Here is a 70,817-nt window from a genome sequence, read left to right on the forward strand (position 1 = left end):
AAAGTTTATCGTTAGTTATGAGAGATGCAGTTGATGACGGACGGAAAGCCCTAAAAATTTTGAGAGGTCATTATGCAGGAGTGGGCAAGCCAAGGATCATAAGTCTGTACACCGAACTTACTTCTCTCACAAATGAAAAGAATGAAAGTGTGACGGACTATATTATCCGAGCAGAAGCAATTATCACAGCGTTAAAAAATGCGGGTGAGTCATTAACTGATGGACTTCTGATTGCAATGATAATGAGAGGTCTACCAGAGAGGTTTAAACCCCTGATTGTGCACGTTACACAGAGCGAAGCAAAAATCACATTCTCAGAGTTTAAAGTAAAACTCAGAAGTTATGAAGAAACCGAGAGAATGCGTGCGGCTGTAACTGATGACAACGTAATGAGGACAAAAGTGCAATTAGACCAGGATTCTACTTCATGGCGAGCAGATGACCGAAGATCAAAGAATAATGAGATTGTGTGTTTTAAATGTGGACTAAAGGGACACACTGCAAGAACGTGCCGATCCAGAGTATGGTGCAGTTTTTGCCGGAGTAGTACACACAAAGATGCGACCTGTAGAAGGAAGCTAAGACGGGATGAAGCGAGAGGGGTTGTGGAGAAGGACTACGCGTTCAGGACGGGCTCCGAACCCCAGAGGGTCCCGGACGGTGGCCAAGAGATGCTGAATAACCAGCTACTGGTGGATACGGGAGCGACGTCACATATCTTTACGAAGATCGAGAGTTTTAAGACTTTTGATGACACATTTCGACCCGAGGCTCATTGTGTAGAGTTGGCTGACGGAAGGCGGAGCAGAGGAGCTGCAAAGCGGCGAGGAGATGCTGAGATAAGTATGATTGACAGTAAAGGACGCAGTCACAAGGTAACATTGAAACAAGCACTCTACATTCCATCGTTTCCACAGGACATTTTGTCAGTAAAAGCAGCTACTAGTAACGGAGCCACTGTGGTTTTCAAACACGGGGACAGTTTTCTTAAACATGTTGATGGAACAAAATTCCCTATATATGAACACGAGAGACTGTTCTTTATAAACACTGTGCAAGAGTTTGAAGAGAAATGTAATGGATGTTTTGATATGCAAACGTGGCATGAAATTCTAGGACACTGTAATTATGAGGATGTTCAAAATCTGCAAAATGTCGTTGATGGAATGGAAATTAAGGGTAAAATCAACAAAAACATGCAATGTGAAGCCTGTATACAAGGGAAGTTTATCCAAACTAGGAACCGAGAACCAGATGAAAAGGCCAGGGCAGCATTAGAGTTGGTACATACGGATTTAGCTGGTCCGATTACGCCAAACTCTAAAGAAGGGTTTAAGTATGTTTTGTCGTTTGTTGATGATTATTCAGGTGCAACATTTGTATATAATCTGAAACACAAAAGTGATACAACTCAAGCAACTGAAAGATTTATTGCAGAGGTGGCGTCATATGGGAAAATCAAGTGCATTCGTTCTGATAATGGAACTGAATTTACAAGCAGACAGTTCAGAGATTTATTAAGTAGACACGGCATTAGGCAGGAAACTTCGGCGCCATATTCGCCTCATCAAAACGGAACAGCAGAGAGGAACTGGCGTACGCTTTTTGACATGGCGAGATGCATGTTAGTTGAGAGCGAATTGCCAAAGTCTTTATGGCCATATGCAGTACAAACCGCGGGAGTGATTCGGAACCGATGTTTTAACAAACGCACAGGTCAGACAGCGTATAAGATGTTAACTGGAAAAAGACCTGATCTTTCTAGAATGAAAAAATTCGGATCATTGTGCTATGCTTATAAACAAAATAGGGGAAAGCTGGATCCAAGATGCGACAAAGGTGTTTTCTTGGGATATGACAAAAATAGTCCAGCATATTTGATCTATTTCCCAAAAACCGGGAAAGTTGAAAAGCACAGATTGATAAAGATACTAAATCCCGCGACAATGGATCAACAAACACAGAGTGATCAGATGTATGAAGATGAGGTTTATGAATCCAGAAAAGATGGTGAACCCAAACAGACGAAGGATGAGGATATTCCAGATGGTAGTGAAAGCAGTCAAACTGAGTCTGAGGTTAAAACTGATGATAAAGTAGATGCTGGAGCTACACGTTATCCATCCAGAATCAGAAAGAGACCTGATTATTTGAGTGATTATATCACGGATGTGAAAGAGTGTGAAAATGAACAGATGCAAACCAGTGTTGATTATTGCTACAGATTGTTGTGTGAAATACCCACATCATTTAGCGAAGCTATTGTGTCAAGCAAGTCAAAAGAATGGGAAAAAGCGATGAATGAAGAAATCCAATCCCTTAAGGAGAATGACACATTTACTTTAACCACTTTACCAGAGTTACCCTGAAAGCAGTGGGGGGTAAATGGGTTTATGCCGTTAAAAAGAACTCAGACGGATCAGACAGATATAAAGCTCGATTTGTGGCTAAAGGTTTTAGTCAAACAAAAGGAGTTGATTATGAGGAGACTTTTTCACCGACTGCTAACTTATCGAGTGTGAGAGTTTTGATGCAGAAAGTGGTTCAGGATGATATGTTGGTTCACCAGATGGATGTAAAAACCGCCTATCTACACGCACCAATAAATGAAGAAATATATATACAACAACCAGAAGGTTTTGAGACAGAATCAAGTGAGACTAATAAACTGGTGTACAGACTAAAGAAATCACTTTATGGGCTGAAGCAATCGGGTCGTAACTGGAACCAAACCTTACATGACTATTTAAGCAGTTGTGGATTTAGACAAAATATTGCTGATCATTGTGTGTATTCAAAAGAAACTGAAAGTGAAAAAGTAATCATCATAGTGTGGGTGGATGATTTACTCATTGCAGCTAACAATGAAAATGTGCTTTCAGGCGTGAAAGAAATGCTCTCTTCTAAATTCCAAATGAAAGATCTGGGGAAACTTAACCATTTTCTAGGAATAGATTTTATTCAAGAAAAAGAATGTGTCAAAATGTCATAGAAAATATATATTGAGAACATTTTAAAGAGATTTAACATGCAAAACTGTAAGCCAAGGTTAACACCCTGTGAACAGAAATGGACTCATTCTGATAAATTCGAGACATTACCAGATGTGAGGAGATATCGTGAAGCGGTAGGATGTCTTATTTATCTGAGCTATTGTACGCGACCTGATTTAAGCTATGTTGTCAGCAAACTGTCACAACATTTCAATGCGCCAACTGTTGATGATTGGACAGCAGTGAAACATGTTCTGAGGTATCTAAAAGGTAGTCGAGGAAAAGAACTGTGTTTTAGGAAATGTTCAAGTGGAAAACTAGGTCTACAAGCATACAGTGATGCAGATTGGGCATCCGATGTTTCTGATAGACGCAGTATGACAGGTTATTGTGTAAGCCTAAATGAAAATGGTCCTTTGATATCATGGAAAACCAAAAAGCAGACAACTACAGCACTATCAACTTGTGAAGCCGAATACATGGCATTAGCAGCAACAATTCAGGAATGTATGTATTTGACTTATTTGATTCAAGATCTTGATGAGTTTGAGTATGAAATACCTATGATATTGGAGGACAATCAGGGAACAATCGCTTTGTCAAAAAATCCAGTGAACAGACAAAGATGTAAACACATTGATGTGAAATATCATTTTATAAGGTCAGCTGTACATGAAAGGAAAGTGCTCATTGATTACTGAACAACTGAGTCAATGGTAGCAGATATGATGACGAAACCAGTTTCAAAGTCTAAGTTAGAAAAATTCTCTGTATTTGTGTTTGGAATGTAAGATGTGTTTTCCGGAGGATTGTTTTTCCCCAACCTGTGTACAAGTGGGGGTGTTGGATTGTGTGTCCACAGGTGTTTGTACTTTGCGTCGTAATAAAATGACGGTAAAAGGCTCCGCCCACTTCCTATCCATGTCTTACCATGCAACGACTCTGTGAATGGACTGGAGAAGTGTAGTGGTAGAGTCCTCCGTCAGGAATGAGATATGTGTGTCGACTTTTTATTCTCCCTTAAAATTATTATGCCATAACGCTGCACAGAGCAGCTCTGCTAACAGCACTGATATGAGATAATACTTTAAATATATTTCCCCAGTAATTATCCAGGTTCGGACAAGACCACATCATGTGACCCTCATTTGCTGGATTATGTCCACACCTGGGACAGGCAGGATCGGCTTCTGGGAAAAATTTTGAAAGCCTCTCTCTTGTATAATGAAGACGATGAAGAATTTTAAACTGAATTAAACCATGGCGAATGCAAAGGGAGGAAGTATGTATACGATTCAAACAAGATCTCCACTCATCATCAGATAAATCCACCCCAATGTCTTTTTCCCAATTATTTTTAGTTTTTTCCCCAAGTAATAGGCCTTAAGCTCTGTATCAGTTTGTATATGGCGGAGATTCTCCTTTTGCCAAAAGGATCCATTTCCAAAATGGTATCCACTTGATTTTTAGGAGGTAGGTAGGGGAAAGAAGGAAACAATGCTTTTGCAAAACTTCGTATTTGCAGGTATCTAAACATATGTGAGGTTGGTATATTGTAATCTCTCATCAGAGCGTCAAAGGTGTTAAAAGTTTCTCCTGAAAATAAATTGTAAAAAAACTTAACCATAGAATATTTCCTGGTATACATCTTTGAGTATTGGTGCTAGTTTGTCTATAAACATTTTATATAGTTCAATAGGGAAACCATCAGGTCCCGGTGCCTTATTACTTTGCATTGATTTAATTACTTCGACAATTTCACTAATGGTTATCTCTCTATCAATTTCTGTTCTGTCATTTACCGATATTTGTGGAATCGGTAATCTATCAAGCGTTTCAGCAATCTTTTTTTCATCAACCGGATCTGAGGTATAAAGATTGGAATAGAACATTTTAAACTGGTCATTAATGGTTTTCGGATCAGACGTCTTTTCTCCAGAGGTTTTACAGATTTCAGAAATCGTGTTAGCTGATATGGATTGCTTAATTTGATGTGCCAAAAGTTTTCCGGCTCTTTCCCCATGTTCATAGAACTTTTGCCTTGATTTGAAAAATAAACGTTCTGTTTGCTGAATGGACCGAATTTTGTATTCTGAATTTAGTAATAATTTTCTCTTATAGAGGTCTGGTGTTGGATTTTCTGCATATAAGCAGTCAATCTCTTTTATACTGTTGGCTAGGTTGTTCATTTGTTGTAAGTATTTCTTTTTTTGAAATGATACATATGAAATTATCTGGCCTCTAAGATAGGCCTTTAATGCCTCCCATACAACAGTCATTTTCATCCCTTGGGTTTGATTTGTCTCTAAGAAAAACTGTATTTGCTCAGAGACCTTTTTTTTTTAAATGAGTCTTTAGTTAGGAGTAAAGGATCAAGTCGCCAGGCCGGTTTTTGACTTAAGCGTTCATAAAAATTTACATCTAATTGTACTGGACTGTGGTCTGAGATAACAATAGAGTTGTATTGGCAATCTAAAACCTTGGGAAGAATTCTACTATCTACAACAAAAAAAATCGATCCGTGAGTATGACCGGTGCACTGGTGAGAAAAATGAGAATTGTTTAGATGTAGGATTTTTGTCCCTCCAGGGGTCAAAAAAAGCATAAGATTGCATAAAGGATTTAAGAACATTACCCGCTTTTGAAATTTTGCTATCAGGTTTTGGGTTTGATCTGTCAAGTTGAGGATTAAGTACGCAGTTAAAGTCACCACCCAGTATCAAATGGGACTCTGTTAAATCTGGCAGGTGTTTTAAAAAGGTACAATAAAAATTTGGGTCGTCCCAGTTTGGTCCATATACATTAGCAAGAATTACTTGTTTCCCATACAACCTGCCCTGTATAATAATATATCTCCCTCTGGTATCCGCCACAGTTGATAGTGGAATAAATGGAATCCCCTTCCTAATTAGAATAGCCACACCCCGTGATCTATCCTCAAATTTTGAGCTAAATATTTGGCTTACCCATGTTTTTTTTAGTTTAATTTGTTCACTTGATCGGAGGTGTGTTTCCTGCAGATATACAACATCGGATCTCAATGATTTTAAATGAGTAAAAACCCTTGTGCGTTTAACCGGATTATTTCTACCTTTAACATTCCATGTTATAAAACGAAGAGGCAGATGACTTTGCGAGCTTGCCATTCAGGTACCAAAATGCAGGTGCAGAAAAAATATGTCCCAACCTCTGGACCCCCCCCCCCCAAAAAAGAAAGAGGGGGAGAAGGAAAAAAAAAAGAGGGAAAAAAATAAATAAATAAAACGAGCCTCAAAACCCCATGCTGATCTACTATTATCCCTGAGATCGCAACCCTCCAGGCTAGGATAGCACAGTGACTAAACGTACTGTTAACCCTCAAACAGCCCCTCAGCTGGGCAAATATATAACATTTAATAACTAAACAAAACTCCAAAACTTATATTTTCCACTTTCCCCGTGTTTATTCTAATCAAATGCCCCAGAATAACAGCAATATCTCGAACATATCAAAAATCGGAACGAAGAAGGAAGGCAGAGTATTCATAATCAATTAAATCAAAAATCATTCTACCTTCCGGCCTTTTATGACTATGGCCCAATTATTTACTTGACATCTCCCCAGCACCGACGTATAACTATGTCCCTTGAGTTCAAGCAATCACACATGTGGAGTCCAACTTATCTTTTCTCACACGGCTGTACCTCTCACGGCCGTCGTAAGTCTTTTTTGATAAAGTCTATTGCAGCCGCTGGGTCGGTGAAACGATTGTCCTGTCCCGTCGGTGAAGTGATGCGGAGAACAGCTGGAAACAAAAGTCCAAACTTAACGCCAGCCTCGGAGCAAACGTTTAGCCTCCATAAAAGCAGCTCGTTTCTTTGCCACCATTGCTGTAAAATCAGGAAAAATGCTTATCTTCATGTCCTGCAGCAGCAACGGCTGCGACTTGGCGGCCCTTCGGAACACCTCTTCCTTGTCTTGGTAATAGTGAAACTTCACCACGATTGCCCTGGGGGAGTTTCCCTGTTGACCCAAGCTTCGATGAGCGCGGTCCAGCATCGGAGTAAAGTCGAGGCCCAGTATGTCTTTCAGCATTGTAGCAATAGCTGCCGTAGGTTTCCCGGTGTTTTCAAAGCCCTCCTTCACCCCTACAATGCGTGCATTGCACCGGCGTTGTCGCCCCTCGATGTCGTCCAACTTGCTGGTCAACTTAGCAACGTCCGATTTCAGCTTGCTAACCTCGTTTTCCAACTCCACTGTCCGGTCTGAAGAAGCATTCAAGTCAAGTCAACTTTATTTGTCAATTCTGCCACATGTACAGGACATACAGAGAATAGAAATTTCGTTACTCTCAAACCCTAGTGATTAAAAAATGCAAATAAAATAATTAAAAAGTAAAAATTTAAATAAATACAATACAATTTTACGTATAACAAAAAAAAAGCTATACAATATACAACATTCAAAGCAAACTCAACACTTTCCAAACGGGTCTCTTGCTTCTCCAGATCTTCTTTGATTGTGTCTATTTTATCATTTAAATCTTTCGTGCTTGAATCGATACGGGCCAATATCCTCTTTTCAGAGCTAGCAATAGCTCTCATAATCTCACTCATGTCATGGGGTGGTGCCTCCGGTCTGTCCTCAGCATGGTCCGAGGCTTTTGCGGCCTGCTCTTTCCCCGATCTAGTTTTGCTCATATTTCGTACACCGTAGCCTTGAAGATGTAAAAAGTGCCTCAGAGCAGCACACGGGCGTGTTATCGTACTGTTGTTAAAAGTTCGTTAGTTTTGGAGCAATGGAATTATGAAAAAAGTTAGTCCATTGAGGAGCCCTGTACAACACGTCTTCACATGGCTACCAGACACGCCCCCCGTCATTTTGTTATTATTCAATTCAGAACTGCCCAGACCAGACACAGTGACGTTTCACCAGAATCCCTTTGATCTCTGGTCTTCTTTATGACATCAGCACACGAAAACCTATAAATAGGGGAGAGGTTCTCACTCTTGTCAGTCTTTCAAAGAGAGTGGAAGAATTCACTAGGCAGGAAAACACTTAAACTACTCGAAACTTCCGTTTCTGACACAGTTGACCGTCTTTTTAAAAAATCTTTTAGTTAGTACAGAGATTTAGCATCAACTTCAATTTGAAATATGAGTCTGTCAAATCCTGTTGTATGCAACATGAGAGCCGAGAACGAAAAACTTCAACAGCAAATCAAAGAGCTGAAAAATGAGAATAAAACTCTCAAACAACAAAACTCTACCATACGTGACCTTAAAGTCGAGAACGCCGACCTTAAGGAGCAAAAAAGAGAGCTCATAAATGAGAACAAGATTCTCCAAAAAAACATTGAAGTTCTCTTCAAACGAAGTGGGTTCTCTAAAAACAAGAGGAAAAGAGACCTGCAACTAGAGAATGAAACAATTCACTTCAAAATTCAAGAGCTGGAATATTGGAACCAAATTCTAAAGGATTTAAACAGCTCCAAAACCAAAGAGATCCAGCAACAGAAAGAGGTGATGCAGGAAATGGAGGCAGAAATCAGAGAGTTGCAAAGCAGCAAGACAGGCTTGGTTATAAAAGTGGGAGACATGGAAAAGGACAACCAGTCTTTAAGAGAGGAAAATGATGTGATGATAAAACGCATGTGTGAGCTGAAAAGGGACTTTGAAAAGGAAAAAGATGACATGCAACAGGAAATACAGGCTGTTAAAACTGAGCTCCATCAGGCAAACACAGCCTTTAAAGAGTTACAAGAGAGTGAAGAAAGAAAAAGGATCATGAATGAGGAAAACAAAACAACGGACAGTGAACAGCTCAGACAGACCCTGGAACTCCAATGCTTTGCACATGAAATTGACATATTGAGGCATAACGAACTTCTTGAACAGGACCTCCAGGAGCTTTCCAAAAGGAGTGGTGATTCTCAAAAAGAACTGAAACCACACGATGAGGGTGTGAAAGGAGAATCCCAGATCTTCAAAGCCACTGAGAAAGACTCCCAACATGATTTTAACGTGACCAACAGAGAAAAGGAGTTGTTGTGCCATGAATTTGAGGAAAAGAAAAGAGAGCTTGAAGAGGTCAAGAAAAATCTGTATGATTCACAGGAAGCCTTGACAACAGAAGACATGGCGTTGCAAACCCAAGCTCAGACTCCCAAAGTTTCACAGGAAGCACATAACGATCTGATAAACAACTACGATGTCCAAGTTGACATACTCAAACAACAAAATAAGGCCTTAGAAAATAAGGTTAGTGACCTTACCAAAAAGATGTGGAATGGACGGGAAGCGATGAGACAAATGGAAAAGAACTTTCAAGAACAAAGGAAGCTACTCGAAAATCTCCGAGGAGAATTCGAGGAAATTTAGCACAACTACGACTTTGGCCCTCCCTATTAAACCTGGTTAACGCAGGTTCAATAGGGCTATAACTTAGACAATGGAAGTTCATTTGATTTAATTGGCCCAAAATGAGTGACTGCACCCAGACACTCAGTAGCAAAAGAATTACAGAGATTCAAGAGAGAAAACTGTTTCTGCATAGACTCCTATAGTACTGCAAGTTGTGTCATCGCTTGGTGTCCTGCATAGAGTGCAGGTTTAAGGTATCTACGTATCTTTCAGAATTAGAAGCTATGCTGCGTCAGGGGTTATAACAGCTGTGCCCCCCCCCCCAACCGGTCGAGGCAGATGGCCGCCCCTCACTGAGCCTGGTTCTGCCGAAAGTTTCTTCCTGTTAAAAGGGAGTTTTTCTTTCCCACCGTCACCAATGGCCTCGATGACTGATAACCTTCACAGACACTGTCATCAAGGGTTTGCTCACAGGGGATCATCTGATTGTTGGGGGGTTTTCTCTCTTATATTGTATGGTCTTTACCTTACAATATAAACAGCCGAGAAGCGGCTATTTTTGCGATCCGGTGCTTTAGAAATACATCTTAGCTGAACTGAACTCCATAACATCTGGACCGAAATGCCTGCACACAACGGTAGGCATTTCAATCAAGAGCTCTGTCCAAAACGTTCAATGACAAGCATCAGCACCAGGATTGTTTTTTAGCTCACCAACAGTTCATGTTCCATACCCAGTTTTTATTGTGACTGCAACTTTGTAAGACTGGGTTGGGAGATGTTCTTGTGGTGAGCTTTTATTCACATAATTGGTTTCTTTAATAGTGAAATAAAATAAATTTGTATAACTGGAAACAGCGTTCTCATGTGTGATTATCACATTGTATTCTTTAAACCATGTAACAGAATATATAATATATATAATTTACTCATAGTCATATTAATGTCTAATGTGATTGAGTTTCCTCATCTCTACTTATGTGCTGACGTGTTCACTGAGGCCATTGTATGGTCCATTTTGGCTGCATTTCCATGTTTTAAACATGAAATTTGCTTATTTAAAGGGTGTCTCATGTATCTCTTATGCAGAAATATGTGTTGCCTAGCTGGACAAATGTAGCACAGGTCTACTATTATTGGCCTAATGTATTTTAACAATCATTTCAGCATCCAGATAATCTCTTTCATACTCCCTTAGATGAATTTAGCCAGGTTGTCATGAAATAGGCATTTGAAACAATAACTACCAGTATCTTCGAATGTGTGTGATTGCACTAATCCTACACATTCTTTGCAAGACAACTGGGTGCTTTTATGTAAAGAATGATCTGAGAACACTGAGGCTAATGAAGTAACAAGAGAAACATAGTAAGTAGTCTTTCAGTTTGCATGATCAATTTGGATTATTGTTCATTTTCATTTACCATGTCAACATGTTTTAGAGCAACGTTTTCTGATTTTGAGCTCTTTTAGGTGTAAGTCATCGTCAGTGATTACCCTAAGCCCAAAGCAACACCAAACATGGGCAACCAAAATGCATCATTTTGTTAGCATGTAATTGTTCTCCCAATTCTTAGAAATCAGGAAACAACAAAAATAACAATTTTAACTTACAGACATGAAACACTCCCCCACCCTGGAAAAAAGTCCATTTTGCCTTTTACAAAAATATAAGGTTAGTGTAATGTTAGATTTTGCATTACTACCTATGACTGAGACCTCAAAGGTAATTCCTCGACTGCTTCAGTAACAGCCTGGTTGATTTTAACAAGTTAAGTAAATTTGCGGTCAATTTAGACTCAATTCAAAATCTCCTACTTGGGACGAACACTAAATGTAAATAGCTGACTTTCTAAATAAACCTATCCATCTTTGCAAGGTCAATTTTTGCTTTCATTAAATTCCAAATGTTTAGCCATAATTAGCTTAGCTGTCCTACTCTTGTTACTGCTCTTTCCTACTGCTGTTACAATCTTGTTGCATTATATTTCATTTTGAAATGCAAAGATATATATCTAAAATCTTGTAACTAATAATAATAAAACAAGAAGTCTTCCCCTTACACCCAGAAAGCTGAGAATTCTTATTTTTGATCATATGTTTTGTCTGTATAGATATTTTTTATTTACAAAGTCAAATTTACAGAATCTAAAACAGATTTAAGATCTTTACTGTTTTATGGTTAAAACTAATTTGATGTTGTTCCAACCTTAAATAAATAAAAGCACACAGACCGATGTGAACGTTTACTGTTTATTTCTGTGTATTTACATCATCATTGCTTAATTGCACAGTTTGAGATTTCAGACTATAAATATGCTGAATTTAAGATGACATGAAGAAATAAAATAAAATCATTTAAAAGTTGGATCCATTGGTAACGAGAGAAAACCGCCCTCAGTGTCTCGGCGTCTTTCTTCCTCCAATCAGCAGCGGCACTGACTGCCGCACTGCTCCTGATTGGAGCAGAGCCTTCACCTGTACGTGACACCCCGCCCACCTCCCTCCTAATTCTTCTACTTCTTCTTCTCCTCCTGTCTCTGCTTTCTGTACGCTTCGTGGGCCTCTATGATCTCCTTGACAACGGACGGGTCGTCCAAAGTCGACACGTCGCCGAGATCCTCAGTTGTTTCCATGGCAACCTTCCTCAGGATCCGCCTCATGATCTTACCTGAGCGGGTCTTCGGCAGCCGCGTCACCACCTGACAGACAAGAGTGGCAAACTGAGCTCTGATTGGACGACATAGCTGAACGCCAGCAAATAATGTGATCAATAATATAATCAACCGACAAATTACAAATGAAGAAGAAGAAAAACGTTTTGGTTTTGTAAAATGGACCGAAGCAGGAAACAATCAGAATATATGAATGTAAATATTCCAGATCACAGCTAAATATTTATGTAAATCTTCCTGTTTGTTGTTGTTTCTGGTACTTCCTGTTTCCTGCTGAGGGGTGTGGAGGCGAGTTCAGACACACACTGACCAGGAAGTGCTCGGGGACGGCGTATTTGGCGATCTTGGTGGCGACGAGGTCTCTGAGCTGCTGCAGCACGGCGGGAGCGTCATCACTGAGGTCCTCCTTTAAAACCACGAAGGCAAAAGGCACTGAGGGCGCGCACACACACACACACACACACACACACACACACACACACACACACACACACACACACACACACACACACACACACACACACACTCTCAGTGTAAACTTCGACAAACATCTGGAATCAGACCTAAATCTTCTGACTGGACAGTTGCACTGCCCCTCAGCACTCTGACTTGTTTCTCTACGTTTCTGACTCTGCCTGCAGACTCAGTGACGGCCCAGCAGGGGGCAGCAGAGTCTCATGCGCTTGATGTCATCATCATTAATAAAACCAATCAGGCTTTTTCATCTCTCCCCTTCCTTCCCTCCTTCCTCGTGTCCTTACCTTCTCCTTTGATGTCATGTGGGATTCCTATGACAGCTGTTTCTGGAACAGCTGGATGTTCGTCCTGCAGGGAAGAGCACATGCGTGTCAGCTGCTCGAAATCACAAATATTGAAGATGCACCTGTGGTATCCATATCAATCTCCTACGTCGCCTCGTTCTCGACTGATGGCTTCCACGTGATTTTCAGAAAACTTGACCTGTGACCTTGACCTCGGGGTCAGATCCTTCAAAATCCTTCAAATGTGCTCAAAGGTTTAAAGAGAGTAATACTTGGCACGTTTCTGAGGCCTGTGTGCGTCTCACCAGAGCGTCCTCGATCTCAGCCGTGCCGAGGCGGTGACCGCTCACATTGATGACATCATCCATGCGGCCCGTTATCTGGTAGAAACCGTCCTCTGAGCGGTAGGCTCCATCGCCGCTGAAGTAAAACCCTGAAATAAAAAAACGCGGCTCTCAGACGGTGACTCTACAAAACTACAGACGGCCAGGGTTTACGCTGTAGCACTGACCAGGATACGGTTTGAAATACGTGTCGACGAATCTCTGGTGGTCGCCGTAGATGCTCCGAGCAATCCCCGGCCATGGCTGACTGATGCACAGCGCTCCGGTGATGTCGTTACCTGACAGCTGCTCGCCCTGGTCAACAACAACACAACAGCAGGACACACAAACTGATGACAGAGGCCAGTTTAAAAGCAGCTGATAACATGTGCTTCTTTGCAGTCTATGCAGTTTTATTTCTCACAGCCAAAGAAGAAGGAAGTCAAATCTCGGCTCACCCTCAAAACTGAAAAGAGCCACACTTTAAAAAAACTAAAAACAACAAACATCACAACAAGCAGTTTGGTCAGTCTACAAGCTCTTGACATCGTTCAAAGAAGGTTAACAGACCGAAGACCACTCAAGTTATTTTTATTTGAATTATTTCCATTTCTCAACCTCAAACCTGCAGTTTCTCTAACCTCCAGCAGAGGCAGGAGTGATCCCCACAGACTCCCATGGTTACAGCCTGATACAGGAACCTGTTTTTTACTGTATGAAGGACTAAAGTTTGCATTATTAGGGGCGTGGCCTCTCTGACTAACAGGTGGATGCTAGCTCCACCCTGAACTGGACCCGTGGAGCGTGTCTGTGCTGCTGGAGACTTTTTAATGTTATTGAACAATTTCCAGTAAACAACTCAGACACTCAGAAAATAGGGAACGGGTCCCCTCCAGTTCATTCTGCTCTCTAACGTCTCACGTCTCCACCCTGACAGCGACGCCACTGTAAGTGGTCCGGTTAAATCCCGGACAACCAGCGGCTAAACTCTGAGAGGAGACTCTGAGAAAAATTCTCTGTATTTGTGTTTGGAATGTAAGATGTTTTTTCCGGAGGATTGTTTTTCCCCAACCTGTGTACAAGTGGGGGTGTTGGATTGTGTGTCCACAGGTGTTTGTACTTTGCGTCGTAATAAAATGACGGTAAAAGGCTCCGCCCACTTCCTATCCATGTCTTACCATGCAACGACTCTGTGAATGGACTGGAGAAGTGTAGTGGTAGAGTCCTCCGTCAGGAATGAGATATGTGTGTCGACTTTTTATTCTCCCTTAAAATTATTATGCCATAACGCTGCACAGAGCAGCTCTGCTAACAGCACTGATATGAGATAATACTTTAAATATATTTCCCCAGTAATTATCCAGGTTCGGACAAGACCACATCATGTGACCCTCATTTGCTGGATTATGTCCACACCTGGGACAGGCAGGATCGGTTTTTCGGAAAAATTTTGAAAGCCTCTCTCTTGTATAATGAAGACGATGAAGAATTTTAAACTGAATTAAACCATGGCGAATGCAAAGGGAGGAAGTATGTATACGATTCAAACAAGATCTCCACTCATCATCAGATAAATCCACCCCAATGTCTTTTTCCCAATTATTTTTAGTTTTTTCCCCAAGTAATAGGCCTTAAGCTCTGTATCAGTTTGTATATGGCGGAGATTCTCCTTTTGCCAAAAGGATCCATTTCCAAAATGGTATCCACTTGATTTTTAGGAGGTAGGTAGGGGAAAGAAGGAAACAATGCTTTTGCAAAACTTCGTATTTGCAGGTATCTAAACATATGTGAGGTTGGTATATTGTAATCTCTCATCAGAGCGTCAAAGGTGTTAAAAGTTTCTCCTGAAAATAAATTGTAAAAAAACTTAACCATAGAATATTTCCTGGTATACATCTTTGAGTATTGGTGCTAGTTTGTCTATAAACATTTTATATAGTTCAATAGGGAAACCATCAGGTCCCGGTGCCTTATTACTTTGCATTGATTTAATTACTTCGACAATTTCACTAATGGTTATCTCTCTATCAATTTCTGTTCTGTCATTTACCGATATTTGTGGAATCGGTAATCTATCAAGCGTTTCAGCAATCTTTTTTTCATCAACCGGATCTGAGGTATAAAGATTGGAATAGAACATTTTAAACTGGTCATTAATGGTTTTCGGATCAGACGTCTTTTCTCCAGAGGTTTTACAGATTTCAGAAATCGTGTTAGCTGATATGGATTGCTTAATTTGATGTGCCAAAAGTTTTCCGGCTCTTTCCCCATGTTCATAGAACTTTTGCCTTGATTTGAAAAATAAACGTTCTGTTTGCTGAATGGACCGAATTTTGTATTCTGAATTTAGTAATAATTTTCTCTTATATAGGTCTGGTGTTGGATTTTCTGCATATAAGCAGTCAATCTCTTTTATACTGTTGGCTAGGTTGTTCATTTGTTGTAAGTATTTCTTTTTTTGAAATGATACATATGAAATTATCTGGCCTCTAAGATAGGCCTTTAATGCCTCCCATACAACAGTCATTTTCATCCCTTGGGTTTGATTTGTCTCTAAGAAAAACTGTATTTGCTCAGAGACCATTTTTTAAAATGAGTCTTTAGTTAGGAGTAAAGGATCAAGTCGCCAGGCCGGTTTTTGACTTAAGCGTTCATAAAAATTTACATCTAATTGTACTGGACTGTGGTATGAGATAACAATAGAGTTGTATTGGCAATCTAAAACCTTGGGAAGAATTCTACTATCTACAACAAAAAAAATCGATCCGTGAGTATGACCGGTGCACTGGTGAGAAAAATGAGAATTGTTTAGATGTAGGATTTTTGTCCCTCCAGGGGTCAAAAAAAGCATAAGATTGCATAAAGGATTTAAGAACATTACCCGCTTTTGAAATTTTGCTATCAGGTTTTGGGTTTGATCTGTCAAGTTGAGGATTAAGTACGCAGTTAAAGTCACCACCCAGTATCAAATGGGACTCTGTTAAATCTGGCAGGTGTTTTAAAAAGGTACAATAAAAATTTGGGTCGTCCCAGTTTGGTCCATATACATTAGCAAGAATGACTTGTTTCCCATACAACCTGCCCTGTATAATAATATATCTCCCTCTGGTATCCGCCACAGTTGATAGTGGAATAAATGGAATCCCCTTCCTAATTAGAATAGCCACACCCCGTGATCTTTCCTCAAATTTTGAGCTAAATATTTGGCTTACCCATGTTTTTTTTAGTTTAATTTGTTCACTTGATCGGAGGTGTGTTTCCTGCAGATATACAACATCGGATCTCAATGATTTTAAATGAGTAAAAACCCTTGTGCGTTTAACCGGATTATTTCTACCTTTAACATTCCAGCTTATAAAACGAAGAGGCAGATGACTTTGCGAGCTTGCCATTCAGGTACCAAAATGCAGGTGCAGAAAAAATATGTCCCAACCTCTGGAACCCCCCCCCCCCCCCCCCCAAAAAAAAGAAAGAGGGGGAGAAGGAAAAAAAAAAGAGGGAAAAAAATAAATAAATAAAACGAGCCTCAAAACCCCATGCTGATCTACTATTATCCCTGAGATCGCAACCCTCCAGGCTAGGATAGCACAGTGACTAAACGTACTGTTAACCCTCAAACAGCCCCTCAGCTGGGCAAATATATAACATTTAATAACTAAACAAAACTCCAAAACTTATATTTTCCACTTTCCCCGTGTTTATTCTAATCAAATGCCCCAGAATAACAGCAATATCTCGAACATATCAAAAATCGGAACGAAGAAGGAAGGCAGAGTATTCATAATCAATTAAATCAAAAATCATTCTACCTTCCGGCCTTTTATGACTATGGCCCAATTATTTACTTGACATCTCCCCAGCACCGACGTATAACTATGTCCCTTGAGTTCAAGCAATCACACATGTGGAGTCCAACTTATCTTTTCTCACACGGCTGTACCTCTCACGGCCGTCGTAAGTCTTTTTTGATAAAGTCTATTGCAGCCGCTGGGTCGGTGAAACGATTGTCCTGTCCCGTCGGTGAAGTGATGCGGAGAACAGCTGGAAACAAAAGTCCAAACTTAACGCCAGCCTCGGAGCAAACGTTTAGCCTCCATAAAAGCAGCTCGTTTCTTTGCCACCATTGCTGTAAAATCAGGAAAAATGCTTATCTTCATGTCCTGCAGCAGCAACGGCTGCGACTTGGCGGCCCTTCGGAACACCTCTTCCTTGTCTTGGTAATAGTGAAACTTCACCACGATTGCCCTGGGGGAGTTTCCCTGTTGACCCAAGCTTCGATGAGCGCGGTCCAGCATCGGAGTAAAGTCGAGGCCCAGTATGTCTTTCAGCATTGTAGCAATAGCTGCCGTAGGTTTCCCGGTGTTTTCAAAGCCCTCCTTCACCCCTACAATGCGTGCATTGCACCGGCGTTGTTGCCCCTCGATGTCGTCCAACTTGCTGGTCAACTTAGCAACGTCCGATTTCAGCTTGCTAACCTCGTTTTCCAACTCCACTGTCCGGTCTGAAGAAGTATTCAAGTCAAGTCAACTTTATTTGTCAATTCTGCCACATGTACAGGACATACAGAGAATAGAAATTTCGTTACTCTCAAACCCTAGTGATTAAAAAATGCAAATAAAATAATTAAAAAGTAAAAATTTAAAGAAATACAATACAATTTTACGTATAACAAAAAAAAAGCTATACAATATACAACATTCAAAGCAAACTCAACACTTTCCAAACGGGTCTCTTGCTTCTCCAGATCTTCTTTGATTGTGTCTATTTTATCATTTAAATCTTTCGTGCTTGAATCGATACGGGCCAATATCCTCTTTTCAGAGCTAGCAATAGCTCTCATAATCTCACTCATGTCATGGGGTGGTGCCTCCGGTCTGTCCTCAGCATGGTCCGAGGCTTTTGCGGCCTGCTCTTTCCCCGATCTAGTTTTGCTCATATTTCGTACACCGTAGCCTTGAAGATGTAAAAAGTGCCTCAGAGCAGCACACGGGCGTGTTATCGTACTGTTGTTAAAAGTTCGTTAGTTTTGGAGCAATGGAATTATGAAAAAAGTTAGTCCATTGAGGAGCCCTGTACAACACGTCTTCACATGGCTACCAGACACGCCCCCCGTCATTTTGTTATTATTCAATTCAGAACTGCCCAGACCAGACACAGTGACGTTTCACCAGAATCCCTTTGATCTCTGGTCTTCTTTATGACATCAGCACCCGAAAACCTATAAATAGGGGAGAGGTTCTCACTCTTGTCAGTCTTTCAAAGAGAGTGGAAGAATTCACTAGGCAGGAAAACACTTAAACTACTCGAAACTTCCGTTTCTGACACAGTTGACCGTCTTTTTAAAAAATCTTTTAGTTGGTACAGAGATTTAGCATCAACTTCAATTTGAAATATGAGTCTGTCAAATCCTGTTGTATGCAACATGAGAGCCGAGAACGAAAAACTTCAACAGCAAATCAAAGAGCTGAAAAATGAGAATAAAACTCTCAAACAACAAAACTCTACCATACGTGACCTTAAAGTCGAGAACGCCGACCTTAAGGAGCAAAAAAGAGAGCTCATAAATGAGAACAAGATTCTCCAAAAAAACATTGAAGTTCTCTTCAAACGAAGTGGGTTCTCTAAAAACAAGAGGAAAAGAGACCTGCAACTAGAGAATGAAACAATTCACTTCAAAATTCAAGAGCTGGAATATTGGAACCAAATTCTAAAGGATTTAAACAGCTCCAAAACCAAAGAGATCCAGCAACAGAAAGAGGTGATGCAGGAAATGGAGGCAGAAATCAGAGAGTTGCAAAGCAGCAAGACAGGCTTGGTTATAAAAGTGGGAGACATGGAAAAGGACAACCAGTCTTTAAGAGAGGAAAATGATGTGATGATAAAACGCATGTGTGAGCTGAAAAGGGACTTTGAAAAGGAAAAAGATGACATGCAACAGGAAATACAGGCTGTTAAAACTGAGCTCCATCAGGCAAACACAGCCTTTAAAGAGTTACAAGAGAGTGAAGAAAGAAAAAGGATCATGAATGAGGAAAACAAAACAACGGACAGTGAACAGCTCAGACAGACCCTGGAACTCCAATGCTTTGCACATGAAATTGACATATTGAGGCATAACGAACTTCTTGAACAGGACCTCCAGGAGCTTTCCAAAAGGAGTGGTGATTCTCAAAAAGAACTGAAACCACACGATGAGGGTGTGAAAGGAGAATCACGGATCTCCAAAGCCACTGAGAAAGACTCCCAACATGATTTTAACGTGACCAACAGAGAAAAGGAGTTGTTGTGCCATGAATTTGAGGAAAAGAAAAGAGAGCTTGAAGAGGTCAAGAAAAATCTGTGTGATGTACAGGAAGCCTTGACAACAGAAGACATGGCGTTGCAAACCCAAGCTCAGACTCCCAAAGTTTCACAGGAAGCACATAACGATCTGATAAACAACTACGATGTCCAAGTTGACATACTCAAACAACAAAATAAGGCCTTAGAAAATAAGGTTAGTGACCTTACCAAAAAGATGTGGAATGGACGGGAAGCGATGAGACAAATGGAAAAGAACTTTCAAGAACAAAGGAAGCTACTCGAAAATCTCCGAGGAGAATTCGAGGAAATTTAGCACAACTAGGACTTTGGCCCTCCCTATTAAACCTGGTTAACGCAGGTTCAATAGGGCTATAACTTAGACAATGGAAGTTCATTTGATTTAATTGGCCCAAAATGAGTGACTGCACCCAGACACTCAGTAGCAAAAGAATTACAGAGATTCAAGAGAGAAAACTGTTTCTGCATAGACTCCTATAGTACTGCAAGTTGTGTCATCGCTTGGTGTCCTGCATAGAGTGCAGGTTTAAGGTATCTACGTATCTTTCAGAATTAGAAGCTATGCTGCGTCAGGGGTTATAACAGCTGTGCCCCCCCCCAACCGGTCGAGGCAGATGGCCGCCCCTCACTGAGCCTGGTTCTGCCGAAAGTTTCTTCCTGTTAAAAGGGAGTTTTTCTTTCCCACCGTCACCAATGGCCTCGATGACTGATAACCTTCACAGACACTGTCATCAAGGGTTTGCTCACAGGGGATCATCTGATTGTTGGGGGGTTTTCTCTCTTATATTGTATGGTCTTTACCTTACAATATAAACAGCCGAGAAGCGGCTATTTTTGCGATCCGGTGCTTTAGAAATACATCTTAGCTGAACTGAACTCCATAACATCTGGACCGAAATGCCTACACACAACGGTAGGCATTTCAATCAAGAGCTCTGTCCAAAACGTTCAGTGACAAGCATCAGCACCAGGATTGTTTTTTAGCTCACCAACAGTTTTTTATTGTAACTGCAACTTTGTAAGACTGGGTTGGGAGATGTTCTTGTGGTGAGCTTTTATTCACATAATTGGTTTCTTTAATAGTGAAATAAAATAAATTTGTATAACTGGAAACAGCGTTCTCATGTGTGATTATCACATTGTATTCTTTAAACCATGTAACAGAATATATAATATATATAATTTACTCATAGTCATATTAATGTCTAATGTGATTGAGTTTCCTCATCTCTACTTATGTGCTGATGTGTTCACTGAGGCCATTGTATGGTCCATTTTGGCTGCATTTCCATGTTTTAAACATGAAATTTGCTTATTTAAAGGGTGTCTCATGTATCTCTTATGCAGAAATATGTGTTGCCTAGCTGGACAAATGTAGCACAGGTCTACTATTATTGGCCTAATGTATTTTACCAATCATTTCAGCATCCAGATAATCTCTTTCATACTCCCTTAGATGAATTTAGCCTGGTTGTCATGAAATAGGCATTTGAAACAATAACTACCAGTATCTTCGAATGTGTGTGATTTCACTAATCCTACACATTCTTTGCAAGACAACTGGGTGCTTTTATGTAAAGAATGATCTGAGAACACTGAGGCTAATGAAGTAACAAGAGAAACATAGTAAGTAGTCTTTCAGTTTGCATGATCAATTTGGATTATTGTTCATTTTCATTTACCATGTCAACATGTTTTAGAGCAACGTTTTCTGATTTTGAGCTCTTTTAGGTGTAAGTCATCGTCAGTGATTACCCTAAGCCCAAAGCAACACCAAACATGGGCAACCAAAATGCATCATTTTGTTAGCATGTAATTGTTCTCCCAATTCTTAGAAATCAGGAAACAACAAAAATAACAATTTTAACTTACAGACATGAAACACTCCCCCACCCTGGAAAAAAGTCCATTTTGCCTTTTACAAAAATATAAGGTTAGTGTAATGTTAGATTTTGCATTACTACCTATGACTGAGACCTCAAAGGTAATTCCTCGACTGCTTCAGTAACAGCCTGGTTGATTTTAACAAGTTAAGTAAATTTGCGGTCAATTTAGACTCAATTCAAAATCTCCTACTTGGGACGAACACTAAATGTAAATAGCTGACTTTCTAAATAAACCTATCCATCTTTGCAAGGTCAATTTTTGCTTTCATTAAATTCCAAATGTTTAGCCATAATTAGCTTAGCTGTCCTACTCTTGTTACTGCTCTTTCCTACTGCTGTTACAATCTTGTTGCATTATATTTCATTTTGAAATGCAAAGATATATATCTAAAATCTTGTAACTAATAATAATAAAACAAGAAGTCTTCCCCTTACACCCAGAAAGCTGAGAATTCTTATTTTTGATCATATGTTTTGTCTGTATAGATATTTTTTATTTACAAAGTCAAATTTACAGAATCTAAAACAGATTTAAGATCTTTACTGTTTTATGGTTAAAACTAATTTGATGTTGTTCCAACCTTAAATAAATAAAAGCACACAGACCGATGTGAACGTTTACTGTTTATTTCTGTGTATTTACATCATCATTGCTTAATTGCACAGTTTGAGATTTCAGACTATAAATATGCTGAATTTAAGATGACATGAAGAAATAAAATAAAATCATTTAAAAGTTGGATCCATTGGTAACGAGAGAAAACCGCCCTCAGTGTCTCGGCGTCTTTCTTCCTCCAATCAGCAGCGGCACTGACTGCCGCACTGCTCCTGATTGGAGCAGAGCCTTCACCTGTACGTGACACCCCGCCCACCTCCCTCCTAATTCTTCTACTTCTTCTTCTCCTCCTGTCTCTGCTTTCTGTACGCTTCGTGGGCCTCTATGATCTCCTTGACAACGGACGGGTCGTCCAAAGTCGACACGTCGCCGAGATCCTCAGTTGTTTCCATGGCAACCTTCCTCAGGATCCGCCTCATGATCTTACCTGAGCGGGTCTTCGGCAGCCGCGTCACCACCTGACAGACAAGAGTGGCAAACTGAGCTCTGATTGGACGACATAGCTGAACGCCAGCAAATAATGTGATCAATAATATAATCAACCGACAAATTACAAATGAAGAAGAAGAAAAACGTTTTGGTTTTGTAAAATGGACCGAAGCAGGAAACAATCAGAATATATGAATGTAAATATTCCAGATCACAGCTAAATATTTATGTAAATCTTCCTGTTTGTTGTTGTTTCTGGTACTTCCTGTTTCCTGCTGAGGGGTGTGGAGGCGAGTTCAGACACACACTGACCAGGAAGTGCTCGGGGACGGCGTATTTGGCGATCTTGGTGGCGACGAGGTCTCTGAGCTGCTGCAGCACGGCGGGAGCGTCATCACTGAGGTCCTCCTTTAAAACCACGAAGGCAAAAGGCACTGAGGGCGCGCACACACACACACACACACACACACACACACACACACACACACACACACACACACACACACACACACACACACACACTCTCAGTGTAAACTTCGACAAACATCTGGAATCAGACCTAAATCTTCTGACTGGACAGTTGCACTGCCCCTCAGCACTCTGACTTGTTTCTCTACGTTTCTGACTCTGCCTGCAGACTCAGTGACGGCCCAGCAGGGGGCAGCAGAGTCTCATGCGCTTGATGTCATCATCATTAATAAAACCAATCAGGCTTTTTCATCTCTCCCCTTCCTTCCCTCCTTCCTCGTGTCCTTACCTTCTCCTTTGATGTCATGTGGGATTCCTATGACAGCTGTTTCTGGAACAGCTGGATGTTCGTCCTGCAGGGAAGAGCACATGCGTGTCAGCTGCTCGAAATCACAAATATTGAAGATGCACCTGTGGTATCCATATCAATCTCCTACGTCGCCTCGTTCTCGACTGATGGCTTCCACGTGATTTTCAGAAAACTTGACCTGTGACCTTGACCTCGGGGTCAGATCCTTCAAAATCCTTCAAATGTGCTCAAAGGTTTAAAGAGAGTAATACTTGGCACGTTTCTGAGGCCTGTGTGCGTCTCACCAGAGCGTCCTCGATCTCAGCCGTGCCGAGGCGGTGACCGCTCACATTGATGACATCATCCATGCGGCCCGTTATCTGGTAGAAACCGTCCTCTGAGCGGTAGGCTCCATCGCCGCTGAAGTAAAACCCTGAAATAAAAAAACGCGGCTCTCAGACGGTGACTCTACAAAACTACAGACGGCCAGGGTTTACGCTGTAGCACTGACCAGGATACGGTTTGAAATACGTGTCGACGAATCTCTGGTGGTCGCCGTAGATGCTCCGAGCAATCCCCGGCCATGGCTGACTGATGCACAGCGCTCCGGTGATGTCGTTACCTGACAGCTGCTCGCCCTGGTCAACAACAACACAACAGCAGGACACACAAACTGATGACAGAGGCCAGTTTAAAAGCAGCTGATAACATGTGCTTCTTTGCAGTCTATGCAGTTTTATTTCTCACAGCCAAAGAAGAAGGAAGTCAAATCTCGGCTCACCCTCAAAACTGAAAAGAGCCACACTTTAAAAAAACTAAAAACAACAAACATCACAACAAGCAGTTTGGTCAGTCTACAAGCTCTTGACATCGTTCAAAGAAGGTTAACAGACCGAAGACCACTCAAGTTATTTTTATTTGAATTATTTCCATTTCTCAACCTCAAACCTGCAGTTTCTCTAACCTCCAGCAGAGGCAGGAGTGATCCCCACAGACTCCCATGGTTACAGCCTGATACAGGAACCTGTTTTTTACTGTATGAAGGACTAAAGTTTGCATTATTAGGGGCGTGGCCTCTCTGACTAACAGGTGGATGCTAGCTCCACCCTGAACTGGACCCGTGGAGCGTGTCTGTGCTGCTGGAGACTTTTTAATGTTATTGAACAATTTCCAGTAAACAACTCAGACACTCAGAAAATAGGGAACGGGTCCCCTCCAGTTCATTCTGCTCTCTAACGTCTCACGTCTCCACCCTGACAGCGACGCCACTGTAAGTGGTCCGGTTAAATCCCGGACAACCAGCGGCTAAACTCTGAGAGGATTGGAGTGAAAGTGACCTCGAGGATGAGGAGCTGAAGGAGGTCTAATCTAATTGAGTCCTCTCTGATGAAAAACCCTCAACATCCGCAGATTACGCCTCTTTAACGAGTGGATAATTAATTTGGAGACGTGGCGATCGGAGTCCGAAAGTCTGTTAATCAAAGCAAACAGATGCTGCGGCGCCGTCTTAATGGAGAGATTAAAGAGAGGGTGTCACTGGAAGGCTCGTCCATCTGAAGGTCTGAGCGCGGTTAATGAGACGCAGGATTGATGTGAGGCTGCAAACAGCTTCATCAGCAGGTCCGTCTCTGAACAGCTGCTTCATTCAGTACGTAATGATGCTTCCTGCTCCTCTCTGACTCTGACGGGACCATTGGCTCCAACATGGACTTCCTGTTTCATCATTAAAACGTTCGCTGAGGTCAGAGGTCACTCACAGGATGCTCACAGATGATCAGACCTGCGGAGCTGCCCCCTGCTGCTCATTGCAAACAGTTTTATCGTCACGCTTCATCTGAATCGATTCTGTTCTTTGTATGATGCTTCGAGTTCTGAAGGTCAACCGGGGTCACAGGTCACAGGTTCATGGGGCTCACGATGAGCCCACCTTAACCTCTTTGTTTGGGTTCTTAAAGACGCTTCCCCTCTCATGCCAGATTCCTCCAGGTATGCAACCTGTAGTGTTGTCACCTCAGAGGTGGTCCCGAGACCCCCTCCCAGGTGACTGAGCCCCGACTCACACCTGGACCCATATGACCCTAACAGCTCCTCCCAGGCTGGAACACTGAAGTCTGTGTTTTATTTATCTGCCGCGTGACCCTTCAGCTCGTCACGCGTGCTCGTCTGATCGTTTCATTATAAGTGAGAGTTTCATGATAATCGCCCGTTTGAATTGTATTAGGCTGAACGTTAGCATGACTGGGGGCGTGGCCTCTTTGCCTGCCGGATGCATGGCAGTGTTAAGTCAACACAGGTACAATATAAAGAGCAGAGACAGCAGCTCACCTTCTCTCCCATCAGGACGGGCTGGATACCAAAAAACGGCCTCATGGCCATCGCTGGAACGATGGGCGCTCCTTCGTCAGCCGGGCGTGGGGCGATGCAGACTCCGCCGGTCTCTGGGGGGGACAGAAACATCACGCCGCTGTGAGGTTATCACAGAGGACACTGCTGATGCGTTCCATGCTTTCTACCCCCCGCCACCACCAGATGGCCTCAGAGGTCGCCTCTGACTGCAGCTTTAATTTCCTTTAATTTCTTAATTTATTGGGATTTTCCTCCTTTTAAGAGTCAGAAGCAGCTGGCAGAGAGTTTAAAGTCCGATTTAAAAACACACTCTCGGACACTCGGTGTCGTGATTGTCGAGGAATTAGGTCACACGCGCCCTGCTGTCGGTGATCCTGCACCGTCTCATCCCGGGGGGGGGGGGGGTTTCTGTGAGGCTGCAGGGGGGGTCGGGGCATAAAGTGTGCAGGATTTGATCTTAATTCATTTTCTGCAGAGCTGCAGATGTTCCGCTGCTAATCGTTCAAATTAGGGTAAAGGCTTCACTAAAGAGAGAATCAGACGGACTTAGAGTCGGATCAGCGCCACAAACAAAGAGACCAGAAAACTTCCAGGAATTAAACCCGACCGCCGACTCCACAGCAAACACCCAGGCACGCTGTTTTTAATTGAATTTGGTAACGTTTCCGTGAAATCAACGGTTGTGGAGCCGTCAGTGAAACAGTCAGCGAATTTCGTCCTCGTAAACCGAGCTGAAGGAATCAGTTCAGACGCTCTACGAATGACTTTCTGAGTTCTTGGAAATGAAACTTAATAATAAAGCTAGCGCATGTTTTCTAAATGTGTGAGCAACGATGCGATCAAGAATATTTCCAGTGTTTGTTGTCATAATTTCAGGACCCGCAGACGCTGCTCACACCTTCAAATCGTCGATTCAAACTGTAAATAAACAACGTGCCGTTTCCCTCTAAACCCTTGTGCAGCGAACGCCTCGGCTGTGACAGGGAACGCCCACTCGGCACACCTGTGTGTGCGACCTGGCCAGACCAGCCCTGCCTCTGGGCCGTCGAGCAGCAGAGACACACCTGAGCCCCATCGTTCTGCTGCTTCTCACAGCTGAGCTTAGGTAAGACTGAAGGCTTTATTTTTGCTACTGATCATTTTTATGAACCAACCAAAGGCCTGGAAACCCTGGCGCTATCGTTCATCGACGATTAGAAATCATGCAAAAGTCAGGTGAGCACTCGCTGATAACAGTGTGTGGCTGAGTCTCACCTGTCTGCCACCAGGTGTCCACTAAAGGGCACCGCCCCTCTCCCACAACACTGTGAAACCAGTGCCAGGCCTCGTGGTTAATGGGCTCTCCCACTGTAAACGCACACACACACACGTTAGTACTTCTAAGTTTAATAATGAAACTCAGGTTATAAAACTAACTTTGTTGACATGTAGTGCGTAGATATTTCTCCCCAGAACACTCAGATCTGATATTTTGGCTGAAATCTGATAAAACCGTCCAACCTGATCCGAGCGTCCTCAGAGACGAGCGGTCGTACTTCTTCACCCAGCTCTCGCTGTACTTCAGAAGCAGTCGCAAAGCTGTCGGAGCGCCGTAAAACTGGCTGATCCTCAGACGCTCGACGGTTTCCCAGTACCTGCCTGAAGGAACCACAGAAACGAACATGTGGAAATATGAAATACAGAATACACGACATGCTTTCAGCTCAGTCACATGACGTTTCAGTCACATGACGTTTCAGTCACATGACTGAGCTGAAAACATGCCGAGTATTAAAACTTTGTTTGAAACAGAGACACCAAACACCTGCAGTCAAAACCCAGGGGTAAAAAATCCACAGTAGTCTAACATTCATCACTCCATTAACATCCATCCATCCATCTGCCCGCCATCCATCCATCCATCCATCCATCCATCCATCCAACCATCCATCCATCCACCCATCATCCATCCACCCATCATCCATCCATCCATCCGTCCATCATCCATCTGCACGCCATCCATCCATCCATCCATATTCCAAATGTCCTTCTCCCCAGAAGCTCCTCCTCAGAGATCCTGATGTGTTCCCAGGCCAGATGAGATGCCTGAACCCCTGATGTGTGAACCACCGCAGCCGACAACCAAAGAGACCAGTACAGAGGAGCCGTTGTTCTACTCCAAGGCTCTCCCCGTTCATCATCTGACCAGGACGCCTCCTCGCTGATTTCCAATGGGCATCCCCAACAGGAATTAAAACTGCAGAAATACCCTGAAAGATTATGTATCGCACCTGGATACTGGAGCACCTCAGGGTCTTTACCTTACAACACCCTTCAGGTGAGTATTGTGATTTTATGCTATATAAATTAAATAAAATGTATTTAAAATAATTAAGAGGAATATAAACCACAGCTGGGGATTAAATGTCTGGAGTACTTACTAACACTTACACTTACTTCTGCACCTATCAAACAAGACCACAACATGACTATAAAATCACATTCACCTTGTGGCGCCTCTTTGAGGTCACAGATGTTTGAGAAAACAGAGGAAGTACGGTAATAAAACAATGGAGGTGCGATAAGCTGCCTGTGCAGGTAATAAAACACCTTTAATGAGTCACTAAAGCCTAGAACACCTGGTTGTACTTCCTTGAGGTCACCTGTGAGGAGAGGGCGGAGCTTCATGAGCTTCACGTGTTACTCTTACCTGGATTTGGATAAACAGGTGTGCTCTCAAACAGGACGGTGGTGGCGCCGTTGCACAGCGGGCCATACACCACGTAGCTGTGTCCCGTAATCCAGCCGACGTCTGCCACGCAGCCGAACACGTCGCCGTCCCGGTAATCAAACACGTGCTGTAACAATAAGGTCGGGGAAACCTGCAGTCAGCTGAGACTGAAGAAGTCACCTGGATGAGTGACGAAACGTTTCTCCCACAAAACGCTACGTCCAGATGAACACAATCAACTTTTGGAGAATAAAGAATAAAGGATAATAGACACATTTGTTCTGTCATTTATGAGTAAATTTGGCACTTTTGGTGCTCCACATATAAACTGAGTGTGACACATTAAATGAAAAGTGTTTGTAGCTGAGCGGCTGAAGCAGCTGATCTGAAGCGTTTCAACCACAAACACCCCCCCCTCCCCGATACACACACACATTAGTGCTCGTCGCTCCTTTTTCACATAAATCAGCTTTTGCTCTGTTTCACATCCAAACAACCAGCGAGCCAAAAACTCTGAGCCGCTAAGCAGCTTTAGAAATTAGCACTGATAAATATTTGGCAGACATGGAGGGGTGTGTGTGTGTGTGTGTGTGTGTGTGTGTGTGTGTGTGTGTGTGTGTGTGTGTGGGGGGGGGGGGGGGGGGGGTGTTATGTTTATATTCAATCATGAACAACAACATCAGGTCATCATGTGACACATGCAGAGGAAGCGGATGTCTCAATAAAGGCTAATTTAAAGCTTTTCAGAGGCAGGCTCGCTCTTCATCATCACCCTCTTCTTCCTCCTCGCCGGTGAGGCCTGTTATGTAATTGCTCTGCTTTGTCTTCAAGGACACAAACAGCCCATTCAAAAACACGAAACTTTATCAAACGTCCTGCCAGAGGAGGGTGAGGGAGGGAGGAGAACCCCCCCTGCCCCCCCCCACTGAGAACAACGTCTCAGTTATTCTCAACTCTGCAAACATCGTTAGAACAAGTTTCAAATCGCTGACATAGAAATCATGCCTGCAGCCAATCAAAAGTTGGCACCTGACGCCAGAGAGGAGAACCTGCACTGACCTCTGCACCTGAACTCTGCCCTAAAGATTTTTGCCCTGGAAATATGAAATATCGTTCTCCTGCTGACGTTCCTCAGAACCTCCATACAGAACATTTTAGGAAGAGGACGAGTACCTGGAGTGTCAGGGATGCGTACAGCAGGTATCCCGCCTGTGTGTGGACGACGCCCTTCGGTTTGCCCGTGCTGCCCGACGTGTAGAGCAGGAAGAGGAGGTCCTCGCTGTCGAGAGCCTCGGGGGCACAGACGGCCGGCTGAGAGGACATCGCCTGCAACACGACACGGAGCTCAAACGCTGATCAACAATTCAATATTCAGATTGTATCGATAAAGTATCGATCTCACCTCCTCCAGCTGGACGTCCCTCTCTCCCATCACCACCGGCGTCTCAGTCCTCTGACAGACGAAGACGTGCTGGACGGAGGGACAGGTCTTTACCGCGGCGTCCACGGTGGCTTTGAGCTGGATGACCCGGCCTCCTCTCACACCTTCATTAAAGGTGATCACAGCTTTACAGCCAGCTGGAGAGCAGCAGAGGGACAGTTTGTCATGATTTAATGATGAAGTGGAGTTCCTCAGGGCTCAACCCCAGGTCCTCTTTCATTTCACTTTATTGCTTCTTTTAAAAGTTTCCCCGCGGTCACACTCAGGAGAATCAGTAAAGTCAGAGATCACTCCCAGGTGTTTGACATGTGACGTCACCTGATCTGTTACCTGAGGAGCACACACTGAGCACTTCTTCTTCTCTTGTATGACTTTAGAAACTCACTTTTCACTCGTCAAATGTTGTTATTCATTAACAGACGTTCCTCTGAGGGGTATTACAGTTAATCTGCTTTATGAATGGACTGTGAGTGTGTGTGTCACAGACACTGTTTGTGTGTCTGACGTTGTGAGCTGCCTCATTTTGTTTTTGTGGAATTTCATCTCATTTGAAAGTTTTATAGTTGAATCCGAGCCCTGAGCTGCTTCACAGATGTTGGTTGTAGAGAAAGTTTGATCCTGTCAGCTTTAAAATGTTCATTATTGTCACGATTACTAATATCATAATTCTCTGAATGTTTACATTTAAATGTGTTTTTGTGTCCGACAGTGAAAATCTGTCAACAGGAAGTCAAACTGTGGCTGAAAACGATCCAGAGTCAACCTTTGAACTGCATAAAAATATAAGAGTCTGGTGATAAAACGTTGCTGCGTCTGTGCCAGAGGTCGGAGGGCAGGTTGGCTCTGACTAAAGCGAGTGTGTTCTGCTGCTGGTTTTGGTTCATGTGAAGAAACTGTTGAAGTCCAGACAAACTTCCGCTCTCAGCTCACAATCTGCAGATAATCCCAGATTTAATGCAAAGGAGCATCAAATATGCAATAACAGAAAGTTGCACTGCCCTGTTTGCGCTTATTCAGCCATCAGCCACAGAGGACGCTGGAAGGAGGCAGGGATTGGCTGAAAAAATATGTTTTGGTAAATTTACCAGCAGCATGAGTCTGACGAGGATTTGCTTCTTAAATCTGCACCAAGAAAAAAAACAGAAATAACTGCAGAAACTCAGAGAAACCCTAAAAAGATTCAGAGGACAGAAGAATCGCTGGTTTCCTCATTTCCTGCTGCTGTCGGTTCAAACGACCGTTGGGTTTTATTGCTACTCCTGAAACGCCACGCTTCACTGATTTGTTTCCAAAACACATCCCTGGACGGTGAGGCTGACCTCCACGTCCCTGAACCCTCCGCCTGCTGTCAGACCAGACGCACCACAAGCTAAAAATGACTCTGTGTGATTCTGCGGGAATCGAACAGTCAGAGCTTTAAATGTTCAGTCTTTGTGAGAGATTAGATCGCACAGAGAGCGTGGGGGACTGACATGCAGGAAATGGTCTGGCAGCATACAGGTCACCTGTTCAGCCAGGTGAGGTTCAGCAGCAGCCCACAGGGTAAAGGTTTAACATGACTCCATGTGTGAAATACAGCAGCGGATCTAGGATGCCCTCGGGAGCTTTGAATTAGGGTCTCATACGGTTTATTACCCGTGATCATCCCATGGTCACCGGTGAGCGGTGCAGGAGTCGACAACAATATAGACGCTAGGAGACCGACACTCGTACCGCTCGCTCTGATGGAAGGATCGAGGGAAGCTCAGGGTTCAGTCTCTAACCCTAGCCATACCCCGCCTCCTGACAGGGAACTTTTACCTATTTGGCATCATCGACAAATATGTGACCACAAAGGAACCGTGAGGCTGAAGAGACGCGATCTGAACGGGAACATGTTCTAGTTCATGAAGCTCTGTTGGTCTCACACACAGCCCGACGCGACTCATCACCTGCTTTGTTTCAGGTGCGTTCCACGTTCCTGCTGCGAACTTCTTCTCTGGTTTCTTCTTTGTTCAGTGACTGAATGTGGAGCAAACGACGCATCATCAGGAACCATCTCTGTGGTGATGAAGATGATGACCTCTGCCCACAGCAGAGGTCACATGATGACTTCATGCACTGCAGGCGTGCTTACACCGACGTTTCTAATAATGAGGTGTTTGAGATTTTCCTCGAGTGGCTGAGGAAAGGTCGCGATCCGGCCTTTCAAGCTGTGCTCCACATGCGTGCAGGTTAGTGACATCCATAGCTGGACTGGCCAGCAGCCCACCGGGCATTTGCCCGGTGGGCTGCTGGCGATTTTTTGTTTTTATGGGCCGATGGATTTTTTTTTTTTTTTTTTATGAAGGGTATATATAATGAAAGGTGTTGGATTGGCCAATTGGTCATGAGCGACTCTGGGCTGGACCAATTACAGCCGAGGAGGCCGGATGCACCCGCCCCCTTGTTTAGCAATCACGTGATTTTCGCGCATTGCATGCCGGGAACTCGTGGCAAAACAATCCAAGTACCGCATCAAATGCAAGCATTTGCAGCACCGCAAAACGTTCATTCTCCGGTTCCAATACCTTCTTGTTTTTTCTTTGCCGCACAAAAAAGGAATGTACAAAACAAAAGGAGAACAATGCCGGTCCGTACAAAGACAGACTCGACGAAAAGACAAAGAAAAGATACGAGGAAAAAATCAAAGGAGTGAAAGGGTCAGACCCTTACGAGCACACAGCGTGCTGCCCAACTTTCACCACGCTCATATTTATAATCATACGGTTCTTGGAGTGAGTGCACACACTCATGAAGTTTAGTAACTTCAGGTCACTGCAACAAGCCCAGGTACAGTTTACCGACGGATGGGTGCAGGACCTTGAAATGCACCGTGTAGAACGAAAGACCATCGTACGAACAAAGGTAAGTTTACCGGTCTCACAAATCGTCATCATAAATACACATTCGTTAACCGTTTATTAATATAACCTTTGAGCTCAACGGTAATTAATTAGTAGTAGAAATAATTTCTGGTAGCATCACAGAAATGTAGCAGTGACAATAATACTGTATGCTGTAATCGTACTGGACAATTAGTGATACAAAACAACTGTTTTATCCTGTGAATAAAAGTACATGTTTTTGTCAATGTACCATAATAACAGAAGCGAAACGCAATATTGTGTCAGGACAATTCACTATTTATGCACAATAAATAAAGGAGCATAGCGACAATTTCTGTTCAGCGCCAGACTTGCTTGTAACCTATATCACCAATTATGTTAAGAAAAATTACGTATTAACTACAACAGCAGACTGACCTCTGTGGAAATGCTTGGAGCAGACTAACCTGTGAGCTGGAGTGTTCTGAGACGTTATATTTGGTATATCCAGACCATCCGTCGGCTCTTACTTCGGAAACATGGCTTAAAACATTTCTCTTCAACGACGTAATCCGATTAAAAAAAAACGATCGGCTTCCCGTGGCTGTCATGCGACCGGCTGTTGCAGTTAATAATACAACAGCTTCTTGCCATTTTTTGTTTCTTTTTATCGCTGTGTAACTGAGTTCAATTGAAAGCCTGCGTGCGCTAGTACCTCTTGCCACAAGTTCCCAGAATCCTTTGCGGTTTTACCCCTGAATGACGTCACATTTTCAATCTTTATCCTGGTGGGCCGGTCTCTAGTCAAAATGCCCGGGCCGATTTTTTGTCCCAGTCCAGCCTTGGTGACATCTATCAGGTTTCCTCTGGTCTGTGGAACAGGTAAGGACTGCTGAATCTGTAAGTTTGCTCAGAGGAATCGTGCAGTGCGTTCTTGGTTCATGTTGTGGATCAAATCATTACTCCCTCAGTGTGTCAGCGTTCCTAACATGAATGAATGAAGCACCTTTACATGTCTGTTTGTTGGTGATCTGCACCTGCTGAAACAACTTTAACATCCATTTTCACCTCACCTCCTCAAAGCTCATCTTTCCTTAGAGACCCAAAGAATTCATCATAATGAAAATATCAATAACAACAATGACTTCTGTGTGTTTCGTCTCTTTGGCAGGAATGAATTTTCTGAGGGGCTGACATCAGAGGGCTGATGATGATGATGAAAGAGGTGTACTCACCATCTTGGATCCTTCCTGCTAGAGCATCAGAGCTGAATCCGGCAAACACCACGGTGTGCACCGCGCCGATACGGGCACACGCCAACATGGCTGCCACCGCCAGCGGAGACACGGGCATATAAATGGCCACTCGGTCACCTTTGTTGATCCCGTGACTCTTCAGGGCGTTGGCAAGGCGGCAAGTTGTCTCCAGCAGCTCCCTGCAGGTCAGACAGAGTGAGGATGATGAAGGTGGCTGATTATTTCCAGCTTTGTGTATTTATTCTCAAAGGGAAGAGTGGCTTTGCATGACTCGTAGTTTGAAATAATCCTTCTTTGTCTGAGTTCATCATACGTCTAAAACCAGCTGCTTTAGCTCCTCCCCTTACATGAAACAGGACTAATCAGACAGCAGGACATGGGAGGAAACAATTAACAGCTGGTGAGAACCATCACCTGATGAGAGCTGAACCTGTGTCATGTTCAATGGCGCCACTCCGTGCATACCTGTGCTTGGTGTGGCTGTGTCAATGTCACCTCCAAAACACTAGTTGGCAGTGGAGTTCCTGTCTTCAGAAAGGATATCAGAAGGAGAGGCTGGAAACGGGAGATAACTAACTTGGAGGCACCTAACCAAAGGCCAATCAGTCACCACAGGCTATTACATTTGCAGACAGGTGTAGGTTAGGGTGGTGCAGGTTCAGGTGTGGCTACGACATAACGAAGGAGTATGACTCCCACCGTGACCGTTCTGAAAGCTGAACCTGTAAATTCGAGTGCAGCACCCTAAAAATATCCGGTCTTTAAGTGATGACGTATGAACCCTGGGTCCAAACTGCTCTGTTTATTAAGGCTGTTGTGTTTTTAACATGTTTTCATGTTTTGTATCTTGTTCTGTTTAATCTGAACAAGCCACTAAAAACAGTCAGTGATCACTGTCGGCCTCTGTTTTTATCACCACTGTTCATTTTAAAGCTCAGTTTTAAACCCTTATGATGTAACTACAGCCCAGCCCATGCAGCAGTATATGAATGACTAACCTCGTATTGTGGATGGATTATCTCAGTTGTTCTCCTGACTGAAGTTTGGTCCGTTTACAGCATCCTGCCATGCGATTGCATTTGTCCCTAACCATCAGGAACCTTCACGTTAACTTTTATCAAGTGGAAAATTGTTAGCGTTCATCCTCCAGCTTCACTGTGTTTATGCTAACATAGCTGTGTCGCTAGCGGTCACGTAGCACATCATTATCTACCAGCTAGCCCAACTTCAGTAACCCTACAGACGTCACTGCTGTTTACTTTTCTGTCTTCCTTTATGTTGAAAGTGACAGCAGAGCTGTACGTTTTAACTTTTCATAAAGAACATGCTATATCATGTTTAGGTGGAAACTAGCGAGCTAACGTCCTGCTAACTTCTATCCATCCATCGATCCATTTTCTTCTGCTTCTCCGGGGCCGGGTCGCGGGGGCAGCAGCCCAAGCAGAGAAGCCCAGACCTCCCTTTCCCCAGCCACCTCCTGCGTCCGGAGTGAGGCGGGAAAGAAAGTGCGAGAGAGAGGGTGAGAGAAAAAAAAAACCCCACTGCTCGCATCATTCACTTCAAAGAGTGAACGAGTCGGCTCTCAGAGCCGTTTCGTTCGCGACCAACACATCACTAGTCGCAGGACGTTTTGGGACACAGCTCTAGAGTCATTGTGGTTACTTCCTGTTTTACTTTGAAGGTTAATCTTCTGTTGTGCATCCTTCTAGTTTTACATCCTGCCTGGTGTTTCTTGCTGTGTAATCTTTGTTCACTTCGAGATGATGTTATTCCAGTTGGACTTTGCTGTGTTTGGATTTGGTTATCTCCTTTGGTTAGCTCCCATGCTGTTGGCGGAGAGACTCTAAGCTGAATATATCAATCAGACCATCACAGCTGTAACTGAAACCCTGCAAAGTGAAGCTGCTGACAGCTGAGGTTTCTGGAGCCAGGTGAAGATGCACAGCAGAAACACCTGCTCCACCTTTACGTTGCTCCAACACCTCTGTGGCTTTGCTGCGTGCTGATAAGATAAAGAGCGGTGTCATCTGCATAGAGGGAGGTCATGGCTTGATTTCTATCAGTACAGCTGATTAAATGATAACAGGTGTTCTTACCTGTAGGTGACCTTCACCTCAGTGCCGGGTTCATCTTGTTCCCAGATCAGAGCCACTCGGTCCGGATGTTTTTCCACGTGGACATCCAGGCAGTTCACTGACAGACAGACAGCGACTCAAACTGAAGCTTCAACAAACTAAACTTTTTATCAAACATAAAAATCAGATTCAGATCACACAGTGCTCACACAGATTTACACAGATCTGTGAACAACATCTGAGAGTCATGGGTCTTTGTTTTTGTAGAAAATGTTTCAGATCTTTGAGTTCAGCTCATGATAAATGGGAGCAAAAATAAAAGTGTTGAGTTTTTGTTCAGCACCAGGAGAATAAGCTTTAAACATTTCATGCACTGTCCCAGTATCTCCGATCATTTCCAGGTCCCTTGTTATCATTTAGCAGACTGGTGACTCCAAACGTGAGCAGAAACAGCACAAAGTGAACCTTTTAAAGCCAAAAATACAAACGTGTCACAGACAAGGCAGCTGCAAAAACTCGAGGCTGGACACAAATGAGGACGGCAAACAGAGACAACGGCACGGGGAGACTGAGCCTATTTATACAAGAGACCCAAAGAAAACCCAGAACCAACACAAAACAGGACGGCACTGACCACAGAGACCCAAAACCCCCACAAGGGAAGGCTGCGAACTACAGGGAATAAACCCTGGAAATACGCGGAGCTAAAGAGCAGTGACGAATGTGGAAATCAAACTCAACTAAAACCAGAGCAGAACGCAAGTTCACAACCTCAGAACTCTCTAACGCTCTACGACCTGAGGCACCTGTTAGTCAAAGAGGCCACACCCCTAATAGTCAGTCCTACATGCTACACCTGTAGAGGTGTTATGGGGGTAAATTATCTACAGAAACCAGAAATGTTTGTGTATCAGGCTGTGAATATGTTGACTCACCGCTGCCTCTGCTGGACACTAGAAAAACTGCAGGTTTAAGGCTTTCTTTTTCAGCCCTGGATGGCTCAATGCAGCTCCAGAATTCAGAATCCAGAATTCCTCCTCACGGCTGCTTAGTCCCGTCAGCAGCTACAGGAACGTCTGATGGAGGTCTGAAGGTTACGCACTGATAGATTTACAGACCGGTCTGACTCTGAGTGCTCCCAGAGTCTCAGAGATGGTGTTTGTGGTGAAAATCACACCGCCAATATTTCACTTTGCTCACTTTGCTTCTGGATTTTAAGCCACGGAGGTGGATTTCATACAGAAACTGACTGAATAAAATACGATTAATTCTACTAAGCAAACGTTTGAAGCTGAGGAAACAAATGTTTCTCTTCATTGTTTAATAATCTTTAAGAAGACAGGATTCAAGCCAGTGTGCCAAACATCATCACACTCCTATATTTACTCGTTTTATCTCATCAGGTTTCAGTTTATCGTGAAACCTTCAAATCCTGCAGCTGCACCTGTGTCCTCTATCCCTCGTGTTTTGTGGCGTCAGCATCTCTCAGATCCTCTAATGATTAATTCTGTATCTGATGCAAAGTGCTGCAAACACATCGTGTGATGCAGAGCGTCTTCATTTATGTTCTGATTGAACATTAATCTGAAAATGGGCTTAAACCTGCAGATCCTGTCACGCAGCAGCTTTACAAAGTCATTTATGTAACAAAGAGCAGGAACAGAAAAGAAAAGCATCCAATCAGATTGGAGAGAAATCCTCCAGCCGGCATTATTGGAATATTATTGGATTATTATTGGATTATTATTGGATTATCATGAGAGAGAGAAAAACAACAGAGGAGGATAAAGAGAGAAACGCAGTCAGGTCACACCCTGCAGAGAGGCAGATACTCAGTAAACCATTAGTATTGTAATTACTCACAGCACTGTCTCAGTTACTTACTGTCATGTGTTTACACACTAACATGCACACAGTAAGATAACATATGAAACTTCCAGTCTGATCGCTGACTCTTATTTAACCCAATAAACAAACAGTCCACTGACTAAATCTTGATTTCTATCAAATCGTATCAATAAAGATCAACAAGCACAGCAGTGACAGCAACAATAACCTCTGCTGCAAACACTGAAGCAGAAACATCTGAACATCAGAAACAGCCAGCTCCTCCCCCTGCCCCTGCAGGTGTGTTACTGATCAGGTGAAGTGGCTTTATTGTAATTTTGACCGTGTGCAGTGGTTCAGTACACAGTGAACTGAGACAGAGTTCCTCCAACACCCTGGTGCAGACAATCAGCACGGGACTGCATGAAGTGCAAATGTGCAAAACCACAACAACAGTGCAACATTAGACACAAGCGTGCAATAGAAATGTGCAAAAGACTGAGCAGAATGTAACTGTGTCAGTCCAGTCACGGAGTGTTCAGGAGTCTGACGATTTGGGGGAAGAAGCTGTTCCTCGGTGAGGGGTGTGTGGCGTCCTCCATGATGCTGGTGGCTTTGCAGATGGAGCAGGTGTGATAGGTGTCTGTGATGGAGGGAAGAGAGGCTCCAATGATCTTCTCAGCTGCGCTCACTATCCGTTGTAGAGCATTGTGATCCGATACGGTGCAGTTACCATTCAGACAGTGATGCAGCTGCTCAGGACGCTCTCGATAGTCGCTCTGCAGAAGGTGGTGAGAATGGCAGGAGGGAGATGGGCTTCCCTCAGCTTCCTCAGGAAGTAGAGACGCTGCTGGGGCTTCTTAGTTATGGAGCTGGTGTTGAGGGACCAGGAGAGGTTCTCTACCAGGTGGACACCAAGAAATCTGGTGCTCTTGACGACCTCCGCAGAGGATCCATCGATGTTCAGTGGACAGTGATCTCTCCGTGCTTTCCTGAAGTCAACAATCATCTCTTTTGTTTTGTCCACATTCAGAGACAGGTTGTTGACTCGACACCAGTCCGTCAGCTGTTGCGCCTCCTCTCTGTATGCTGACTCGTTCTTGCTGATGAGATCCACCACAGTCGCTCAGTGTGGTGGTGTTGGAGATGCTGTTGATCCAGATTGTCTGAGGCCTCTGCGTCAGGATCCAGGTGCAGAGAGAGGTGTTCAGGCCCAGCAGGCTCAGTTTAACAATCAGGTGCTGAGGAATGATTGTGCTGAAGTCTATGAACAGCATTCATCAGGTGTCTTATTGACAGGTGTATTACTGACATGTGGGCTTGAGCTGAGCTTCAGGGGTCACCAGTTTCTGCAGTTATGGTCTGAAACATAATCAGGTGACAGTAAAGGTGACCTTTGACCTGTTGAATATAAAACGGCACCACTTGAGGGTATGATCCGGTTTGGATGAAGTCCAGGTGAGTGTGTGCAGAATCAGAGGCCGAACTGAGAGCTCTCGCTGTGTTATCAGCCATGCACATTCCTCCAGACCACGCCTCCTCCTTGTGCCAACAGCTCATTATCAGCTCAGTCAGCAGCAGTGGCTCCGCCCAGCGACATGGAAGTAATGGGTGTGGTAAAAAAACGGAAACAAACGACCACATGAGGAGATGTGCGTATTCATAAAAAGGTGAATACATGATGAGAAGCCTGCGGCACAGGACTGAACTTTGCCTTCATTTTATGATCATTATATGTACTCACATGCATTAACACAGAAACAGACACGCCCACATGATCGCTAACATGCGTTTGTTTAAAAGGATTCATTCATGTGCAAAAACACATGACTGTCTGCATGAATAAAGTTTGGTCTGAAAGCAGAGCCATTATTAACCTTTAAATGTGTTTCGGTCCGAGCCACAGAACAAACGGACACATTTCTGAATGACGTCTGGTGAGTTTTTTCTGGCCTCATTAGGAGCCGCCGTACAAACACTCAGACGGGCCAGAGCTTTAAACTGTGACTGATCAGCAACAAAAGAACACCCCCATCACACCCCCACCATCATTACACCAGCAGCTCCGACTGTGAGACTGTGAGGTTTCAAACTGAGCTCAGGCCTCAATGATCAAACTGCGTGACAACAAAACCTTCATTTAGCCTCTTCATCAGAGCTGCAGACCCACAGAGTCCTTTACATTTCCTGCAGGCTTTATTTTTTCACTAAAGCATCAAACACAGTCCAGAGAAAATCAAGGTACAAAACTACTGACTTATACTTAATCAGATAAAACATTTAAACACATCAGTAAATGTACTTAAAGCAAGCAAGCAATTTATTTATATAGCACTTTCAGATCAGCCCCCAGCTGAACACAAAGTGCTGAACACTTGACATGCCAAAAGTGATACATCGAACATGTTAAAGAATAAGAAAAAATAATAATAATAATATTAATATATGTATTAAAATGGAAAATAAAATGATTATTAAAATGTCATTTAAAATAATAAAATTAGCACAAATAGCAAAAACAATAATAAAATAGCATAGAAAATGACGATGAGCATTACATTTAAAACAATAAAATCAGGGTCAGACTGTGTCATAAGCCAAGGAGTAAAAACAGAAGGGCTGCTAGCTGCAGCAGCACCGTTGTTACTGATTGATGGGAGATTAGTGTGGAAACAGCGGAAGTTAAAAAAGGTGAAAATCTGACTGAAGTTTGGCTCCGTTCGGCTTTTTCTTCATTACAAACTTTGACTGAAGCGCACAAACAGCCGCGCACACAGGCGAGTAAAATCAGGCACATTTTGAATGAAGTCTGGTGCAGACACTGGCTCCCCGCACAGAGTTCAGGGCTCCTGCGCTCAGTATCGATCACTGATTAATAACAGTTATCAGCGTGTTATTGACTGGCACGCGCAGGAAACGTGACCGACTCTCCGACAGCGGGAAGTTTGACTGAGCACGACGGAGGAACTCGGATTAAATATCGGGATCGATCAGGTTATTGATCGACGGGAAACTCACCGGACACGTTGAGCTTTCCTCCCAGGAACCAGCCGATCCTCCCGCTGCTCAGGTCGCAATCCCGGACCCGGTGGAACGGTTCCACCCAGCGGAGCCTGTCGGCGGCGGCGGCCCCCCAGAACCGATCCGGGTCCGTGACGGAGAGGCGGTACAGGTCCCCGTGGGAGAGCCGGGACAGCTCGGTGCTCCAGGTCCCGGGGGCAGGAGCGTGAGGCTGGTAGGACAGACACCTGCTGGGTCCCGGAGCCCTGCGGCGGCTCAGCGCGGCCCAGAAGAGCCCGGACCCCCTGCTGCGCGCGGCCATGGCGATCCTGAGCGGTCAGCTGTGAGACCGGAACACCTCCGCTCCTCAGAGCCGGCCCCTCGGCCCTCCCACCCCTCAGGTGTGTCCAGGTGCAGCAGGTATGGAGGAACAGTAGTGCCGAGTTTCGGTGCTCCAGCATCCGTTATGAACATAATTATACCTGAAGTCTGAGTTTTGGATTGAAGAGTTAAAATGAAATTCTGAACTTATTTTTGTAAAAAAAATTAAATAAAAAATGAATTCACTCATTATTACTTATTATTTTAGAGAGTTTGTCTCATATTTATTCAGAAACATGTAATAAAAATATGTTTGCATTTTTAATCCCGTAATGATGTTTTTTATATTACATTTAAATTAAAGTCAGAACGTCAACTTTAATCTTTCTGTGAAGGTTCTCAGTCATCCAGGTCATCGTAGTCAAAGGAGCTTGCAAAGAAAAGCGTCTGGACTTCTTTAAGTTACTTGAAGACGTTTCACCTCTCATCCGAGAAGCTTCTTCAGAGGTGAAACGTCTTCAAGTAACTTAAAGAAGTCCAGACGCTTTTCTTTGCAAGCTCCTTTGTCAACTTTAATCTGCTCGTGTTCACTTTTTATTGTCACATTTATTTATTAAACTACAAACAATTTCCTGTCTTGTCTTCTTATTGTTAACGGTTACATCACTTCCTTTGTGAACATAAAGAAACCATTTAAATTTGAACTAAGGTGTCCCCGGCTGAGCGTCCTCATGAAGCCGCCCGCTCACATTAAAACCTGCAGATATTTAAAAGTGATGGCACGCCTGTAAAGGCACGCACTGTGCGAGCAGTTTGGGTGTTTTGCATTTCTAAAGGAGGCTCTGTGAGCCGAGTGTCCACAGATGTGGAAAAACCTGCGGCACAGAAACAAGCAGAGCGTGCAAAACACAACTTCCTTTCTGCGTGTTTTATTAAAATGTCAGAGCGAGGTCTGAAGATCGCACACAAGACCAAACGCGTCAAACAGGAAGGCCGTTTGTCATCGAGTGCGTGAGGTCGTACTTCAGACTCAGTTTTAGCTAAAGGAAGGAGGTGATTTGTCTTTCAGCCGGCGATGAGCACGAGGACGCTGAAGAGAAGCTGCTGGATTTGTACAAAATGAAATGTCTGCAGTGGACAGATATCCATGGTTACAGCCTCGACCAATAAGGAGCACGGATGCTGTATCACAGGATGGCTGGTCAGCTGCGCAAACATCTACTGTAATCTGCACATTTCCACTTTTTTTATTCTCAGAATTTTCTTTATGTCTTTATGTTTATAAAGAGACGAGCTGAAACACGAGGCTTTCAAAGATTAGAGACAGGAAGTTACCGCCGAGTGTTTCCTGTGTGGATAACAACAGTAAAACATGACAAAAGACACGATTAATCTGACGTAAACAGCTGATTCCCGCTGTCAGCGACACTTCAGCTTTAACCCTGTGAGCATCTGAGCACCTGACCAGCTCGCCGACGTCCACGTTAAATCTGCGGCTCCTCGCATGCCTGTCAGCCAATAAGCTGTCACAATTATTAGCCCGCATCGAAACTGGGATTAACAGCTGCAGCTCTGACACGCTGACATGGAAAACATGGCGGTCTTTAACAGGTAAACAGAGACAACAGTAGCAATCAGCGGTCGCCACGGTGATTAAACTGTTCAAACACAAAGGGTCAGGATTATCTGCTGATTGGATCCTTTAATCTCACCTCTGTTCAGCTGGAAAACAGCTGGATTACATGAGCAGCTATCACAGAGGGGCACGGCCGACACAACAGAGGTCAAAGGTCACAAAGCAGGACAACTGGTCAGACGGGAAAACTCCAGGCGCTCTATTCTGAAAGTGCAGAGGAAGTCTGTGTGTATGTGGGCTGGAATCAGACTGTATATAAAGAACAGTCATTCACCTGTCAAAGAGGCCACGCCCCAAATAATGCAAACGTCATTCTTCATTTATATTGAAATTCGGCATGGCGATCATTTCTGATCTGAGTTTGTTTTCAAAATAAACAGACGTCACATGACACATAAGTTATTACCAAACAGATACGAGTTTAACGACCACGCGGCGCCACGCCTCACAGCTCCGGTGCAGAGTGCGACTGTGGCCGCTGAGTTCTTGCAGTTCTTAAACACTGTAAACACAAATGGCGAGTTCTCCCACTTGCCGTTTGTGTTTACGGTTTCATCGTTTTGCTTTAAAGACTCGACACCAGCTGGGCAGCAATTATGGATCCGTCCGGGACCACCTCCTGTTCGATGCTGCTGATTGGCGGGGGGGCGTTTCCCTGCGCTCCTGTCTGCTTCACGTGAGCTTTGGTCTGCAGGTGAGCCTTGAGAAAGGTGAACAGGCGGAAGTGTTTACCGCAGTCGCGGCAGCTGTACGGCATCTCGCCGCTGTGGATGCTGCGGTGCCTCATGAAGCTTGTGGCGAGGTTGAAGGTCTTGGGGCACAGCGAGCAGCGGTACGGTTTCTCCCCGGTGTGTGTGTAGCGGTGGTCGCGCAGCAGCTCCTTCAGACGGTAGCTTTTCCCACAGATGTCGCAGTGGAAAGGTTTCTCCCCGGTGTGGCTCCGCTGATGTGCGCGGTACTGCGATGGGTTCGGGAACTTCTTGCCGCAGACCTCGCAGCTAACGATGGCGTTGACAGCGGGCAGCTCGTCGGCGGGCAGCTCGTGCGAATGTTTGCTGATGACGTGGTTTTTCAGGCAGCGGAAGCTCTTGCCGCAGATAGAGCAGAGCTGCCGCTCGCCAGTGTGCGTCGCCTGGTGGCTGCGCAGGTTGGCGGCCTGCGTGAAGCCCTTCCCGCAGGTGGGGCAGCGGAACGGCCGCACTTCCTGGTGCACCAGCTTGTGGCGTGTCAGGTGGCAGGCGTGGTAGAAGCCCTTCCCGCAGACGTCACAGATGAACGACTTGTCGAAGTGCGTGATGCGGTGCGTCTTCAGCACGCTCACGCAGGCGTAGCCCTTTCCGCAGATGTCGCAGTGGCAGCTCTTCTCGCCGGTGTGCCGCGCCTTCACGTGCAGGTCGCGATGCGCCTTGTGGTTAAACCTCTTCGGGCAGAAGTCGCAGATGTACGGCAGCAGCCCGTGTTTTTTCAGCTCGTGTTCACGCAGTTTCAGGACACCAGTGAACCGCAGGCCACACACCGAGCACGCCGGGTGAGCCTTCTTCTCGTGGTCGGCGAGCCGCTCGCTGTTTGGAAACAACATGGCGCAGTGCGAGCACTGTAGGTGAGTCTCTGTTGCCTCACCAGACACCACGATTTGAGCTCTCTTCCTGCGGCCGCGAGGCCTCTTCCTGACCCCACCCACTGCCGCTGAGGCACTGCTGGATGGAGGCGACGTCGAGCGAGCGTACTCGTGGTCATCGGCCTGAGGCGCAGACGAGGAGGGGGAGAGCTCTGTCCCCTGACCTGTTACATCACACGTGCTTTCATTTCCACCTGCAACAGAGCAACAGGAAGTCTGTGAGCGGGACGTTACTCGTAGACGGGACAGTCGGACAGCGCTCGCACATCTTAAAAAACTATCAAGTAACCTGAGAAAATATGATGTCACGGCCAATCATGATGCTTTGATTTCACGCTACAGACAACACCTTCACCAAACAGGTGCCTGTCTGGGGGTGTGGCCTACTGCATAACACCCACACTGTGGATAAGAACCTCACCTTTTTCAGGTTTAATCAGTGACAAATCAAAGGAGCGACTTCTCACCGTTAGCGTGACTCTCCAGTGACACCAGCACACACTGTGAGTCTGCGGTGGCATTCTGAAAGACACAGGACAGGTGTCAGTGCTCGCTTAGCGCTCGTTCTCTGGCAGTTTGCTGGACTCACTCACTGACCTCATAAACCAAGATGTAGGTCTGCTCTGAGGGGGGGAAGGGAGCGCCACCGCCGCCTTCGCCTGCAAAACAGGAAACAGCAAGTACACAACCTGAAGCGTTTAGGTGGTGATGTAATCATTCTTTCAGGGACCCCGTCCCAGCTGTTCAATCTGCAGCCAATCAGAGGTCAGAGTACTGACCTCCGGCTGTCTCTGAAACATCATCGCTCCCATCATGCATCTGGCCCACGTTCTCGCCGCTCTTCATAACGCTCAGATTGACCAGCTTCAGGATTTTCTCCACAGCTTCAAAACAGAGATGCTCGACGAGAGCGCCGAGTTTCTCCTGTGAGGAAAACACACACACCGTTTCATGACTCATGTTTTCTGATGATAGGTGATGGATCTTCATTGGGAATGTTCTTGTTTTTAGGTTTTCTTCACTGTCACTCCGACTCAACAAAACTGTCTGCACATGATCACACATATGAGGGGAAAAAGGTTCATATTTGGTTCAGGATATTTCCCAAAAACAATGCTGAACGCTAACCTATACTTGGAATCTGTGAGGTAAAAGCAGAAAAACAGCTCCTGCTGCAGGTGAATGTCTTTACCTGTGTGTTAAGCGAAACTTTTCTCTTTCCAACTTAAAACATGCCGAAATGTAGGCGGCTTAGATTTCAGTCACAGGTAAGAAGGAGGAGCCAATTTTCAGGCTCTAGGTCTAAGTAGTCTCGGTTGTAATGATTTGTGTCACTGAGTTAATAAATTATTGACGAACTAAAATTGGAGGATTTTTAAATGGAGCTCGGGATGATGACATCGGGACTTTGGGAGTGAGTAAACCACTTAAACACCTCGCGCTTCTTCTTCGTCTTCTCTCGCACGCACACCGTGAGCACGTGAAACCGGAAGAGCTGGAGTTGAGCTAGCTGTTAGCGAGAGTTAGCTGGGCTGGCTTACCTCGGCTTCGAGGCTTTGTCTGTTTAAAGAAGCTCCCTCCACAGCGCTGAAAATCTCCGTCACCACCGCCCTGGCCAGGCTGTTGACGACGAGCGCCACTTCATTCCTGAAAGTGCTTAAATCAGCCATTTTTTAGGAGTTCCCACTCTCAGTGGCCAGTTAGCTTAGCAACCAAACCGCTAATGTGGATAGAGGAAGTGACGTAATTGGCTTATCCCGCAGGCACTGGTCGGGAAAGGGAAGCGGAAAGTGAATAAAAGTACATTTATTGATTTTCTGCTGAATCTACTGAAGGCGTCGCGCATTGGATAATAAACATTACGAAAAATCCTTAAATTACATGATTTTAAAATAGAGTTTGGCTTACTTCAGTGTGGAATATGAACGTAAATGTGTCTTTAATGGAATAGAATAGAGATATCCTTTATTGTCCCTCACCGGGACAGGCGGAGCATGCAGATTCACACAAAAGTAAAGAATATGAAATTTAAAAAAACAACAATTAAGAGACTGTAGAGGCAGATTTCCAACATTAAAAAAGCAGGACTCACAGAAATGTGCAGCTGAGTAGGATTATTGGTGCACAAAATGCTGTATATTTGTGCTTAAAAACCAACAACAACAGACTATTTAGCAAAAATGGAAAAACTGCAAATACCAGCAGGATGTAAATACTTTATTGAGTTTGTTGGGAGCTGTGACGGAAGTCCAACAGCTGCTGGGAGGAGGGACCTGCAACACTCCTTTGTGCACTGTGGATGCAGCAGGGTGAGACCAAAGGAGCTCTCCAGTTCTGCCACAGCTTCATGCGTGGGGTGGAGACACCGTCCAAGGATTCTTCTGTCTCCTACCACCTGCACTGGGTCGAGGGGGCATCCTAGCACAGAGCTGGCCTTTATGAGCTGGTCCAACTGCTTCCTCTCAGCTGTAGATAAGTTGCCGTTCTAACAAACAACATCATGATGGCTGATGATACACGTGTAATTTAATTCAGATAACACAGAAAAAACAGTATTAAATGGTATAAAAACATTTTTATTTTCAAAGGTGCCTGTTTTTCTTCTAATACCAGCAGCAATGCCTAAAATGGAATTAAATCATATTTTCAATTCATCCTTCAGTTTCATTACATTTGTTTTATAACAGAAAGATGAAGATTAGTGAATCTCTTGGCCTTTTATGAATTTTATTTGTATTTTTTCACCTATCTGGTTAATTTGGGGTACCGCTAAGTAGGTATGGAAGTCAGTGGGTGGCAAAAGTGAAACAATTCACAAAAAATTTGAATTAAACATTTATGGTACTCAAAGTTTCCTGTTAAAACTGAATATAGAATTTGGAAACTTTATAGAATGATGCTCTTTTAAAACTAGTAGTAAATATGTGCCTCTTTTTTTTCAGCTGATGTGTAAAATTAAGTTTTAATCAGTGTTTGTGTTAATAAATCACAACAAAGCTCAGCTGATTCCAAAAATACTTCTTTATTTTCCACCCTGCTGAATCTCCACCTGTATAAGCATATACTAATAATAATAATAATAATAATGATAAAATGTTTGAAATCTTACATTTAAATTACATTCACAGAGTTTCAGTCAAGCAGGTCCAACTATAAAACACAAAAACCAACAGGAAGAAAACATTAGATATTCTCAGACTCCCAAAAACCATGGATATAAAACATAAACACACACACACACACACACACACACACACACACACACACACACGTCTTTCACAGTCTTTTAGAAAAGACTCCAACCCCTCGAGGCTGATCTGAACGTCACAGCATTGGTGTTCATCTTAACGATGAACATTAGTTTCCCAGGAGCACGGCGAGCACAGCCAATCACTATTTTGTTGTTTCAGAACATAAGTTAGCATACTTAATGATTAGCATGCTTAATGCTAGTGCTCTGTTAGTATCAGGCTATTTTAGCACACTAACAACACTTTGTCGCACAGTGCAGAAATTACCACCGTAGCATGCCACTAGCATGGTAAATCTGAAATGTTCAAATACTAATACAAAAAGTTAATAGTAGTGATTAAAGCTTTTTTGAAGTGCTAAAGTTTGCTAGCTGATCCTTATAGTATAACACAGGGTTTACATATATTAGCATGTTAGCTAAAAATAGCTTTAAGTAATAGCATTTTCTATCAAAATATGTTATCATGACTCATATTTTCCCATTATTTGTTTCACTGTTAACACTTGTTGACAACTGAAACTTTTAATATCATTGTTTTTCATCTAAAATCAGAACTTTTTTTGTCGCTAACACTGAGAAAATAAAGTCAGCTACAAAATGCTTACATGATCAATCCTGCTGATATTTTAACAGGTAGTAGCACACCAAAACAATATTTATATTAGCTCTTAGCTTTGTTAGCAAACCAGCAGCTAGCGTTTGAACAAACTAACTTTGCATAGTAACAAGTAAAGTTTTGGCTGCGTTTGTTTCAATTGGCTGTGCTTCCTGAAAGAGCCAATCCCATCACAGCGCTGCCTGAACAGAACACCTTCCTCCTCTTTGGTCAGATCATCTTCAGCTATGTTCGTCTGATTCGCTGCAGCTTTGTTGCTGTGGTGAAGAGGCGGTTCTTATCGAGGCTCCGCCCTCCTCTTGCTGCTGCTGTTTAGATGAGCTGGACAGGTCAATGGCCACCTCCTCCTCCACCTCGTCCTCTTCCTCCTCCATCAGCTTGTCCTCCTCCGGCTCCTGGGCCTTGCTGGAACCTCGTCGTTCCGAGGCATCGCAGAACGAATCGGAGCGCGCCGAGTCGGACGCCGGAGGGCTGGAACACTTTTTGGACATTTCCAAAGACTTCTTGTGCATCCCTGTGGGGGCGGAGTCACATTCAGGTTCAGTCCAGTGCGAACTGCAGTGTTGTTTACATGTTTGTTCACTGCTATGGTAACATGAAAACATTCAGGCCCGTGTTACACGCAGCACTTCATTGTTTACTCTAAAGGCTTATTGATCACTGATCGGTGTGTATTGATGCTGCTGTGGTGCACGTGTGGCACTGACGTGCATGCGGCTCACCGAGCAGCCAGGGGGCGCACGATCCCATCATGCCGTTCTTGGCAGAGTTGAGGATGGACTCGGGCAGCGGGATGGAGTGTCGCACCATGGCGCCGTACAGACCGTACTCCGCCATGACGCTGCTGCGACCCCAGCACTTCTCACGCTTACGCCACTTGGCCCGCCGGTTCTGAAACCACACCTGGAAATAAAACAGGAAGTACAGAGGTCAGAGGTCGTGCCCAACACTTGAGCAGGTAAACAAATAAATAATGTGTTACACAGAGAAATAAAAACAACACGATTTCACATGTTCACAGCATTTCTCAATAAAATCAACAAAACAGAACAAAGTTCAGATCAGATTAAAGCCCAAATATTAAAAACCAAACAGCCTCTTCAAATAAATTCATTAAATCAATAATAAAAACAATTTGAAAAAAATACTTCTTTTTTTTTTAATTGAGAAAACTTGATTTTACGCTGATGTTTCCCCCTCACAGGAAATCTGTCTCTGATTTGAATGATTCAGGGTTTTCGCATTACAGATGTTCCTCGGATCAGTTCTCCACTCTGCTGATTGGTCAGATTGATGTCACCTGATCGGGACCCTCACCTGTATCCTGTCCTCGGGCAGCTCCGTCTTCATGGCCAGCATCTCCCGGGCGTACACGTCGGGGTAATGAGCCTCCTGGAAGGCCTTCTCCAGCTCCTCCAGCTGGTGGGAGGTGAACACCGTCCTGAACACAGCAGCAGACCCGATCATGTTTCATTCTTCATCACGTTTGATCTTCTTCATTACTGACATCACTGATTATTTTATTTACACTTCTAAGAATTGTTCATGACTGAAAATTTAAAAAAAAAAAATCAGGTTAAAATATGAAATCTTTTTATTTTATTATCATCATCTGTCTTCTCTCCTTAATTACTGGAACCTGATTATTGATTATTATTTATTGAATTCAGTAAAGCAGCCACGGTTTGGTTTGTTCCTCCATTTTTTTTCTATGATTTGATTGAAAATGTTTTCTGCTTTTCACTAATGGAACAATCACGATTCATCATCAACATTATAATATTTATGACACAAAGCTTTCAATAATAAAATAATAATAAATGTTTTTAATAATCACGATGAATCAAAGTTCTTTTTTCTGCTAGAAACGAATTAATTCGTAGTTTTAACTTAATTAAAATATATTTAAGCCTTGCGTGAAGCTGAAATGTGTCTTTAAAAATCTTTTTTTCGTTTCTTCTTTTTTATTTCTTCACGTTGCTGAATTCAGAATAAAAATCTGAATGTGTGTTTGGGTTTTTTCAGCGTTTTTTCTCTTATTTGTATTTTTGTCCGAATTCAACGGAAACACCGAAAAAACATGAAAAGAGCACAGAATTAGAATTTTAAAAAGGCCAAATGTTTAAAAAATGACCCTGAATTATTTCTTCGTTTTAAAAACATTCGGTTCGTTGAGTTCTGCAGTTTTCCTCACCGGTGTCTCCTCTTCTTCCTCTTCTGAGAGTTTCCGGAGGTTTTGGGGTCGTTTCGGTCCGACAGACACTCTTCATCTGCGACAGCAAAGAGAAAAAAATCAAATCTGAACGAAAAATCATCAGAAACAAAATAAAGTTGAGATAAAGGAGCCAATAAACTCGGGTCGGTGATGACGCTGAAGGCCTCGTGACTAAAACCAGATTAAAAGCCAAAAAATATTTTAGGGACGCGTCAGCACAGAACCCGAGCCGGGCTTCTTCCAGCCTGTCTCCGTACCGGAATAGGCCTCCCGCTGGGCCTCCAGGTTCTGCAGGTAGTGGCTGTCGGGCCGGGCCTGCAGCAGCGGCAGGTGTCCAGGCAGGAAGCACGGCGCCCCGGCGGGCTGCTGCGCCGCCAGGCTGCACAGGAAGCCTAGGCCAAGGGGCAGCGACCCCCCCGGGAAGGAGAACCCGCCGAGGCCGGGACCGGCCCCGTGCTGCTCCGTCCCGGGCCCCGAGGCGAAAGGAGCCCCGCCGGGCTGCTGCCGGGCCTGCAGGTCTGTCTCCAGGCCCAGCAGGTCGGTGATGGCGAAGCCTTTGGAGCGGAGCCCGGGGCCGTGCAGCCGGCTCTTGTCGATGCCGAAACCCGGGGACAGCAGCTTCACCCGCGGCTTCTCCTCGCTGAGCTCCTCCCGCCCGGTCATCATGGAGCAGAGGAGGTGATGGAGCAGAGGAGGTGATGAAGGTGGAGAACAGAGCGGCAACGGGCGGCGGGCAGCTTTATCAGGCCCGGGATCCCAGCGGCGGCCAATCAGGGCACAGAGCAGGAGGGGTGGGGGTGGGGGGGGGGCTCAATCCCAGAGGATTAATTGCCACCAATTTCCCTCCAATCCGATCAGGATTTCAGAGGAAGAAGAGGAGGAGGAAGACTGTTTATCTTTGATGCGGCCAAACATCACAGAGCATCCACCAATCAGCTGCTGCCATCAGCACCATCAGATTTCACAAACCTAATCTAGGCTCCATCAAGGCCGCTTAAACTGTGGGGCGCGGCCCACGGGGGCCGTGCTGACAGCAGGATGGGTCTAAGGGAGCCGCAGACTGACACTGCGAAGGCTGCGGTCACGTGACCCTCGTGCACTTCTGTTTGTGCTCTTTTCATGACCCTAAAAATGACCTCTGACCTCTCTTCACAGGTGTTTGATGCTTTGGATTTGCTGTAATCTGACTTCAGCTGCTGTTAAATGTACAAAATAAAGAAAACTGGATTTTAAAAGTGCTGAAAAGTCAGTTTTAATGATCGATGAATTTTATTTACAGACAGAAAAATCTAAACTCAGCAAAATAAACTATTAAATCAAGGAAGTGAGTAAAGAATCAAATGCACAGTTCCTACTTTATCCGTTGGATTTATTTCCTGGATTTGGTGCCATTTTATTTCTTTTTTTAAACATTGATTTATTTATTTTCCTTTCTGAGGTTTTGAACCTCCACACACAGTATGTTCATTTTTTATATTTCATTTATTGTCATTATTTTGACAATAATGCTAGAAGAATTGAATAAAAGTGAAAATAAAGATAATAAAGATGATGATCTGCGGGTGGAGCGGGTGGAGCTGATGAGGATAAACAGAGAAAATCAGCTGTTTGTCTCTTTGGGCAGAAAACGAAGCTCCTGCTGATGAAAGTCAGGCTGGAAATTAGGGCCAAGTTGGCGATTAATCCCTCAGGATTGACTGCAGGCTTGCAGTGTGTGTGTGTGTGTGTGTGTGTGTGTGTGTGTGTGTGTGTGTGTGTGTGTAAGAAGGTAAAAATGGTCAACTGGTTTTAAAAGCAATTAGAGGAATCTGCTTATCAGAGATAATTAAAGCAAATTTGGGCTGTTTTTAAATCCCTCTCTGTTCTCCTTCTTCTTCTCTTTTTTATTGTGGGCGTCACAGTTTGAGCAGATTACAGATTAAATCATCCGATGCGTTCATGCGCTCGTTAATGTGCTCGTGTTAAATTAGAGCAAAGAAGCTCATTGCTCTCACTTCATCGGGACGCCCGAGTCTCCGACATTCGAGCGCCAAACAAAGTCAGAGGTCGTGTCCAAATTCATGGGCTGCATCCTCCTGAGGACCCGGCCTTTGCGGTCTACGTGGGCCGGGTCCTCAGGAGTCGGGAAGGCCGGAAGTAAACGGCTGTGAAATTGGACGGTCTCGCCTTCAGATTAGCGTCGCCGCTGTCTCGGTGGAGTTTAATAAACTCGCCGTCTGCTCCGTGCTATCTAAAATATAACAGGACACTGGCGTAAACTCTCGACCGTCTCATACTTCTGTTTAATCAGTTTTCTGTTTGACGTTTAGTCAGCTGTGTGAAAACCAAGGAGGAACCCACCCGGGGGATTAATAAAGTTTTATTTTATCTAATAACTTTGATCTCAACCAAACCGATTTACTCACGAACAAACAAAACACTGAAAAAAGCCAAACAATAACATTTTAGGTTGTCTAAGTGACTTATATATTACGTTTAACCCGAGCAGCGAAACTCCGCGGTGATCTGAAAATGATGTGCCAGAGTTGCGCCGTTCTCGGCGGCTTCAGTGACCCTCGAGCTCCCGGCTAGCTGTCGAGCTGGTGGGTAGCAGACGTCTCCGAAAACGTCGAAGCACTTTTGCAAATATGGGATATCTTGATAAACCGAGCAGATATTTGATGTTTACACAACTACTTTCTCGCCTGAAAATATGTTAAAAGTTTATTTTGTGACCCAGAAAGAATAATAAGAGTAATATTAAAATTAAGCAGCGGCCGCCATTGTTGGAAACTGGAGTTTGGCTGGGTCACGCTATGAATTCTGGGCACGCTGGAGAGATTATATCTCTCGGTTGGCCTGGGAACGCCTTGGTGTTCCCCCGGATAAGCTGGAGGAGGTGGCTGAGGAGAGGGAGGTCTGGGCTTCTCTGCGTGGGCTGCTGCCCCCGCAACCTGGCCCCGGATAAGTGGAAGAAAATGGATGGACGTCAGTGTGACGCAGCCGTTATCACCCAGAAATCATTTTTAAAAAATCAAATAAGAAACTAGAGAAACACGAGAGACGTACTGAAACAGAGCTGCACAGGTGAACCTTCACGTGCACGCCAAGAAGAGGAGGAGGAAGCTGATTGGATGAGCGGTGGAATTACTCAACCTCAGCTGAAAGTCTGTAGAGTCTGTACCTGATTACTGACGAGAGCTGAAACATCTGTGCACATCTGTGTCCAGGAGGAAAGGGGGAGACCCTGAACGCACCGCGGCGGCCTGCAGAGCCCACGAAACGTTCACAGACATCAGAGAGTTTATCTGCCTGCACTGTATTTGAGCTTACATGTGTTTGATTTTTACAAAACTTCACCAAATTACAATTTATGGGTTTTTGTGTTTCTTATTTTATTCGTTCAGTTATATTTAATAATTTTTTTATCCTTTAGTGTTTTGCTTTTTATTGGGTTGTTTTACCTTCAGTGTAATTATTTTTTCTGTCTTAGTGTTCAAATCTGGTTTTAACCTTTAACCTTTGTTGCTGTTTTAATGTTTATGTTTTGTTCATCATTTTATTTTGAGGTTTCATGGTTTTATTTGTGGAAACATCACGTTTGAAATCTGAGACGGCTGAGCAAAAACACGATGTTCTTCTTCTCTGCCGCTTTAATCAGCCGCTCACATTTGCAGGAAGATGAAAACAGAGCTCGGAGGGTTCATCAGGAGACGCCCATCTCGCCCCGCCGCTCACAAACAAGATGATAACAACAACGAGCAGAGGCGACACGGCTCGTTATCTTCTTTAATCTGAGGGCGCTCTTTGTTATCTCACTGATAACAAAACTGCAAAAACAACTGAGCATTCATGCGCCGGCCCTCGGCGTGCTGCAGCGGCGGCCCTCGGCGTGTGCTTGAGACACCCTCGGCGTGCTGCAGCGGCGCCCGCTCTGACTCAGTGGATCTCTGTGGATCAGTGTGTCCTGAACCAGCTCAGACACAGACTGTATATAAAAGACGGACAGCGCTTCTGTGAAACGTGAACTTAAATCTGAGTTTGTCCTGACAGACGCGCAGCGCTGCAAACGTTTCTTATCAGAGCTTTTCAATATCGATGACGTGCAGCGGAGGAGGAAACAAAGGGGGAGGAGCTTCAAGAAGCGCAGCAGAGTGGCTCGCGCTGGGATATCCGTGCAGCAGGTGGTTTCTCCGTCTTCACCACGTTAAACCAAATTTTCATGGCTTCTGCTCGTGATGGCGGGGGGCGGGTTCGTTGATTATTTTGGCGCCAAGCCCCTCTGGGTGAAAGGAGGAGGCGGGTTTCCCCTGAGAGCGTGGACACGCCCACATAAAGGAGCAGCAGGAGCATCCATTTGTCAGGCTGCCGTAACCTCCACACACCAGCCTGACCTCTGACCTCTGCATCAACAGCAGCTAAACGCAACAATAAGACTGTGAGAGGCACAGCCCTGCAGAGCAGTCATCAGATTTTACTTTTGCATCATGCTTATCAGCCGGTGTGATGGAGAGGTCAGAGGTCAAAGCTGACCGTTTTCTACTCTGTGGTGTTGGCGGCGCTGACACGTGCTGACACGTGAGCGTCTGTGACTTTCATGAAGTCTCAGTTATCGTTTCAGCGTAAAGAAATAAACCAACAGTGGAATAATCTGATAACATCGCTTTCTAAACTGTAAACAGAGCGCTCCATTCTGAGGAACAAAAACAGCTAATCGTCTGAAGACAGCGCGCGGAGGCGTGGCCTGTGACCGCACCACAAAACACCTGAGAGCTGGGGCTGAGAGCACGCCGTAATTCTGTCTGCAGGAGGCGGCAGGACGGTGAGGTTAGCCAGGCTGAAGCACTGCGAGGAGGAAACCTGCACCAAAGAGCCGAGACAGCTTTATAGGCAGGAACGCAGCAAAGGGGAGGAGCTTCATGTCGAGCTGGGAGGAGCCCCAGCACACTGACACCGGCGCCGCCTCCTCTGAGAAACGTTCTTGATGTAACTGAACACACTTCCTGGACTCGCAGTGATGTCAGTAAGCCCGAGAGCTTCACAGCTGACCTCTGATCAGCGGTGACGCGACCAAAGCTGCGCGTTAATTACAGAAAGAACAAAATGATGAGGGATGGAGATAAAGTGATGAGAAGCTCAGAGAAATATTCAGACCTTAATCTGAAGATTATTTAGCGCTCGTAATCAATCAGTTTCCTCCGGCAAATCTTGGTAATCCACGCTGTTTGAAGAGTGAACATAAGTTTGTGCGGTGATGTTTAATCCAGCCTCAAACTGATGTTCTGCTTCAGTTTATAATCTGCACACAAAGAAGAAAGAGCGGAACAGAAAGCAGAGGAAGAAGAAGATGAAGAGGCGATTGAGGCTAAAATGGAAAAGATTAAATTATCTCATAATTCAGAGAAAAGCTTCCACAGCCGTCAGTAAAACCTCAGTTATGTTAACAATAAATCACAGCAAGGTGATTAAAGCCTGCACGCTCGCTAACATCCAGCAGGGAGTGCATAGAAGTGTGTAAGGAAACGAGATGACCTCTGACCTTAGTAAACTGTGTCCTGATTGGTTTCTGCTCCAGCGTGCCTTCTGCTGCTCGTCTCTGCACTCCAGGGCTGTGTCCCAATTCAGAGGGTCGCACGCTTGAAGTACGCATTTCAATGCGATTACGTCACAGCGACGCGACGACGGCTGTCTCAATTCAAAGTGTACTTCAAATGTGGCGTCGATTTCCCCAAATATCAAGCGTGGTCCGGTGCACGCTTCGTGGTCCCATATATCCCACAATCCATAGCGCGGCGGTGAGTGTGGATAATTTTGCCGCAAAATCCGGCAGAAGGGAGCGGCCGAAGAGTGAACTGTCAAAAGTACTGAATATGATGTCACTTATTTATGTGCGAAAGTTTAATAACGAAGAACATTAAAACATTACTGTTGGCCACATGTCGGCAAAGTTACAAACATTAGTGACGTTTGTACTTTCAGCGTTAACTTGGTTTTAAAGCCTTTACATATATATATGTTTGTGAAGGACTGCTAGGAAAGTTTAACTGTCTGTGCTGAATCAGTCTTATTAGGTAATGTTCAAATAATGTGATCATCCCAGTGTTTCCAGTGTGGGAGAAAGTACTCAGGGCCTTCAAGTTACACACTATGAAAGGCAGCAACAAGTTTAATGTTCAGAAACCTAAAGTCTGTATCAGCAGCAGAATGGAGCTAAAATAAATGTTGGTTTCAGTTCTATGAAGCTTTGAGTATTTTGGATCAGTAGCTGCTGTGTTTGTTGCATCATATTGCTGTAACTGTTTATATGCTTTATATATTCTGAGCTAAGTTGATCTATAGTGTTACATCATATTCTATAAGGATGTTATGTGTTTGTAGACTTTCTGCCCAGTTTGACCCATTTAGCAGACGTCAGCCTGTTTAAGGCTCTGATATCTATTCTGTGTGACTTACAGCAGTTATGACATGGTCTGATTTTCTCACCCAATAAAGGAATATTTCATATATCAGTCGACTCTTCATTCTATCAGACACAGTTATCACAGCTCCTACATTTGCTTTATACACATATATGTAAGCACTGAGCCAAATTTAGTGATGCCAACATATTAAAAGAACAATATTTGTCTCTTATATATATAATACATCTGTATATACACTGTCACAGATGCTTGTGTTTGAGTGAAGATTTAAAGTGACAGGAAATATAAATAACTGTAACTTGAATCTTTGAATCTTTGACACAGAGTTCAAGCTCACTGCTGTGATATATCATAATAATCTGACAATAAATATAACATTGTCCATATTATATTTACATTACACAGTGAGATGACTTTAGTCTCATGAACAACATGAACTAATTGTTATTTACTAGCTAATCTTAAATGACTGTTCAGTACAGAAATGAAGCCCAACAATCATGTTTTACAGTCCCGTGGTCTCAGCCTCAGATACTCAGCTAATCAAAGTGATGTCATGACAAAAATGAATGACCAACAAAACATTTTTCTCCTTCATTTCTGTCACACAAAGCTGTATGTAACGTGTCTCGCGGTTATTATCATGGTTGCTAGGCAACCTGAACAGCGCAACGAAGGCCAGACCGTCCCATTTCACAAGCCTCTCACCTCCGCACTTCTCGTACTTATAGTACGCACCGTACGTAGTGCGCGTACTTCAAGCGTGCAGACCCTGGATTGGGACACAGCCTCTGTCCATCTTTTTAATATCCTCCTCTTTATCAGGTGTTCCTGACTCCTCCCAGAAGGGGGCGTGATCACCTCACCGGCATACCTGTTTCCCATCTTCATCTCGGTCCTCCTCTCTCCTCCTCGCTGGACCGCGAAGCTTCAAAGAGTCAAGTGCCGCTTTGTTACCTGCCTGCTCACCTGTGCCACGTACTGGCCTCACCCACCTTCAAACCTGCAGAAATCAGAGCATGCTGAGAAACTTACCTGCACCCGTGTTTGTGAAACTGTCATGTAACGGGCTAAACACAAAAACAGGAAACTAGAAACCACGAATGAGGAACTAAGACACTGGGAAACTAAGCTAGGAGCGTGGACGACACGTGGGCTTAAATACACAGAGGAAGGAGAACCCCGCGGGGAACACAGCTGGGAGAGATCAAACACAACGAGACGGGGAGGAAGCCAAACTGAATGCACTGACACGGGACGCGAGACTGTCAAAGTAAAACAGGAGGCAAAGAGACATGACTGACAGAAGGTGCACGAACACAGAGACGAGACTGAAACATGAAGAAGACTCACCTGTGCTAACACCTGTGGAACCAACAGCCACTCACCCGAGCCTGCAACCACACAGCCGTAGCTGGACGTGGTCGTGTGGAGGACTCCTTTCAACTGCTGCCAATACTCACCTGTTGTTCACCTGAAAGTCTTCATTAAACTGTGACGTCGTTGTTCGTCTTCAAAACGGAGGTTAGCGTCAATAAAAATCCAGAAACACGACAAATCCAAAAGACGAGGAAAAACAGGCTGACGGCAACAGGGGGACAAAAGACAGGCAGGAAGTAAAACAAGCCCGAGCACACAAAGTAAAGAGGAAATGACTGAAACAGAGACAATAGTGCTCTCAGTCTGAGAGTTCAGGGCCAGTACACAGATACCGATATTTTCACCCCATAAAGGAAGCTTACGTATGGGAAAGAGCTGTGTCCTGATTTGTGGGAGAAAATCATTAACTTGCACATTCTCATCACATTTTAATGACCAGTGTGATTTCCACAATAATGAGTTAATACAATAAAACAGCTTTCAGCTTTTATTTTGAAACTCTGTCTCAGCTTGTGTGAATGAAACAGCACAGACAGGTTCACACACTGAACTTAGAAGATAGAAACAAAGTATTGATCTCCTTGTACCGGCATCGATCAGATACCGTTACCAGTGTTGGTATTGATGATATCGATATTTGGATGGAGCCGCCTGCGTCTGATGGACTCAGAGGGGAAAACTAGGAGACGTTTTATCCGTTTTCTCTGGTTGAAATCGAGTCTGCTGAACACAACTGCAAACGTTCACCTGCACCCACTTTACTCCGAGGAGGCCGGGAATGAAAGCAGACCATCACCAGAAGCAGCTCAAAGGTTTCCGGCTGCCGTGCTGTCTCACGGGGAGTTAATGGGACCAATTAAAGCGGCAGCTGTGATGAAATTAAGGGCGGCTGGCTGCTGGTGCGTGGGCTCGGCCGGCCGCGGCCTGTAAGCGATAGCAGTAATTCAGGCGGCAGACGGCTGCAGCTCCCCGCGGTTTTTGTTGTTCATTGTTGTTGCAGCTCCATTGTTTACTGCCGGCAACGGCAGCAATAGTCTGGCCACACGTCGGCACCCCTCCCTCGCCCCCGCCACCCTCCACAGCCCTCTGTGTCCCACTAATTATTCATAAATGCACATTTATGCAAATAGATTAACCTAATTCAGTGATGTAAACAGCGCCTGGGTCGGGATTAAAGTTTTCAAATTAGACTGGAGTCTGTGTCTGGAGCTCTGAACCATATTCTCTTATATGAGGCCTGCAACCCCCGACACACACACACACACACACACACACACACACACACACAGCCTCATTTGCATTCTGTAATCTCGGCCCTAAAGTGCATGAGGCCAAGCCAGACCAACAGCAGCATCCAGAGAAAGCTCCAGTCTGTCTGCTGCCATTAGCTTTAATGGCTAATGATTAAAAAATTTAATACTGTGCGGAGACTCGCTGCGTCTGGCCTGTTTCTTTAGCCACCCGCCTCAGGCATCACGCCACCTCGGACACCTGATGCCAACGCGTGCCGTCTCACTCAGTAAGCTAAATGCATTATGCTAATTTAAAAGCTTGACCTGAATGAGCGATTAAATGTCATAGAGCTTTTGTTTTCTTTGCTTTCTGAATACAATTAGCCAGTTCTGCTCGGCCTGTCCCAGGAAGCTGGTGGCCAGTGAGACAGGAAGTGACAAAAGCACCTTCATGTTTACCTGCAGGAGCGCCAAAGAGGCTGCTGGCATTCCCTCTGCAGATTTACAGGAGATGGACACTGATGTGATCAACCTCTAACCCTGAGTCCTGGTGACCCTTCATTTCTAACCTCAACCCTAATCCTGACCTCAGCCTTCAGCTCGCCGTGTTGTGGGTCTACGCCTCCTTCAGAAGGTCAGGGTGTAGTTTACATCTATTCGTGTTGCCTTTAAAGGAAGTCATCACTGGTCTGAGGTAAAGATGTTGTCCTGAGAATATTAAGATAAGATAACCTTTATTAGTCCCACACGTGGGAAATTTGTTTTGTCACAGCAGGAAGTGGACAGTGCAAAAGTTATGAGGCAAAAATTAGAATACAATAAGAATAAATACAGTACAGAATAGAATAAAATAAAATACTACATACAGTAGAATGAATAGAATAAAATATACAATAGGATAACAATAGAATACAAATGCTTAATACAACTGAGTAAAAATACAACTTTGTCAGAGGGTTTTGCACTTAATCTTATTGCACATGTGGATGTGTTTGATCAGTTGGAGTCTTTGTTGTGGAGTCTGACAGCAGTGGGAAGGAAAGACCTGTGAAATCTCTCCGTCCCACACCGTGGGTGCTGCAGCCACTGAAGGAGCTGCTCAGTGCTGTCACAGTCTGCTGCATGGGGTGGGAGATGTTGTCCATCAGGGATGACAGCTTAGCCGCCGTTCTCCTGTCACTCACCACCTCCACTGGGTCCAGAGGGCAGAACAGAGCTGGCCCTGCGGATCAGCCTGTTCAGTCTCTTCCTGTCCCCGGCAGAGATGCTGCCGCCCCAGCAGACCACAGAGTAAAGGAAGGCTGAGGCCACCACAGAGTCATAGAAGGTCTTCAGGAGTGGGCCCTCCACTCCAAACGACCTGAGTCTCCGCAGCAGGTACAGCCTGCTCTGCCCTTTCCTGTAGAGGGCGTCTGAGTTATGAGACCAGTCCAGTCTGTTGTTCAGATGAACACCAAGGTACCTGTAGCTGTCCACAGCCTCAATGTCCATACCCTGGATGTTCAGTGGTTGCAGTGGAGGATGTTTGTGCCTGTGGAAGTCTACCACCAGCTCCTTGGTTTTACTGAAGGTTTTTAAAAAACAGTTAAAAACTCTTCTGTTCAAACAAGCCTTTTGTTGATCTACATATTTTATTTTTATTTTTTTACATTATTTACATTTGATCTTTTACATTGTATATAATGTCTATTGATTTTATTGTTTATTTTAATATTTTAATATTTGTGTACAGCGCTTTGTGATTGCCTGTCTGCAAAAAGCGCTTAATAAATAAAGTTTACTTACTTACTTTAAGTTTACTGGTGTTGATCTGGAGGTAGTTCAGCTGGCACCAGTCCACAAAGCCTTGAGTCAGTCCTCTGTACTCCTTGTCGTCCCCATCAGTGATGAGGTGACTATTGCAGAGTCATCAGAGAACTGTCACGGCGGGGTGCGCCGATGTGTGTGGAAACAGGACCCAAAAGCAGATGATGACGAGTAGTTGAAAGTTTGAGCAGAAAAGTGATCCTTTATTAGATGACGGCAGGAGTAAACCAGGAAACCAAAGTAAACTGACAAAACACTAAGAAACTAAACGGTACTGAGACCAAAACCTAAACTATGACTGTGATGGAAAATAACCAGCAAATACTATGACTAAGACTAATGATGAATAACAGATGAAAACCATAACTAAGACCGAGGTCAAAATAAACAGAACCAGGCTAGAACTAGGGCAGAATAAACAGACGACCCGACAATGGCATGAAGAAAACAAAAGGCTTAAATACAGACATGAGGTGATCAGGGGAAGTGGAAACATATGGGGAAACAGCTGACAGCCATAAACCTAATGACAGGACCAGGAGAGAAAAGCTAAATACAATTAACAGAGAACACATGACATTGTCAGAATAAAACAGGAAATACTAAAACTAAACATGACAACACAACTTAACAGACCTAATACGTGATGAATAAATACCAAACCCCAAAACATAGAAAACCCAGGAACAATAATCAATAACTGCCCAAACTAAAGGCAAAATAGGAAATAACACAAAAACTAATAACATATCAAAAAATACAAAGAAAACTCAGAGTGCTGGGTCGGAGACCCAGCCTGTGACAAGAACTTCTGCAGGAAGCACTGGGTGGAGTTGTGGGAGACGTCTGCAGTGTAGATGGTGAAGAGGAACGGAGCCAGAACCGTTCCCTGTGGGGCCCCCGTACTGCAGACGACCCTGTCCGACACACAGCCCTGAGTCCTCACATACTGTGGTCGGTCGGTGAGGTAGTCCAAAATCCATGTAGTGAGGTGATGGTCCACTCCTGAGTTCTCCAGCTTGTCCTTCAGGACCGAGGGAAGAATGGTGTTGAAGGCACTGGAGAAATCAAAGAACATGATTCTCACAGTGCTTCCAGCGGTCTCCAGGTGAGCGAGGGAACGATGTAGGAGGTGAATGACGGCATCATCCGCTCCAATGCCAGGCTGGTAGGCAAACTGAAGTTGGTCCAGTGATGAGCTCACCAGGCGCCGAAGCTGAGCCAACCTCAGGCTCAGGTTGAAGAGGTGCTCCATCACCCCACACAGTTGGTCCGCGCAGGACCTGACGACCCTCGAGTTGATGCCATCTGGACCCGCTGCCTTCTTGGCTTTAATCCTCCTCAGTTCCCTCCTAACCTGGGTGGTTGAGAGAGACAGGCTGGAGCCTTGTGTTGAGTGTGTATTGGATGCTGTTGTTGGGGGTGGGGGGGAGTGAGCAGGGTGAGTAGAGGAGGTGTGAAGTGTCTGAGGTGTCAGAGGTGGAGCAGCAGCAGTGGGGGTGGGTGAGTCTGCAGCCGATGTTGTAGACTGCCTCATGGCTGAGTCAAATCTGTTGAAGAAATGATTCAGTTCATTTGCCCATCTCACATCCCTCCCAGGCAGAGAGTTCTGCTGTTTGTGGCCTGAGATGGTTCTGAGGCCTCTCCAGACTTCACCAACGTTGTTTTGCTGAAGCTGGTTCTCCATCTTCTGCCTGTAGCTCTCCTTCCCATTCCTTATCAGTCCCCTCAGCTCTCTCTGCACCCTTTTCAACTCCTCTTTGTCTTTGGATTTGAAGGCCCTCCTCTTCTGCTTGAGGACGGCTTTCATTTCTGGGGTAGTCCAAGGTTTGTTGTTGGAGAAACACCGTACAGTCCTGGTAGGTACGGTGTTATCCACACAGAAATTAATATAGTCAGTAATGCATGTAGTAAGGCTGTCGATGTCCTCTCCGTGGTCGTCACAGATCACCTCCCACACAGTCGACTCAGAACAGTCCTTAAGAGCCTCCTCGCTCTCCTCCGACCATCTCTGCACTGTGCGGGTGGCTCCCTGCGCACTAAGGGCTCATACACAGGGACCAGGTGCACCAGGTTATGATCAGATCTGCCCAGTGGAGGGAGAGGTGATGAGCTGTATGCCTCTTCTGCATTGGCATACAGTAAGTCCAGTGTTCTATTGTCTCTGGTTGGGCAGGTCACATACTGGGTGAAGGTGGGCAGTGTGGAGTCCAGCGAGGCATGATTGAAGTCCCCTGATATTATGAGAAGGGCTCTCGGAGATTGTGTTTGCAGTCTGCTGACCACTGAGTGGAGAGAGTCACAGGCTGCATCCGCGTTGGCCGAGGGGGGGGGCGCATACGCTGTTATCGCGATAACATGCGAGAATTCCCGGGGCAGGTAGTACGGACGCATGCTAACGGCTAACAGCTCAATGTCTCTGCTGCAGAGTTCTTTCACAGTGATGTGCCCAGGTTACACCATCTGTCATCTCAAACAGATGTGACATAGAGATGTTTCAATAAAGTTTCATATGGTTTATTAAGCTACAGCTGTACAGATGAAGTACATCAATACAAAAATTCACACGATAAAAACAATCAATTGCATGTATATAGGAAACGTTCCTGTCAGTGATCGAGCTCATTGTGTGTCCTCAATGTTATAGATGTACGCCAGAGTAACACAGGCCTAAAGTATTCATTAAGGTCACATAAATATAATTCCATATGAAGCAATGTTTAATTATTACTTATATATAAATATATGAAAAAGATTATTTTCACAAAGCTGAGAGATTTGGTGGGTGTTAACCACAGAGTCTTCGGCTTCTGTAAACATGTTGTTTTGGTTTATGACCTGTGTATTGTATATGAGTGTACACGTGTCTATAGTTAAACATGTGCAAGTATTCATATCGATAATCTGAGGTACAAATGGAGTAAAGTTTATGTGATGCAGGTATTCTCCATGTGTTGAAGTACTCGCTGTACTGTAAACACGAGCTCAGTCTGTGGGCTCTGTAGGCTCCAGGTTCATCTCTTCTCCTGGATTAAGTCTGATTGTAATTTTCTCTCAGGTCAGATGTTAATTAATTAATTATCGGGCATAATTGTGATGTGTGTGGTCGCTCACACTCTGCTCCACCATGTGGCTGCCCCCTCCGTTTCACCCTCCCTTCCCACCATCTTCACCCCTCCCCATCCCTTTCTTTGCATGCCTCACTCTCCTCCTCCATCTGTCCTTCCTTTTCCCTCCCTGATCCTTTTTCTCCTCCAGTTTCCACCCATGCTGGGATAACTGGGAAGGAGGGAATTCCAGGACTCACAGACGAAGGCCTCAGTCAGACCTTCGTCAGCCATTCTCCATCATCTTCACACCTGTTAGTAAGAAAAAGCACTGAGTTTTTTTTTGAAACATTTATTAATATTTGACGGTGTTTGGTTGTTGCAATTTCTTAATATTTTCAGGCATTTTTAAAATATTTTATTCTGATCTTATGAAATATTGAATTATGAATTAGTTATAGTACATAAATAGTTACGTTAATACTGTGAAATCATATACATATGAATTATAATGAGCTGACTGAGGAAGTGTGTGTGTGTGTGTGTGTGTGTGTGTGTGTGTGTGTGTGTGTGTGTGTGTGTGTGTGTGTGTGTGTGTGTGTGTGTGTGTGTGTGCCTGTTAACAAGAGGAAAGTGTGCTGGGATTAACACAATGAAGCTAAGAACAGATTGGAGGACAGAATAAGAATCAAATCGGTTTCAAAATGACAAATATTAATAAACAGTTGAGGATGTTCACCTTCACACAGACTCTGTGTTTCAGCTTTGGACCTAGAACAAACTATGTTCAGAGTAGAGGACGTAGCATGACAGATTCCTGCTAATGATTGATCAGCAACATGCAAATGAGAGCCTAAAACTGAAGCTCCGCCTCCTCAGGTGGTCTGTTAGTACAGTGACCTCACAGCGGCTATATTATTGGTCACATGATGTCATTAAAAATGCTCCAAAAGGCTCCAACAGAACAAACACTGTCGAGAGGTCCAGTTCAGGTGACCCTACCAGCTGTGTCACCATTCACCTTTCATTCAAAGAGGCCACGCCCCTAATAATGCAAACTTCAAACAGGTGAGCTATAAGTAAATCCTCCCTCTGTACAGGTGTTATGAAGCAGGAGATTATCTACAGAGGCTGCACCTGTGGACATCAGCCTGTAAACATGCTTGTCTATGGTAACGGACTCACTGCTGCCTCTGCTGGACGCCAGGGAAACTGCAGAAAAAAACTCCTGCTTCTTCTAATTGGCTTCGAACTCTGAAGCAAATCAAAAGTATTTTAACAACTGAGGCGGGGTCAGAGGTCAGGTTTGGGGATTTTATTTATTGCTGATGTGAAGACAAAACGATATGGCTCATGTTCAGTGCTGAATATGAGATAATCCACAAACAAATAGTGATGTGCAGACCTCCATCTTGGTCTTCAAAGCAGGTTTCAGGGCACTGCATCCATGCATCCATCATCCATCCATCCATCCATCCATGCATCCATCATCCATCCATCCATCCATCCATCCATCCATGCATCCATCATCCATCCATGCATCCATCCATGCATGCATCCATCCATGCATCCATCCATCCATCCATCCATCCATCCATCCATCCATCCATCCATGCATCCATCATCCATCCATGCATCCATCCATGCATCCATCATCCATCCATCCATGCATCCATCCATGCATGCATCCATCCATGCATCCATCCATCCATCCATCCATCCATCCATCCATCCATCCATCCATGCATCCATCATCCATCCATGCATCCATCCATGCATCCATCATCCATCCATCCCTGCATCCATCATCCATCCATCCATCATCCATGCATCCATCCATGCATCCATCCATCCATGCATCCAACCATGCATCCATCCATGCATCCATCCATCCATGCATCCATCCATGCGTGCATCCATCCATCCATCCATGCATGCATCCATCCATCCATCCATGCATCTATCCATCCATGCATCCATCATCCATCCATCCATGCATCTATCCATCCATGCATCCATGCATCCATCCATCCATCCATGCATCTATCCATCCATGCATCCATGCATCCATCCATCCATGCATCCATCCATGCATCCATCCATCCATGCATCCATCCATCCATCCATCCATCCATCATCCATGCATCCATGCATCCATGCATCCATCCATCCATGCATCCATCATCCATCCTTGCATCCATCCAAGGGTCCCTTTACGGTTTTACGGTTTTACGCCTTTACGGTTCGGAGCCGCAGACCTGTTTTATATACGCGTGGAATAGTTTTCTATACGAGATTACTGCAAAAAGTGCAGCCTTACCTAATGTCCACCTACCCTTACTTTACTCTTTGTATGGAGAGTAACCTTCAGTAATAGTAATAAATCACACAGCAATAGGACATTCATGTAGTTGTAAAAAGCATGACAATATATTAAGTAATCCAACGTATTCAGAATACATTACTCTCATTGAGTAACTTAACGGAAAACGTTACAAAATACATTTGGGGGCAGGTAATCTGTAATCTGTAGTGGAATACATTTTAAAAGTAACCTTCCCAACACTGCATATAGTTAGGGCTGGACCAGGTGACTCTGAATCCTCCCTTAGTTATGCTGCAATAGGTGTAGACTGCTGGGGGATTCCCATGATGCACTGGGTGTTTCTTCTTCACTCATTATGGCCCTTTCTCAATTCTCAAGTACGCGAGTCTGTGCTCGCGTTCTCGGCGAGTCCGGACTTGCCGAGAACGCGAGCACAGAACACCAGCGTACTTGATGATGTCACAGGTCCGGAGTTTTTATTAATATGTTAGAAAGCTTAACTTTGATCTCAGCCAAACTGATTTACTCAGGAACAAATAAAACACTGAAATGAACCAAACATTGACATTTAGAAGTGATCTAAGAGACTTATAGATCATGTTTAACCTCAGTAGCAAAATCTCTATTAATAAAAATAGTGTACATGTACAGTGGGGCAAAAAAGTATTTAGTCAGCCACCGATTGTGCAAGTTCCCCCACCTAAAATGATGACAGAGGTCAGTAATTTGCACCAGAGGTACACTTCAACTGTGAGAGACAGAATGTGAAAAAAAAATCCATGAATCCACATGGTAGGATTTGTAAAGAATTTATTGGTAAATTAGGGTGGAAAATAAGTATTTGGTCACCTCAAACAAGGAAAATCTCTGGCTCTCACAGACCTGTAACGTCTTCTGTAAGAAGCTTTTCTGTCCCCCACTCGTTACCTGTATGAATGGCACCTGTTTGAACTCATCATCTGTATAAAAGACACCTGTCCACAGCCTCAAACAGTCAGACTCCAAACTCCGCCATGGCCAAGACCAAAGAGCTTTCGAAGGACACCAGGAAAAGTATTGTAGACCTGCACCAGACTGGGAAGAGTGAATCTACAATAGGCAAGCAGCTTGGTGTGAAAAAATCAACTGTCAAATCAAAAACAGCCCCATAGCATGATGTTTCCACCCCCATGCTTCACAGTAGGTATGGTGTTCTTGGGATGCAACTCAGTATTCTTCTTCCTCCAAACATGACGAGTTGAGTTTATACCAAAAAGTTCTACTTTGGTTTCATCTGACCACATGACATTCTCCCAATCCTCTGCTGTATCATCCATGTGCTCTCTGGCAAACTTCAGACGGGCCTGGACATGCACTGGCTTCAGCAGCGGAACACGTCTGGCACTGCGGGATTTGATTCCCTGCCGTTGTAGTGTGTTACTGATGGTGACCTTTGTTACTTTGGTCCCAGCTCTCTGCAGGTCATTCACCAGGTCCCCCCGTGTGGTTCTGGGATCTTTGCTCACCGTTCTCATGATCATTTTGACCCCACGGGATGAGATCTTGCGTGGAGCCCCAGATCGAGGGAGATTATCAGTGGTCTTGTATGTCTTCCATTTTCTGATGATTGCTCCCACAGTTGATGTTTTCACACCAAGCTGCTTGCCTATTGTAGATTCACTCTTCCCAGTCTGGTGCAGGTCTACAATACTTTTCCTGGTGTCCTTCGAAAGCTCTTTGGTCTTGGCCATGGCGGAGTTTGGAGTCTGACTGTTTGAGGCTGTGGACAGGTGTCTTTTATACAGATGATGAGTTCAAACAGGTGCCATTCATACAGGTAACGAGTGGGGGACAGAAAAGCTTCTTACAGAAGACGTTACAGGTCTGTGAGAGCCAGAGATTTTCCTTGTTTGAGGTGACCAAATACTTATTTTCCACCCTAATTTACGAATAAATTCTTTACAAATCCTACCATGTGAATTCATGGATTTTTTTTCACATTCTGTCTCTCACAGTTGAAGTGTACCTCTGGTGCAAATTACTGACCTCTGTCATCATTTTAAGTGGGGGAACTTGCACAATCGGTGGCTGACTAAATACTTTTTTGCCCCACTGTATGTCTTAATAAAAACAACCAGGTGAGATGTTAGAACGCCTTTATTTTTATTTTAGTAGACACTCAAAAATTACAATAGACAGCTGCTGGGGTTTGGAAGAGAACTGAACAAATATTTAAATTATAATCTGATCATTTTGAAACAGCCTTCAGAATCTCCAAGTATTAACATGCTGTTTTTGTTCCCGGTGAAAATGTTTCCTCCTGAATTTAAATATATCTCAGCCAGAACGATTTACTCAGGAACAAATAAAACACTGAAATAAACCAAAAATTTACATTTCGAAGTTGCCTCAGAAATTTATATATCACGTTTAACCTGAGTAGCGAAAAGACCGTGGGGGGGTTGAAAACGATGTGCCGGGAGTCCGCTGTTCTCTAGAAATCCTCGACCTCCCGGTCAGCTATCGAGCTGGTCACAGACGTCTCTGAAAACATCAGAGCACTTTTGCAAATATGTGATGTCTTGATAAATCGAGCAGATATTTGAAGTTTACACAGCTACATTCTCGTTTGAAAATAACTTAAATGCCGCGCCTATCCGCCATTGCCGCGTTTGAGTTTTGGAGAAATGCATTCTGGGATATTTAGCTGTACCAAGTCCACACAAGTCACCACTGATGCATGCTCGATAAAACGGGCGGAGCGAGAACACATCCGGGAATTTTTTGCGTTCTCGGCTTGATGCGTACTTTGAATTGGAACAGTACTTGGTCTCCGACTGATGGCGTATCACGAGTACACGAGAACACAAATACGCACAAGTACACATATTGAAACAGGCCCTATGTGTTAACAGACCTCTCTGCACTGACTCACACTTGTTATTAACCTCGGTCTCTCTTCCACAGCATGTCTTTATCCTGTCTTCCTTCTCTCACACCAACCAATCACAGCAGATGGCCCCGCCCCTCCCTGAGCCTGGTTCTGCTGGAGGTTTCTTCCTGTTAAAAGGGAGTTTTTCCTTCCCACTGTCGCCAAAGTGCTGCTCACAGGGGGTCATATGATTGTTGGGTTTTCTCTGCATGTATTATTGTAGGGTCGACCTTATAATATAAAGCACTTTGAGGCGACTGTTGTTGTGATTTTGTTGTGAAAAAAAGAGGACTCAGAAATGATCCCTGAGGAACCCGACCCCAGCCTTTGCTTTGTCCAAGATTTCTGAGGTGCTGATGAGGTGTTGAGCTGTGAATAATCATGCCCACAATATTACTGCATGTATATACAGATATTGTAGTCAGCATGTCACCGTTTTACTGTCAACTGTAAATCCTGTTGTTTCCTGAAAGATATTGCGATTTGTGATTGCACAATTTGCTGATCAATAATCCATCAGGATCAGTGCTGCCTTCAGGCTCTGTGACACACTGCCAGTCAATAACCCTCAAATTAAGCAAATTGCAGGCGAAAGTGAAAAACAATCATTGTTGGATGAGATCAGACGGGTCCTCCTTCATCTCTTCATATTCACTGCTTATCTCATTGTTGCCTCCAATCCAAGTTAGCAGGGATTATCTCCATGGAAAGGGCATTAAGAGGCGGATAACCTCAGCTTGGAGGCAGTTAATCTAGCAGCATGTTAATGAGTCTTGTAGTGGATTGCTTAAATTAAAAGCAAATATCAACAGTCATTTGGCTAAAGGAGCCCACGCGACGAGGGCCTGGCCTCAATAATAATGCATTAAGTGATTTGAGTCGCTGGGTCGTTGCAGTAATCGTGTAATGTGAGTGAAAAACAATAAAATTAACAGGTTATCAGGAAATTAAGGAGGCGAGGGGAAGAAGAGGGGGAGATGAGTTTGTGTGAGGATACAAACAGGATTTGAGTCACCTGGATGAAAAAACAGAAGGATCAGACAGAACCACACACACTTCACTCTGTGCGAGCTTCAAACAAACAAAAGACAATAGGAGGAAAATGTAAACACATTAATAAGGATTAAAGTCAGATTAAATGGAGGGAGAAGAAGAAAAACACTCAAATAATATCCTCCATCAGAAATAAGCTCAACACAAAAGCAGCTTCACAGGCCCCCGAATAAAGAGGAATGATTTCACCTGAGATGCACACAGACTTATTCCCAAGAGTTTGGATCCACGGCGGTCAGCAGAACCAGACGAATAGAATAGAATAAAACTTTATTATCACAAGGATGAGAAGTAAGGGGAATATAAAATATAAAAGGAAGACACAAAGTGGTCCTGTAAACATAAGCAAATGAAGTTTGTATATACAGGTAACAATGTAGAGAAATACATATAGAACA

At 44.1% G+C, this 70,817-nt stretch overlaps 4 protein-coding genes across 5 annotated transcripts; all 4 read right to left on the reverse strand.

Annotated features, from left to right (window-relative positions):
* Positions 1-11,574: 11,574 nt before the first annotated feature.
* On the reverse strand, positions 11,575-18,030 carry LOC146654991 (uncharacterized). Its single transcript, XM_085428831.1, has 7 exons — positions 17,820-18,030; positions 17,179-17,595; positions 13,283-13,513; positions 13,077-13,204; positions 12,772-12,835; positions 12,321-12,442; positions 11,575-12,037 (listed from the first exon to the last, which is right to left on the reverse strand). Exons 1-7 carry the CDS (start codon positions 18,028-18,030, stop codon positions 11,852-11,854), a joined length of 1,359 nt encoding a protein of 452 aa, XP_085284957.1. The 3' UTR covers positions 11,575-11,851.
* A 3,882-nt stretch (positions 18,031-21,912) lies between these two features.
* On the reverse strand, positions 21,913-42,835 carry LOC146654992 (acetyl-coenzyme A synthetase 2-like, mitochondrial). Its single transcript, XM_085429016.1, has 14 exons — positions 40,623-42,835; positions 35,799-35,895; positions 33,682-33,881; positions 29,562-29,737; positions 29,333-29,485; positions 28,139-28,286; positions 26,950-27,087; positions 26,704-26,796; positions 25,429-25,541; positions 23,615-23,741; positions 23,409-23,536; positions 23,104-23,167; positions 22,659-22,780; positions 21,913-22,375 (listed from the first exon to the last, which is right to left on the reverse strand). The coding sequence occupies exons 1-14, from the start codon at positions 40,924-40,926 to the stop codon at positions 22,190-22,192; spliced, it is 2,049 nt and encodes a 682-aa protein (XP_085285142.1). The 5' UTR covers positions 40,927-42,835; the 3' UTR covers positions 21,913-22,189.
* Positions 42,836-42,981: 146 nt separating this feature from the next.
* On the reverse strand, positions 42,982-45,953 carry LOC146654993 (uncharacterized). Its single transcript, XM_085429018.1, has 5 exons — positions 45,721-45,953; positions 44,959-45,103; positions 44,777-44,838; positions 44,647-44,701; positions 42,982-44,373 (listed from the first exon to the last, which is right to left on the reverse strand). Exons 1-5 carry the CDS (start codon positions 45,847-45,849, stop codon positions 43,127-43,129), a joined length of 1,638 nt encoding a protein of 545 aa, XP_085285144.1. The 5' UTR covers positions 45,850-45,953; the 3' UTR covers positions 42,982-43,126.
* Positions 45,877-50,955, reverse strand: vsx1 (visual system homeobox 1 homolog, chx10-like). Of its 2 annotated transcripts, none has more exons than XM_085429020.1 (5): positions 50,521-50,955; positions 50,243-50,318; positions 49,366-49,489; positions 48,771-48,951; positions 45,877-48,562 (listed from the first exon to the last, which is right to left on the reverse strand). In XM_085429020.1, the coding sequence occupies exons 1-5, from the start codon at positions 50,927-50,929 to the stop codon at positions 48,270-48,272; spliced, it is 1,083 nt and encodes a 360-aa protein (XP_085285146.1). In that variant the 5' UTR covers positions 50,930-50,955; the 3' UTR covers positions 45,877-48,269. The 2 variants fall into 2 exon arrangements, with proteins under 2 accessions (XP_085285146.1, XP_085285145.1); XM_085429019.1 differs by having other exon boundaries at positions 45,975-48,562; positions 48,756-48,951.
* Between the last annotated feature and the right edge of the window lie 19,862 nt (positions 50,956-70,817).

The sequence above is a fragment of the Rhamphochromis longiceps genome, linkage group LG13, assembly GCF_057381845.1.
Source record: "Rhamphochromis longiceps isolate RC_006_pf linkage group LG13, R_longiceps_female_GT1.1, whole genome shotgun sequence".
Lineage (NCBI taxonomy): Eukaryota > Metazoa > Chordata > Actinopteri > Cichliformes > Cichlidae > Rhamphochromis > Rhamphochromis longiceps.

Excerpts from the sequence above, each read along its gene's own strand:
- LOC146654992 (XM_085429016.1), bottom strand. The coding sequence starts at position 40,926 with ATGGCCGCGCGCAGCAGGGGGTCCGGGCTCTTCTGGGCCGCGCTGAGC. Across the intron at positions 23,742-25,428 it reads CCGTCCTGATGGGAGAGAAG|GGCGAGCAGCTGTCAGGTAA; the intron begins GTGAGCTGCTGT and ends GTTGTTGACCAG. Across the intron at positions 23,168-23,408 it reads CTGAGATCGAGGACGCTCTG|GACGAACATCCAGCTGTTCC; the intron begins GTGAGACGCACA and ends TCTTCCCTGCAG.
- vsx1 (XM_085429019.1), bottom strand. The coding sequence starts at position 50,929 with ATGATGACCGGGCGGGAGGAGCTCAGCGAGGAGAAGCCGCGGGTGAAG. Across the intron at positions 49,490-50,242 it reads AGGAAGAAGAGGAGACACCG|GACGGTGTTCACCTCCCACC; the intron begins GTGAGGAAAACT and ends TGCTGTGTTCAG. Across the intron at positions 48,563-48,755 it reads GCTCGGTGAGCCGCATGCAC|GGATGCACAAGAAGTCTTTG; the intron begins GTCAGTGCCACA and ends CCGCCCCCACAG.
- LOC146654991 (XM_085428831.1), bottom strand. The coding sequence starts at position 18,030 with ATGAGCAAAACTAGATCGGGGAAAGAGCAGGCCGCAAAAGCCTCGGAC. Across the intron at positions 17,596-17,819 it reads TCTGGAGAAGCAAGAGACCC|ACCGGACAGTGGAGTTGGAA; the intron begins GTTTGGAAAGTG and ends ATACTTCTTCAG. Across the intron at positions 13,205-13,282 it reads GTATTTCAAACCGTATCCTG|GGTTTTACTTCAGCGGCGAT; the intron begins GTCAGTGCTACA and ends TTTTTATTTCAG.
- LOC146654993 (XM_085429018.1), bottom strand. The coding sequence starts at position 45,849 with ATGGCTGATTTAAGCACTTTCAGGAATGAAGTGGCGCTCGTCGTCAAC. Across the intron at positions 45,104-45,720 it reads GACAAAGCCTCGAAGCCGAG|GAGAAACTCGGCGCTCTCGT; the intron begins GTAAGCCAGCCC and ends TTTTCCTCACAG. Across the intron at positions 44,374-44,646 it reads ACTGGAGAGTCACGCTAACG|GTGGAAATGAAAGCACGTGT; the intron begins GTGAGAAGTCGC and ends GCTCTGTTGCAG.